The following is a 69,082-nucleotide window of genomic DNA, read 5'->3' on the forward strand; positions in this document are numbered from 1 at the left end:
TACAGACTAACACGGCTGTTACTCTGAAATCTAACAGAACAGAAGGTGTTAAATGACCAGTGAGGTTAAAATCACATGAGTTGCAGGCCAGTCTATGTGGGAGAGCTGCCTTCGGAGTGGAGAATGGGAAGTTACAAGCTGTTGTTGTTACTGGTTTGTACCATAGTGTTTATCATTACTATTTTCCTCCCAGTAGCCGCAACAGATGTCAAACTAGACCTGACCTTCGTCGTACAGGGCCCTTCACAAAACCCAGTGAGGGACAATCCCTGCCCTCAGCAGGTGACAGTCTAACTCAGGGCTGGCCAATCTGTGGCTCCCGAGAGGTTAATATGCGGTTCCTTGCACAGGCTCTAACTCCGGGGCTGGAGCTTCGGATGCCAACTTTCCAATGTTGGAGTGGGGGGTGTCATGCTCACTGCTCCACCTCTGCCTCTGCCCCAGACCCTTCCCCCACAACACCCCTTCCCCAAGCCTGCCATGTCCTCATTCTTCCCCTCTCCCCCTCCCCCCCCGTCCCCAGCCTCCTGCACATGCGAAACAGCTGACTGTGGAGGGTGGGAGGCATGGGGAGGGAGGTTGAGGTGCTGATTGGAGGAGCTGCCGCCAGGTGGGATGCATTGGGGGCTTGAAGGGGGGGAGCTGATGGGGGGCTGTTGACGTATTACTGGCCACCCCTAGTCTAACTGGACAAGACAGACAAAGGGTGGGAGGGGAAACAGAGGCACAGACTTGCCCATAGCAGCTCAGCGGCAGAGCTGGGAATAGCACGCATGCCTCCCAAGGCCCAGACCAGGGGACTAATCATTAGGCCATGCTGCCTCCACAGCATCACTGAGCAGCAATGAAGTGTGTCCTTAAGGAGGGAAAGATGCCTTGATAAAGGTCCCAGGCCCAGCAGGGAGAGGAGGTTTCCCACTGGGATTCTGAACTCCTGTGTGGCTCCATGACGGGTTAAACTCATCTGCCAGCCTGCACTAGAGGGGATCACTGGGCTAAACACCATGTGGGACCCCGAGCACCTTGGGTCCTCACACAAAAGGGATTCAAACAGCGCAGGTCCATGCCAAATACCACTGGGATTAGACTGGATTGCAGCAAAACTAACCTCTGGGCGGTGCTGACCTGTGTCAGTCTGACCTGTTCTATTGTGTATGTGGGCAAAGACCAGACAAAGTGGTTCCATGAGTCCCACCAGGCAGCCTTTTGAAATCTCCCAGAATGCACTGCTTCTGGGATCTTTACTAGGAGTGGGACTGTAGGTACCTTCCCAGAAGGGATTGCTACTGAAAGTGTTCAGGACAGCTCTGGGGTAAACCCGAACTGTTCTTACGACAAACCAACCTGTCTAATGGTGTTTGCCTTCATGCTCAGACCAGTTCTGTCCAACCAGTGCAATCCCCAGGGCTTCAGAGCTGGAATTCAATTGGGAGTTGGGCTCGTTGGAGAATCCCAGCCCATACTTTGAGCCCTGCTGGTGTATGAGATTTGAATCACATGTGACTCCAGTTTCCTGTTATGTGCTGTACTATTAATTAGTTAATAAGTACCAGTCACACTTATACAGGGTAAACTCATAAATTGTTCGCCCTCTATAACACCGATAGAGAGATATGCACAGCTGTTTGCTCCCCCAGGTATTAATACTTGCTCTGGGTTAATTAATAAGCAAAAAGTGATTTTATTAATTATAAAAAGTAGGATTTAAGTGGTTCCAAGTAATAACAGACAGAACAAAGTAAATTGCCAAGCAAAATAAAACAAAAACATGCAAGTCTAAGCGTAATACAGTAGGGAACTAAATGCAGGTAAATCTCACCCTCAGAGATGTTCGAATAAGCTTCTTTCACAGACTAGACTCCTTCCTAGTCTGGGCCCAGCAATCACTCACACCCCTGTAGTTACTGTCCTTTGTTCAAGTTTCTTTCAGGCATCTCTTTGGGGTGGAGAAGCTATCTTTTTTGAATACTGTTACAGTAGCTAATTGAAATTGTAGCTAAAGTTAAAAACCAAACCAACTCTGGCCTGATGTGCAAAGCCCCAAAGATAAAAGCATCAGATACTAAGGGAGATTCCAAGCTGAAGTCACACAAATGATCCTGACACCAACGTCAGTGATGAACAAGCTGATGCACAGAAACACTCCTAGAGCAGCATCCAAACACCCTTAACTCTGACCCTGGTGTTTTCAAAGACATTCACAGACCTTTGTAACAACAAAGTGAGAGGAATGAGCAGAGAACTCTCTCCCCTGAGGGCTGACACATCCCTCTCCTTCACCCTGTTTCGGAGGGCAGTGTCTGTGTGTGTCTGCCATGGCTGTTCTCCAACATCCCACCTTTCCTTTGGGCAGGGCTGGGCTCCCCCATTGGAGCTGCTCATGGCTTCCTGGACTGGGGAGATGCTCTTCCTGTGATGCTGGCAGCTCCTCCCTTCTCTCTGGGCTGGGGATGGGGCTACCCCACCCAATGCCACCTCCTACTCTCTGGCCTTAAATGGTTCTTCGCCAATGCTGCCCCTTCCTCTCTGTTCTCTGGCTTGAAAGTGGAGACTGTATTTAGGGGAGGGAGCTTTTCTCTCCGGTTTTAAGCTGGTACCAGCACCCTCTTGCTCTCTTCTCTCTAAAAGCTTCTGACACCTTCCTTGCTGCATCTCTGCTGCTGGGAATAGAGCAGCCCCAGCTCAGGGATCTGGGACTGAAGCCTCTGGAAGCAAATGAGAAAGGACGGAAGTCACTCCAATTAAACAGAATGAGAAACTGCAGTGACATCTCTGCTCAGCCTCAGGTGCCCAGGACTGAAGTAGCTCTCTGGGATCCAGGACTGTCCCAGCAAGTGCAGGGCTGCTGGGACACTTAAGGAAATGGTCCCTGTCATAAATATAAAGGGAAAGGTAACCACCTTTCTGTATACAGTGCTATAAAATCCCTCCTGTCCAGAGGCAAAATCCTTTCACCTGTAAAGGGTTAAGAAGCTAAGGTAATCCTGCTAGCACCTGACCCAAAATGGCCAATGAGGGGACAATATTGTTTTAAATCTGGAGGGGGAAAAACAAAGGTTTTGGTCTGTCAGTGTTATGGTTTTGCCAGGAACAGATCAGGAAATGCAAGCCTTATAACTCCTGTAAAGTTAGTAAGTAATCTAGCTAGAAAATGTGTTAGATTTTCTTTTGTTTAATGGCTGGTAAAATAAGCTGTGCTGGAGGGAATGTATATTCCTGTTTTTGTGTCTTTTTGTAACTTAAGGTTTTGCCTAGAGGGATTCTCTGTGTTTTGAATCTGATTACCTTGTAAGGTATTTACCATCCTGATTTTACAGAGGTGATTCTTTTATCTTTTCTTTAATTAAAGTTCTGTTTTTTTAAGAATCTGATTGGGTTTTTAAGGTCCTAAGAAATCCAAGCTGGTCTGTGCTTAACTTGCTTATTCTCAAGCCTCCCCAGGAAAGGGGGTGTAAGGGCTTGGGGAGATAGCTGGGGGAAGAGGCACTCCAAGTGGTCCTTTTCCCTGGTTCTTTGTTAAAGCGCTTGGTGGTGGCAGCATACTGTTCAAGGACAAGGCAAAGTTTGTACCTTGGGGAAGTTTTTAACGTAAGTTGGTAAGAATAAGCTTAGGGGGTCTTTCATGCAGGTCCCCACATCTGTACCCTAGAGTTCAGAGTGGGGAAGGAAACTTGACAGTGCCAGACACCCCCAGGGCCAAGCTCTGCCCCGAATGCTCTGATTTTCTCTCATTCCCCAGCGAAAGTGACTCTGGATCCAGACACGGCTCATCCCCAACTCGTCCTGTCTGAGGATTGGGAAGGTGTGATATGAGCAGGCACACAGCAGGCTCTACCTGACACCAATCCCTGTGTGCTGGGCTGTGAGGAATTCACCTGGGAGACACAATAGTGAGAAGTGGAGGTGGGGAGCAGGTGATGCTGGGTTTTAGGGGTGGCCGGAAAGTCTTTGAGCAGGAAGGGATTGATCCAGGTTTGTCTGAACTGTGAACGGGGGGCAGCTGACATTTTTCAGTGCTGATAACAAGGCCCTGATCTTTGCTTTCCCACAAGCCTCTGTCACTGTGCGGGAGAATCAGCCCCTGGCTCTGGGTGGCGGCAGGATCCTGGCTCAGACTGACACACAGGGGAACATCCCACTGGGGACCCTGAAATCAGCCTCTTTAGCCTCAGACACCCTCGTCCCTATGACTCCAGAGGCTGCATGGAGTCTGCGCTGTCAAACCATAGGGGGCAGGGAGGGATGGAGACAGAAAACCAAACTCATTGCTCCCAGGGATTGTGCAACCTTTTCGTCACTGTCCTCTATGGTCCAGGAGGACTCTGGGGATCACTGTGTCACTGTGATTGTGTGTGTGTGCGGGGGGGGAGGGGAATAGGCCACTGTTGTGCCAAAGGGGGGCTCAGATACACTCAATGAAGCCACACCAGGTGTATAAGTACAACCAGTTTTATTGCCAAAGTATAATAAGCTTCCCAGCCTTCACGCGTTACTAAATACGTGCTTTCCAGCAACCAAGAATCAGTGCTTATGCCCCTTCTGCTACGGACAGTCCCGGACCCTCCAGCCTTGTCCTTGAGGGCTCATAGCAGGCGCTGCTCCAGCGAGGGGGGATTCCTGGGCACTCACAAGGCCTAGGTCCGCAGGTGAGACTGTTCGTCCAAAGCAATTCTCATAGTTGTTTTTATCATCTCTCCCTCAGGGGGTGTATACATCCACCAGCAGGCTCTGGCAGGAAACACTACTGATTTCTATTCCCCTCACACTTAACCCTCTCAGGCCCTCCTTAGCTCTTTTCTTGTTTATCCAGCTGCAAGCCAGCCTGGCCAGTCAAAGCCAGTTCACTACTAGCTCTCCCCCGCGCCCCCCCCCCCCCCCCCCGACCAACCATTCTGTAACAACAGGCTAAGGTAACTTACAGTCAGCCCCAACAGCCACCGAGAATGAAAGCTTCTCTAGCCTTAGTAATCCAGGTCTCTTTGACCCTGGAGGACTCATAGGCACCGGAACTAGGAATGCAGGGGTGCTGCAGCACCCCCAGTTTTTGTGTGGGGTCCTGCCTGCCCCACTGTACCCAGCGTCCTGGGCCTGCCAGTCCAGCACCTGGGGCTCTGCTCCTGGCCCTGCACCTGTGGTCCCGACTGTTCCCGCCTTCCCAGCCCCGCACACAGGACCCTGGCTGCTGCTGGACCTGCGCCTGGGGCACTGTTCCCAACCCGCACGCAGGACCCTGGCTGCTGCTGGACCTGCGCCTGGGGCACTGTTCCCAACCCGCGCACAGGTCCCAGCTGCTGCTGGACCTACGCCTGAGGCTCTGTCCCCAGCCCCGCATGCGGGACCCCCGCTGCCGCCAGCCCTGCACACGGGGCTCTGGATATAGGGTACCATCTTCCGCTGGCCCCACACTCAGGGGCTCAGCTCCTGGCTGCTGTGGGCCCATACCCAGGGCTCTGTTCACGGCCCTTCACCTGGAGTCCACAGGCGGGGTCCCAGCCTTGGCCCCTTACCCCTGTCCACGTCCCCCACCCCAGCCACAGCCCTGCTCCTGGCCCCAGCTCTGGGGGGAGGGGAGGACATGGACAGGAGTAAAGGGGGTGAGGTAAAAAGTTTGGGGTAGGGACCACTGGCTTTCAGCGCCGCTGGGAGGACTCCCATCTTCCCAGCCACCTGGCACCTGACTTGTGGGAGTCCTAGCTCGAGGTGGGGGCAGGATCTCGTCTCATTGTGTCCCTGAGACATGGGTGGGGGAATATCCCACTGGAGACCCTGAAATCAGCTTGAGACACAGGGACAGTAGCCCACTGAGGGCTTGTCTACACTACCCACCAGATCAACAAGCAGCGATCGATTCAGCAGGGGTCAATTTATCACATCCAGACGTGATAAATCGACCGCTGAGTGCTCTCCTGTCAACGGGAGAGTGTCAGCTGTCGACTTACTGCAGTGAAGACACCGCAGCGAGGAGATCGAGGTATGTCGACTTCAGCTATGCCTTTCACATATCTGAAGTTAAGTAACTTAGATCGATCTCCCGCAGTACTGTAGACAAGCCCCAATGGGATGGGGAGCAGGAAGGGTTGGATGGGGGCAGGGAAAGCAAGGGGGCGGGGGTGTGCATAGGGGGCGGGGCAGTCAGGGGGCTGCAAACAGGGGGTTGGATAGGGGGCAGGTGCCCCGGGGGTCAGTTAGGGGACAGGGAGCGGGTGGGTTGGATGGGGCAAGAGTCCGGTGGGGCAGAAAGCAGGGAGATTGGATAGCAGGCGGGGGCTTGGCCACACCCGGCCCACCATACCATTTCGGAACCCCGATGTGGCCCTCAGGCCAAAAAGTTTGCCCACCCCTAACCTAGGAGGAAGGAGGCCTCAGTGAAAGACAGCGGAGCATCCCTCGTGCTACCTCTTACTCAGAAGTGTCTGTGGGAAGAATTGAGTGTCGTCAGAGTAGAATAAATTTGTTAATTTTACATATATAAATAATATGTAAATATGTATGTAGAGAAATGTTTGATGACATAATTTTTTTGCAATATGTAATTCATATTTAGGCCCTTCCCTTGCATTAGCCTTAGGTCCCTCATAACCCTAATCCAGCTCTGGCTCTAGGATAGAGCAGCTGGTGGCTTTAACCAGAGATACTGTGGTCAGGAGCTCCCCCGACTCTGCTGCTGGGAATGTGGCAGCCCCGGCAGGGGGAGCGGGGAGATGGAGCAGGGGAGGAGGCAGAAAAGTAGCAAGATAGACCGGAGAACCCAAGGGGACTGTCTGTGACTCCATGTTCAGGCTGTTATGGTGCTGCAGTGTTCTCACTTGATACCTAGTAGGTGAAATCTAGATACAGGACACACAACCAGTGGGAGGTCTGTGCCCTGGTTTATAACTGTTTGCCCTGAGCTTGGTACACAGCTTGATGGGAGAACTGAACCTGGGTCTCCCACGTGCCAGCTGAGGGCTCTCACCATGGGGCTAAAAGTTATAAGGCAGGTGATATCACCAAAACCACCTCCTCCTTCTCCCCGCCAACCTGTCCTGCGGAGCGAGGAAGGTGCCTACCTCATTCCAACAAGACACGCCATAGGCACCTGAGCTCCCTGACGTCAGGCGCTGGGTTCCCGTCTGTGGGTTGCTAAGCGGACATAGATGCCCCTCTGCAGCCCTGGTTTAGGCACCTGTCTGTGAGAGGGGGCAGGGTTTCAGACACCCCTCCCCCCTTCTCGCCTCTCCCATTGGCTGGCTTAGATGGCTCCCCGCCGAGTGAGCTGGCTTTTGTGAATTGCACTGTGAGATGCCTGTGATGCCCACGCATTGTCTAGGGGGTTTAGGCCCCTAACTCAGCTTTGCAGAGTTGCAGACTATGATTTTCTGGTTGCCTACAAATTAAGCCCTGTGATGCTCAGCATTGCAACCCCAAGTCACGGATTGCTCCCTGTGCAACCAGTCACCTCTCCGCAGAGCACAGCGGAGCAATTCCTGATTGACAGGGGTGTGCACAGGACAGAGACAGAGCACAGGCTGGAGAGTGACACATCCCAGGAAAACCCAAAATCTCTTCCCAGGGGCTCGATATTCCCTGGGCGCTGGGGGGACACAAGCAAGTAAGAAAGCAAAGCCCAGGACTCTGCACTCAACAACTGCAGCTGGGACAGTAAAGTGGAACAAACATGAAGAATTGTTTGTAATGTTTTATTTACAGTAAGTAACTAAAGGTGGAAAGTAAAGGGAGCCGAGAAGGAGCTTTAATAACCACAGCATGGCCAGGAGCTCCCCAGCCACTGAGAAGAGTTTTCTTAATGGCACAACAGTACAGTTGTCCAGGAATGAATATAGGGAATTGATGAGTTACAGTGTCACTTTCAGTAACTTTGAACAAATCTCTGTCCCTCTCATGCTCCTTTCCTTCCATACTGTCCCTTTCTACTCATTTTTTTTAACCCTCACTTCTGATCCCTGTTTATTTTCCTGTGTCTCTCCCACTCTCCTCCCCTCCCTGTCACAGATCATTCCCCCATGGCTGCTCCCTTCTTTCCCCTGATTTTATCCCTTCTCCTCTTGCTGCCCCCAGGCTGGTTCCCCTGTCAGGGACATTTTCCTGTCACTCTTCTCATTTCTGTTTTCCACCATTTCTCATAGACACTCCCTTTATTCTTGTTCTATTTTCATTCACATTTTTCTTCCTGCTTCTTCTAATTCCCTCTGGTTCAACCCACCCTGTCCCTGCCTCCCCCAGTGCTGCCAACCTCAGGAGTTTAAAAAAAAATCATGAGACTGCCCCAGTGACGATTGTTTTAAGGTTATATGATGTTTGGGTTTTTTTGTCAATCTCCACCCGTCTCCCCCTCCCCCCCTTTTCTGACAGTTACAGGGTTACCAGCTGTCCTGTAGTTACAGGGAAAGGTGACTTGGGCCCTTAGGGCAGGAGCTGTGGCTGGGAGACCCCATGAGATCCAATCCCACAGATCTGCACAAACCGCTCCCTGCTGCTGCTTCTCCCCAGCCCCCCAACCCCTGATTGATTCCTGCTGGGTCCCTGCCCAGCCCCCACCTCTGTCTGTCCCCAGCCCGGCTGTTAGTTCTGCCCCCTGCCCAGCCCCCACCTCTGCCCCTCAGGGCCCCTCTGCCCCTCCTGCAGCCCCAGGGGTTCCTCCCCCTCCCCCTCCCGTGCCTGGGGCTGCAGGGAGTGGGGGGTGGAGCTTCCAGGGGTCATAGAGATGAGGGGCCAGGGGCTGGGTAGATGGGAGTCCTCCAAGGTCATAGACACTGGGGTCCATGCGGCTAGAGAGTCTGATTTCCGGTTTCCCCCCCTCTGCTGTGGGGCTCAGGGACGCAGTCGGAGCCGGGATTCCGGCCCCACCCAGAGCCAGGGGCGGATTCTCTCCCCAGGGACGGAGCCCGGCGGGAAAGTGAAGATCGGGGCCTCGTCACCAGCACCGATAAATGTCACCTGCCCCCGGCCACAGTCCAGACAAACCCGGATCCTGCTGAGGGACCAGCTCAGAGTCAGGGGGGTCGCAGGGGAGGTGAGAGCCCGGAAATGATCCCAGTCCCACCCCACAGCCCAGATCCCCACCTCAGGGCTACAAATGATCTCTCCCTTCCTCCCCACAGACTCTCTGGCCACCCCCACAGCCCAGGATCCCTCACCCCCCACCTCCACCTCCGCCTCCACCTCCCACCAATGTCTCCCCGCGGTGAATCCCTCACAGCCCAGCACCCAGGACTCAGTGTCAAATCTCTCAGGGTTGTCGGGCAGATCCTGCTCTGTGTCTGCCCATCTCACACTTTTCCCACCCTCAGACAGGACGAGGTAGGGATGAGCCGTGTCTGGATCCAGAGTCACATTCGCTGGGAAGAGAGAGAATTAGAGCGTTAGGGGCAGAGCTCGGCCCTGGGGGAGGCTGGGGCCATTTCTCAATCTCCCCAGCAGCCCTTTTCTGGCTGGGACAGGCCTGGATCGCAGGGAGCTGCCTCTGTCCTGGGCACCTGAGACTGACCAGGGATGTCACTGCACTTCCTCAGTCTCTGTAAGGAGACCCACTTCATTAATTTCCCATTTGCTTGCATCAGCTTCAGCTCCCAGCTACCCCTGCTGATTCTGCTCCATTCCCAGCAGGAGAGACACACCAGGAAAGGTTTTAGTGGGGAGGAAGGAGAGGAAGCAGGTCCAGTTTTGAAGACCAGAGGAAATCTCCCTCCTCTAATGCAGTCTCCACTCCCAGGGCTGGGAAGAGAGAGGAAGATGCAGCATTGGGGAAGAGCTGATTAACACCAGAGAGTAGGAGGTGGCATTCGGTGAGGCAGCCCCATCCCCAGCCCAGAGAGAAGGGAGGAGCTGGCAGCATCAGAGGGAAAGGATCGCCCCAATCCAGGAAGCAGCTCCAATGGGAGAGCCCAGCCCTGCCCAGAGGAAAGGCAGGATGTGGGAGAAGAGCAATGGGGAGACCCCCTGCACCGGGGTAAAGCAGAGGGATGTGTCAGTCCTCAGGGCATTGAGCTCTGTTCGGGTGCTGCTCAGGGAGAGTGTTTCTGTTCATTAGCATGGGCATGAACTCAGCACTCAGGTTGGTGTCAGGATTATTTGTGTGATGTCAGCTTGGGATCTCCCCAGGTGTTCCGGCACCTTGGCAGAAGTTGGGGAGGGGGGTACTAGGTCGCAACACCTGTGGCCCTGCCCTCTCCCTGGCCCTGCCCCACTCTTCATCTTCCCGCCTAGGCCTTACCCCTGGCCAGGCTGGGAGTCTTGGCCACTCTGGAGAGCCCCTGACCCTCCACCTTCCCATGTCCACTCTCCGGCGTGCACCACCCAGGGCAGGGGGAGGGTCCGGGGGGAAGAGGAGCAGGGGTGGGGCCACTGAGAGGGACAAGCACCAGGAAGAAGCTGCACTACACAGGGCGCAGTTGATCAGCCGCCCCTCCATGAAGCACAGCCAACGCTGCGATGCTCCACGCCTGCCCAAGGCTTGCAGTGTGGGGGGGCCAACACGGCCCCCTGCCCCCAAACTATGCCCATCTTAGAAAGAGGGTGAGCTTGGCCCCCCGGCCCCCCATGTTCCAGTGCCCCTGGATCTCCTCACTGTGAACAGGTTATTTTTAGGGCTATGTGTACCACAGCCACTGGTGAGTTGGTTGGTAACTTTCGTTACAATCTCATGAAGATGTTTTGACTGGAATTTTCTCCTAATGTAAAGACAATCTCCAGCTGCAAACTCACCCTGTCTGTGTGCTCCTAGGGATTCCAGTGCAGACGGCAGAGTGTCTGGCGGGGGAAAGGAGAAAAGAGACGAGATTTCAGACTTTCGTATTTATAACAGTGTCCCCACTCTGAACGCATAGAACTGTGTTTTCATCATGACCGAGAAACAGATCGAGAGGCCCAGAGACACACTCAGGCATTTCATTGAAACTAACTGAAACCTTCTGTTTCCTCTCTCATTCAGATATCTCCCAGCAATGGAACCAATGTCCTTTCAGCCTCACAACCATCCCAGGACACACAATCTGTAAGAGAGATTTACTTTTCCCCTCCTCATCCCCTCCCACCCTTCAGACTCCGGTTGGTTTGTCTCATTCACTCACGGCCTTTTGTCATAACCTAGACCCAGATCATACAAAGACTTTGGCATAAAAGTAACTTTAGCCACTTTGGTCCCTTTGGCCAGGGTCAGGCAGCATCATGTTGTGCGACGGAGACTTGTCAAAATTACTGGAGTGAGTGACGGACACTGGCGGTGGGTTATGTCATTCAGTCATCATTCAACCCGTAAAATAACACACAATTTTCCACACTGAAAAAACCATAACTTAGCTTGTTAATAAATAATAAACAATAATAATAGCAATAAATTCAACTTGTGGGAGTGTTTTTGAATGTCCTTCACTGCTGCAGTCAATATTTTTTTTGTGGGATGGTGGCATTGAAATAAATATTTCTCCTAAAACCATATTTCAGTGCATTGTTGTCACTACCTTTTTATTTTTCTTGTTTAAATAATATGTCTGATGGGAGGATGAGTGTCTGTGTGTGTGTGTGTCTGTGTGTGTGTGTCCCACCTCTACACCGCTTACCCCATGTCTCTCCCCTGTCTGTGTCCCTTACATGGGAGATCCCCCATCATGTCACAGGATGTGGGAAGCAGAGGCGGGGGGTCTCTCAGTGGAGCAGGGTTTCGCATCCTCTCACTGTGACCAGGGCACCCCTCTCCGGGCAGGGGTGATGCCAGGGTCGATGGGAACCTCCTCTGTCTCCTGACCAGGACAAAGGGACAAGCTCTGGCTGTGGGCCTGTTGTGAGCAGGGGCCAGGGCAGAACAAATTCTTCAGGGGGACGGACTCACCTCTGGTGGCTCCCAGAAGTGGCTTCCCACTGTCCCTCATCCCTGCTGCTCCTGGGAAGCTAGGCTGAGGGGGTCTGTGCAGCTGGGGGAGGGGTACCAATGAGGGGCTAGTGCTGGCTGTGGGGAGCTGTGCAATATGGAGGTGGCCCTGAAGGGCTGGAGTCAGGCTGAGGGGGGCTGTGCAGTAGGGTCGCACTGAGGGGCTGGAGCTAGGCTGAGGGGGGCTGTGCATCCAGCCACAGAGAAGTTAGCAAAGTCCAATACCCCCTGTGTGGAGACAAGGGGGAAAGTGACGTGTGCAGAATCAGTGGTAATTGACCAATCAGAGAAGAGAACAAGAACATGAAAATAACTTGAACAAAAAAAGCCCTGCCAATGACGTGTTCATGCATGTGTAGTGTGTGACCTATATAAGGTACTTAATATTCACACCGCTCAAAGGTGATTGGAGAAGAACTAGTAAATATGCAGTTTGGATGTGTCTAATATTCCAGACATTCTAAGGGGTAATTAGAGCTTCCTAGGAGAAATCCCCCGTGACCCACCTATGCCCCGGGAGAAGGGAACTGACCAGCACTTCTTTCTATATGCGACGGCAAATAGCAAATACCCCAATGGCTGGTGATGGGGCATGAGTCGGGGAGGGCTCTGAGTTAGTGAGAAATCTTTCCCAGGTGTCTGGCTTTTGGGTCTTGCTGAAATGCTCAGTGTCCAGCTGACCACCATATTTGGGATAGGGAAGCAATTTTGCACCAAATCAAATTGCCAGAGACTCTGGGGTTTATTTTTGCCTTCCTCTGCCATCTGGGGAACGTATCATTTACCGATTGTAGGGAGCCAGGGTGGCTTCCCTCCGAACCAGAGGGTAAAGAGCCACCCTCTCAGCCTGAGTGGGCGCGGCCAGACCAACTTTACGCCAATCCCCGGAAAGGGAGGGGTGGGACAGGAAGTACAAAGGGCGGGGCCCTTTGCCCCGTGAGCGCAGCACCAGCGAGGGAGCCAGACACAGGCCGCTCCCTCCAGATCCTGCTGCTGACCCAGGGGAGGCTCTGGGTCAGGAGAAACCTGACCGGGACGAAGGACTCTGGCGACCAGGACTGCCAGCAGCTGAGTACTCGGACGAGCTGGAGGGATCGGAGAGGCCCACTTGAGAGGAGTGCAGGAGGTCAGAGTAGATGGATCATGATGGTCCCTTCTGACCTTAAAGTCTACGAGTCTTTTCTTACTTTGTAACTGTCATTGAAAAGCATGTTTCTGGTGCAAACAAAGGTTTGAATTAATCAACCTGTGTGTCTTGGACCCAAATGTCTGGCCTTCTCACCCAGCAATTAAATAGAAGCATCATCTAAGTGTGAGCCAATTGACCAGCACCATTCTCTTCCCACAGTCTCAGAGGCTCTTCCCAATTTCCATTCCTAGATCCCTTCTGGGTACCTTTGAACTTCCTCATAGTCTCCATTAGCACAATAGTTTTCTGGGAGAAATTGCTGACTTGCTCTTCCAGTTCTGGAGAAATCTCCTCTGGCTGCTGGAACTTCCCCTTCTCACACCTGGAGAGAAACAATTTCCCATGATTATATTTCATTTAGTGACTCATTATAAGTGCTTACTACTGAGTCGCTGCTCTAATGGGCCTGGAGTTCGAATTCCTCGACTTCTCCCAGCCTCAGAGCAAGTGCAACACAGCCCATAGCCATACAACCTTCCCTTTTAAGGACTCCTTAATATTCTTCAACTCTGGTCTGGTGAGATCAGATCTGGGGACAAAAAGGGAATTGAGTCTCCATGGCCAATTCACTCTTTGGCCTCCATGCTCTGAGGGACAGGAGGTTCCTATGTAAAGTGCTGTAGAAATCTGTCCACTAGGAACTAAACTGAGACACCAACTCCCCCCTCCCCAGCTCATTCCACACAGCTCTCCAAACAGTTCTCAGGCTGGGAAAGACTCAGGTGGGAAAGACTCTTGACCACTGCTGCCTTGAGCTGAATGGTAACCAGGGCCCCAGTAGTGACAGGCCCATATTCCATCCCCACAATCCTGAGGCAGCCACTCCCCCAGGGATGTGACATCTCGAGGAAACACTTGAGGTCAGTCTTTCCCACTGAATGGACAATTCCAGAGTCTTCTGTACCAGGGTAAGAACCTCAGGATGAAGTTTATCTGAGAGATTTGTTTCCAAAATCCCCACACATGTTGCTGTGGAGATGCAGTGCTAACATCATCTCCATGCTCTTCCCCAGCATTGCCAAGTATGTGTGGGAATGAGAGAGAGCCACGTACCTACTCAAGGTGCTTCTGACATCCTAGAGGGGAGAGAGAGGAGAGAGAGATTAAAAAAAATCTCAGTACCACCTGACACACACTTGGGATTCCAAGAAAGGGATTTTGCAAATACAGGGAAAATCAGCCCTGCCCTGGCCCCGGGGCCATGGTTTCACTGAGCTAATGGGGCTTTTCCATCTCTAATATCAATGTGCCTGTGAGTCTGCAAAGAACAATAGTCATTCACATTTCAGCAATGCACACATTGAGTTACACTGAGATTTCTGACTGCTGGACCCCGGTGCCCGTACTTCAGGAGCTCTCCTGTCCCTGTGTTGGGATTTGGGATGTTTCTAGCTCAGTCTCACCTGCAGGAATTCACTTGCTGGCTTCTGACACTTCCCCTCCATCTCACTGATCAGCTCACTGAGATGGGAAATCCCCTCTGAGAGTTTGGTGATATTTTCATTCTGTATCTTCACAATCTCCTTGTCCAGCTTTTCCAGCTGGGTTAGCAGGAGTCGCTCTTGTTCCTTCAGGAACTGCCGCAGCTGCTGAAATTCAGACACAATCTTCTGCCTCTCGGTTTCTGTCTGTTTCTAGAGGAAATAAGGAAAGGGCTGGTCAGGAACATGGATGGAGCCTGATGACCTTTCATACAGTCTTACAAGAGAGAGTTTCTTTGCAATCTCTAACCCATCTGTGGAGAGACCAGGCCATGAGCCATCAGGCCTAGTGCTCAGAGCTGCAGTCAGAAGTCAGGAACTACAGCCGAAGTCAGAGCTGGAGTCAAAGTCAGGATCTCACCAAGGGTTGGAGCTACAGTCGAGCTCAGAAGTCACGCCAAAGGCTGAGCCAGAATCAGTGTCTGGAGTCACACGGGGGATCAGGACTGGGGTCGGAGTCAGGCACACATGCAAAGTGTCAAGCCAAAGTCAGACAGCAGTACTGCAGGTCAAACCTGAGTCAGGAACAACGCCAGGGCCAAGCCAGAGTCAGGGTCCACTCCAGCAGCAGATTGGGAGTTCACTCAGTTGTTTGGACAACTTCCCGTGACTCCTGCTGGCGTAATTCATGCAGCCGAACGTCTGCTCCAATCAGGAGCTTCGTAGGCAGATCCGCTGGTGGGCCAGAGTTCCACTAGCCCCTCCCCCCCGGCTCTGGAGAGCGGTCGGGTTGTCATGAGAGTCTCTGTGGGCTGAGGTTCCAAACCCACCATTCTTCACATCCTGACACTTGACTCTACACTGTGATCACAAAGGAGAGGATTTTCTTACCGCTTCCCACTTTGGGCCCAATCTCTCTGCAAGGGCTGTCTCCGTGTCTACCGGGATATAGTCAGTGCGGTTTGGGAGAAATTTTGTGAAAGCCACAAGGGGTCGTAATTAACTCATTAATTAAAATGCATCTTAGATCCTGCAGAAGACGCTGTTGTCCTTCTCCAGGGAGAGAACATTTGTGATATGCGCACGCCCACGGCCACACACACACACGCACACACACACACACAGAGTGTCCCATGATCATGGAAAAACACACACAAGGCCACAGAGAAATCTACCAATAACCATCCCTCCCAGCTCCGTGTCCCAGCAGGCAAAGAACAACAGGCACCGACCAGATACTCCCGGCTTCTCTCCTCTCCAGCCACTTTCAATCCCAGCAGCTTTTCTCTCTCTTCCCTCAGAGTCTTCAAATGGGCTTGTATTTTTTCCTGACAGACAGAAATGATTTGCTGGGTTTATTTTCAGGGTTGTAGGGGGTAGATGAGGTGTTTTCCACCCAAAATTCTACATAACAGTCAGTCTTCCTAGATTGACTAGGTGGGTAAGGCAATACCTTCTGCTGGCCCAGCTCCTGTTGGCAAAAAAGTTAAACACAACTCAGCTCTGGGGAACATATTCTTTCCCAGGCCTGAAGAAGAGCTCTGTGTGAGCTTGAAAGCTTGTCGTTCACCATAGAAGTTGGCCATAAGCAGATATTACTTCACCTACCTTGTCTCTCTAATATCCCGGGACCAACAACAATACTCTGTACAACAGTGGGTCTTTCTAGAGGTAGGACATCAGAGACACCAAGGAAATGAAACCTGATTTATGGAAATTGGGCGGGTTTTGTTTGAAGTTATTACATCCACTTTCTCCATTGAGTCGAACCAGTGGAAAACTGGTGTCCCATGGCGGTGAATCTATAAAGCCATTTTTGAGAAGACTTAACAAACAGTGATACCAACCCCAGAAGCCACCGGGGTAGCCATGTAGGCTGGAATGCTCAAAGGAGTCCATCTCCATTGGCTTTCAGCCCTGTACCCCTCGGGATGGGACGGGTTGGACAGCACTGATCTAAGGCCGAGGGCAAACCCCATTAGATGTGTTGATTTGTGTTAAGAACAGCTGGGGTTTGCCCTAGTGCTGTCCTAGTCCCTTTCCCTTGCAATGGCCTCTGGGTAGTGACCCCAAAGTCCCTAGCAAAGACCCCAGAAGCGGTGGATTCTGACAGATTTCAAAGGGCTGCCTGGTGGGACTAACGGACCCACGTTGGCTGGTCCTTGCCCATGAACACAGGAGAACAGGTCAGAGTGGCACTGGTCCGCACTGCCCAGGGGTTAGTTTTGCTGAAGATAAGTCTGATCCCAGTGGCATGTGGCATGGACCTGCGCTGACTGGAGCCCTTGTGGGTGTGGACTGAAGGTGCTCGGGGTCCCACACCATGTTCAGCCCAGTGATCTCCTCTAGTGCAGGCCGGCAGCATCTGAGTTTAACCGTCATGGAGCGGCACAGAGTTCAGAATCGCAGTGGGAAACCTCCTCTCCCTGCCGGGACTAGGACCTGTATCAAGGAGTCTTTTCCTTCTACTCTCTGCACTTCATCACTGCTCAGTGCTGCTGAAAGGGGCAGAGTAGCTAGTGGTTAGTGCACTGAACTGGGCCTTGGAAAACCAGGTTTTTATATCCAGCTCTGCCACTGATCTGCTGAGTCACCTTGGACAAGTCACTTCCTCTCACTATGCCTCAGTTTCCCCTCCCACCTTTTGTCTGTCTTGTCCAGTTAGACTGTAAATGGCTCAGGGCAGGGATTGGCCCTCACTGGGTTTTGTGCAAGGCCCCCACAATCGAGGTCAGATCTCATCTGGGGTCTCCAGGGGATGCAAATAACAATAAACACTGATACAACCAGTAATACCAGCCACAGCTTGTAACTCCCCCCATCAGCTTTCATGCAATGAAGGCTACACACAGCAGAATGACAGGGTTACACCATTAAGCTGTAATTAACATCCAAAGTTATTACCCATTAGACCGGACAGCAACTCCCTACCTTGTACTCCTGGGCAGCTTCCTGTATGGGAACCACCCTGTGAGCGCGGTGAGCCCGGGATCTGTCGCACACCACACAGATGGGGGTTTGATCCTCTTCACAGAACAGTTTCAGAGCCTCCTGGTGTTCCCCACACACCCCGCCCGCTCCTGCTCCCTTCGCTGCCTGGAAACTCAGCTGCTTGGTGATTTCTACGACATTTGCCAGCTGCCTGTTGGGCCTGAGGTTTCTCTGTTGCACAGTTTCTCTGCACTGAGGGCAGGAGGCGGCTGTGTCGGGTCCCTCCCAGCACTGGGCGATGCAGGCTCGGCAGAAATTGTGCCCACACTCCAGAGTGACAGGGTGTGTGAAATACTCCAGACAGATGGGACATGTCGCTTCCTCCTGGAGACTTTCCATGGGACTCGCTGCAGCCATGGCTCCCTCCGTGCAGTGGGACAGGATAAGATTCCGTTTCCTGAGTTCACGCTATGCCCCGCCTGCAGCAGCAACTGGGTGTTTCCTTGCCTGAAAGTGACTCGTGCTGTTTGCTGAGCAGGAAGGACCCAACCAATTTCACCCCTGGAGGCTTTGGTAAAAAAATGTATCAGTTCTGGGGGGATCAGACAATATTTTGGTCAGATGAGAACTATTCAATGACACTGGACACTGAGATTCAAAAAGTTGAAGCTTTAGAACTGTTAAAATTGTCTGAGAGGAGCTAAATCTCCTCCCTCCCCCAGCAGCTCCCCCAGGGCAATGACCCAGTGCCTCCCCCACCACCACAGGGACCGAGGCTGAGAGTCCATCTGCTGGCGGCTCAGGGGCCTGTGGAATGTGCTGGGATCTCAGCCTGGGCCCTAGGGGGGCAGGTGGCCCTGAGTGTAACACAACCAGACCCAGCAAGGCCTGCAACCATTTTCTCCCTGTTTGTCCGTCCCAGCAGAGAGACCAGGGACTGCAGGGAGACCAAGCTCCTGTCCCCCAGGTGAGGGCTGGGGCCTAATGCCCGAGGGCAGCCGGTGTGAGGGGAGCTCGCACTTGGGGCCTTCAGGGTACGTGGTGTGGGATAAACAGAGACCTCTCAGGCCACTTCCCCATTGTGGCTGCAGGAGGGGATGTGGGGACAGACGGAGGAGACCTGGGGCAGTCTGGGAAGCCGCCATCGGGGACACGGAGAGGGAACTCAGCTGTGGCGGGGAAGCTGTCCTGCGCAGAGATGCTGCTGCGGTTGCAGCTAGTTACCCGGGTCCAGCGTTGCAGCAGGTTAACAACATGGTTACTAGACGTTGCAGCTCAGCGGAGTGAAGTGATGCCCTTTTGCTCGTCTCCGCGTGGCTTGAGATTTGCAGGCATCCCTCAAACACCTTTCCCCTGCTGCTGTCTCAGGTACCTGGGTCTTCACTCAGCGTTGCAGAGCAGAGCAGATTCAGTGCTTTAGTACAGGGTTACGGAAAGGAAAGAGACTGGAATGGTACATATAGTACCTGTAATTTCTGTCCCCTGGCTGTTGGATGTACCATGTGCAGCTGGTTACTTCGAGACATTCAGTCAGACAGCTGGGGTGGCCTTTTTCTGCTCTGCCCCTTTCGCGGTAAATGGTGAGTGTAACTTTCCCCACTCCAGTCCCATTGGCATCACTGGGACGCTGAGACCTTTCACGATCGGGACACTGAATCGTAAGCTTTTCGGGTCTGCTCAGAGCTCAGCACCATGGGGCCCTTGTCCTCCATAGACTATAATGCGAAGAGACACACAGGCATTGTATAGATGGGTAAACTGAGGCAGGGAGTGGGCTGGTTCAGTGGGCCCCCTATTTAGTGGTTACAAGGGCCAATGCAGACCTTAGCAGCAGCTAGGCAAGTCCTAAGCTGCAGCCAGAGCTGCATCCCTGGTTTAATGGTCCTAAGGGGCGTTTCCAGGGTGCAGAGTACAAGAGGTGCAGCTTCACCCTGGCCACACCCCTCTGTCCCTTTCCGCCCCTTCCTCCTCCAGCCTGTCCATGCCCCAACCCCACTCCCTCCCGCCCCTCCCAGGAGCACTCCCTGTGCTGGCAGCTGCTGGGGAGGAGGCACAACCAGCCACGCTCGCCGGCACAGGAGCCAGAGCACACTGACGGGACTTTCCACGGGGCTCTCTGCAGCCATGGCTCCCTCCCTTTCCCCTGCTGCTGTCTTAGGCCTTGGCTGCACTTGCGACTTACAGTGCAATAAAGGAGCCCCGGGCGCACTAGCTCACTACCCGTCCACACTGGCAAGGCACGTACAGCGCTCTGCCCCAGGTGAGCAACCCTCAGACCCGCCCTTTAAATTCTCTGGGAATTTTGAAAATCCCCGTCCTGTTTGCTCAGCCAGGCGTGGAGTGCTCTCAGCGAATCTTTCCAGGGGACCATGCCTCCACGCGCCAGGCAAGCCCCAGTATGGAGCAATGGCGAGGTGCTGGACCTCATCAGTGTTTGGGGGGAGGAAGCTGTCCAGTCCCAACTGCGCTCCAGCCATAGGAATTACGAAACCTTCGGGCAGATAGGGCCATGATGGAAATGGGCCATGATCGGGACGCACTGCAGTGCAGGGTTAAAGTGAAGGTGTTGTGGAATGCCTACCACAAAGCCCACGAGGCAAACAGCTGCCCCCAAGACCTGCCGTTTGTACAAAGAGCTGGACGCGATACTTGGGGGTGACCCCACCTCCACTCCCAGGACCACCATGGACACTTCAGAGCCAAGTTCAATCAGGCAGGAGGAGGAGGAGGAAAGCGGGAGCGAGGGTGCTGCGGAGGAGGGAGACACCCCAGAATCCCGAGATGCATGCAGCCAGGAGCAGTTCTCAAGCCAGGAGGAAGGTAGCCAGTCACGGCGGCCGGTGCTTGGGGAAGGACAAACACCAGAGGAGGTTCCCAGTAAGCGGCTTTTCTTTTGGGAAGGAAGTTATTTGGTGCGGGCTCTTGGGGTGAGGAGGATTACGGCTGCATGCATGCTATTGTGTAGACTGTGCTTGCCCTTAAGTACGGGGGAATCATTGCTCTGTCTGGTGTGAACAATGCTGTCTCTGTTAAGTGTTGCATTTTGCCTTTACTGATGCAACCTTGAGATCTCAGCCGTCCATGTTATCACTGGCCAAAAGCCTCCAAAGAACCAGAAAGAGGCCACGTAGAAGCAAGGAAGACATGTTGCATGAAGTAATGCAGCATTCAAGTAATGAGAATCAAAAAGTGTAGGAGTGGCAGGAGAGTGAAGAAGGATCCGCCAGCAGAACGAGGAGGGCTGGCACAAAAGCGCGGTGCTCCGGCAGCAAAGCACGGATCGGCTGATAAGCACAACGGAGCACCAAGCAGACTCTATCCAGGCGCTCGTAGCCATGAAGGCGGAGCACTACCGTGCCCGCCCCTGCCCCCTGCAGCCCTTGTCCCAAAACTCTCTCCCTTGTGCCCCCATGTCACCTCCCACCCACTTTCCCCAACATCCGGGTTCTTACCGCCACCAGCTGCCTCCAACACCTGTAGCTTCATCACCCAGCCCTGAAAACTACGACCCCGACCCTCTGCACTCAACCCCCATCACCAGGCATTTCAGCCGGCCAGAAGTGCAGCCCTCATTGCACAGCACTCCAGACAGGACATATGCAAATCTGTGATTGTACCGTTCCCCACCCCACCCCCTTGCCCTTTCTGTTTCCCAAGCAGGTGTGTTTATTTTCAATAAATGAATTTTCTTTTCAATAAATGGATTTTTTGGCTTTGAAAACATTCTTTACTATTCCATAAAGTCAAAGATACCTTAGCCCAGGAACTCAATAAGCACTGCAAGTCAGTGTAGCAAACACAGATTCCTACTAACATTGGAACCACTGCACTTCACTCCCGTACAGGGCACCAAACTGGTGGCTTTCAGCCTCAGATTGCTCCCTCAAGGCATCCCTAATCCTTTCAGCCCTGCGCTGGGCCCCTCAAATAGCCCTGCTCTCTGGCTGTTCAAATTCAGCCTCCAGGTGTTGAAGCTCTGAAGTCCATGCCTGAGTAAATCTTTCACCCTTCCCTTTACAAATGTTATGGAGGGTACAGCACGCAGATATAACTACGGGGATGCTGTCATTGGCCAGGTCCAGCTTCCCATACAGAGAGTGCCAGCGGCCCTTTAAATGGCCAAAAGCACACTCCACAGTCATTCTGCACTGGCTCAGCCTGTTGTTGAAGCTCTCCTTGTTGCTGTCAAGGCTCCCTGTGTAGGGTTTCATGAGCCACGGCATTAACGGGTAAGTGGGGTCTCCAAGGATCGCAATGGGCATTTCGACTTCCCCTACGGTGATCTTCTGGTCTGGGAAAAAAGTCCCCGCTTGCAGCTTCCTGAATAGGCCAGTGTTCCAAAAGATGCGTGTGTCATGCACCTTTCCGAGCTAGGCTGCGTTAATGTCAATGAAACGCCGACAGTGATCCAGAGGCGCTTGGAGAACCACAGAGAAATACCCCTTCTGATTAATGTACTTGGAGGCTAGGTGGGCTGGTGCCAGAATTGGAGTATGTGTCCCACCTATCGCCCCTCCACTGTTAGGGAAACCCATTTTTGCAAAGCCAACCACAATCTCATGCATGTTACCCAGAGTCACGGTTCTTCTGAGCAGGATGTGATCAATGGCCCTGCAAACTTGCATCAACACGATTCCAACGGTCGACTTTCCCACTCCAAACTGGTTAGCGACCAATCGGTATCTGTCTGGAGTTGCCAGCTTCCAGATTGCAATAGCCACCTGCTTTTCCACCGTCAGGGCAGTGCTCAATCTCATCTCTTTGCGCCGCAGGGTGGGGGTGAGCTCCTCACACAGTCCTGTTGGAGACCCCAGGGCATGGCCACTAGTTAAGTTGAGGGGATGGAAGGCCATAAGGGTCGAGGAAGTCTCCCTGCTGAAGGCCTAAGGGCTTCTTCTCAACCCCCTTAATAGAATTCAGGCCTGGCTGGTTTGAGTAAGCTCTTTTGCTCTTAAAACAATGTTACAGTTGTAGATAATGCCTTATAGTGTAAGGTTTCCTGACGCCAAGTCAAAGATAACAGGAGAGAGAGCTACAAGGCCAGACAGAATGTGCTGATTGTTTAAGTTGCTAGGAATGCTTGTTAGAGGTTGCAGGAAATAAACATTGTTGTAACCCATATAAAAAAGGCAGAGTATTTGTGCAAAGTTTTGATTGGCTGATGTGTAGTGCAGTAGCATTAAGAAATATAAAAGTGTGTGTAATAACCTGCTCTGATGTGCAGGATTTGAGATTCTATTCTCCCTGTACCTTGTTTGCAGCTACAAATAAACTATTCTGCTTCTCCACCTCGTTGTGATTATTGGATGACGCACACCGGGTAACGACCCCTGCTGTTGTTCGCCTCTGGCACTGGGTGCCGGCAAAGTCCCATGAAAGTGGCTTTTCTCATCCAGAAGTTCTGCAGCCACTGCTCATCATCCCAGACTTGCATGACGATGTGATTCCCACCACTCAGTGCTTCTTTCCCGAGCCCAAAAGCGGCGTTCCACGGGGGTGAGCACGTCCGTGAATGTCACAAGCAATCTCGTGTCGTATGCGTTACTCGAGTCAAGACTCCTCACTGTCCGTTTGGATCTTAAGGAGTAACTCAACTGCCAAACATGACGTGCTGGTGAGACTCGTCAGCATATTCCCCAGCAGTTCGGGCTCCATTCCCGCAGACCAAAAGGGAAGACACAGTGCGCAGTACAAAAAACATTGAAAGATGGCGCCAAATGTGGACGGAAGCACTGGGATTGCTGGGATGCAAACTGATGCATCACGGGGCATTGGGACAGGACCCAGACTGCCCCCCCGCCCCGTTCCCACAAGCCACAGCGCCAGAATGGGAAGAGGTGCTCTGTGGGATAGCTGCCCATAATGCACCGCTCCCAATGCCGCTGCAAGTGCCCCAAACATGGCCTCGCCAGTGCGCTGGCAGCTGTCAGTGTGGGCAGACTGCAGCGCTTTCCCTCCTGCGCTCTCCGAGGGCTGGTTTAACTCCAAGTGCTCTACGTCTGCAAGTGTAGCCAAGCCCTTCGGCGCTTGAGCCACCTGACGTCAAGTGGTGGGTTCCCGTCTGTGGGTGGCTAAGCAGACATAGAGGCCCCCTGCAGCCCTGTTTTAGGCACCTGTCTGTGAGAGGGGGCAGGGCTTAGGACACCCCTCCCTTGTCGCCTCTCCCACTGGCTAGCTTTGGACTTGTCTCCACTTACACTTTATAGCGCTCTAACTTGCTGTCTCAGGGGTGTGAAAATTCACCCCCCTGAGCACAGCAAGTCTGAGCGCGTTAAAGCGCTAGTATAGACAGGCACCCAGCACTGGGAGCCGTGCTCCCGGTGCTCATCCCCTCGTGGAGGCGGATTACCAGGCGTGCTGGGAGAGCTCTCTCCCTGGGCTTGCGTGCGACCACACTCGCACTGCAAAGCGCTGCTGCGGGAGCGCTCCCACGACAGCGCTTTGAAGTTTCCAGTGTAGCCATTTCCCCAGATGGCTCCCTGCCGAGTGAGCTGGGTTTTGTGAATCTTATTGTCAGGTGCCTGTGATGCCCATGCATGATACAGGGAGTTTAGGCCCCTAACTCAGCTTTGCAGAGTTGCAGACTATGATTTTCTAGTTGCCAACCGATTAAGCCCTGTGATGTTCAGCATTGCAACACCAAGTCATGGATTGCTCCCTGTGCAAACAGTCTCCTCTCCGCAGAGCCCAGCTGAGCAATTTCTGATTGACACGGGTGTGCACAGAACAGAGACAGAGCACAGGCTGGAGAGTGACACATCCCAGTAAAACCCAGACTCCCCTCCTAGAGGCGCGATATTCCCTGTGGGGGCTGGGGGGACACAACCAACTCAGGCAGCAAATCCCACGGCTCTGCCCCCGACAACTGTAGCTGGGACACTAAAGTGGAAGAAAGAAGAAGAATTGTTTGTCATGTTTTATTTACAGTAATTACTAAAGGTGATAAGTAAAGGGAGCTGAGAAGGAGCCTTAATAACCACAGCATGGCAAGCAGATCCCCAGCTACTGAGAACAGTTTTCTTAATGGCACTAAAATAGCACCAATGGCCAGGAATTAATATAGGGAATTAAAGACTTACAGTCTCACTTTCAGTAACAGGTCATAAATCTCTCTTCCCTTCCCTTCCCTACTCTCCTTTTCGGTTCATTTTTCTAACCCTCCCTTCTGATCCCTGTTTATTTTCCTGTGTTTCTCCCAGTCTCCTCCCCTCCCTGTTACAGATCAGCCCCCATGGCTGCTCCATCCCACCCCCCTCCACCCCCAATTTTATCCCTTCCCCTCTTGCTGCCCCTAGGCTGGTTCTCCTGTCAGGGATAGTTTCCTGTCACTCTTCTCAGTTCTATTTTCCACCTTTTTTCCTGGACTCTCCCTTTCTTCTTCTTTTATTTTCATTCACATTTTCCTTCTTGCTTCTTCTAATTCCCTCTGGTTAAACCCGCCCTGTCCCTGCCTCTCCCAGTGCTGCCAACCTCAGGAGTTTAAAAAAATCATGACACTGACTGAATGATGATTTTTTTAAGGTTATACAATGGTTTTTCCATCAATCGGCACCCCCTACCCATCCCTTCCACCGCCCTGCCACCGTGTGTGTGGGACTGTGACAGTGCGACCAGTTGTCCTGAAGTGACTTGGGCCCCTGGGGCAGGAGCTGTGGCTGGGAGACCCCATGAGATCCAATCCCACAGATCTGCACAAACCGCTCCCTGCTGCTGCTTCTCCCCAGCCCCCCAAACCCTGATTGATTCATGCTGGGTCCCTGCCCAGCCCCCACCTCTGCCTGTCCCCAGCCCAGCTGTTAGTGTTACCCCCTGCTCAGCCCCCACCTCTGCCCCTCATGCAGCCCCAGGGGTTCTTCCCCCTCCCCCTCCCACCACTGGGGCTGCAGGGAGGGAGGGGGAGGAGCTTCCATGGACCATCAAGATGAGGCGCCAGGGGCTGGGTCGATGGGAGTCTTCCAAGCTCATAGAGTCTGGGGTCCGTGAGGCCAGAGAGGCTGATTTCTGGTTCCCCACTCTGCTGTGGGTCTCAGGGACACACGTGGAGCTGGGATCCCGGCCACACCCAGAGCCAGGGGCGGATTCTCTCCCCAGGGACGGAGCCCGGCGGGAAAGTGAAGATCGGGGCCTCGTCACCAGCATCGATAAATGTCACCTGCCCCCGGTCACAGTCCAGACAAACCCGGATCCTGCTGGGGGCCCGGCTCAGGGTCAGGGGGGTCGCAGGGGAGGTGAGAGCCCGGAACCGACCCCCGCACCGCTCCATTGCCCAGATCCCCCCCTCAGGGCTACAGCTGATCCCTCCCTTCCTCCCCATAGACTCTCTGGCCACCCCCAAAGCCCAGTATTCCTCACCCCCAACCTCCACCTCCCAGCAATGTCTCCCCAAGGTGAATCCCTCACAGCCCAGCACATAGCGCACAGTGTCAAATCTCTCAGGGGTGTCGGGCAGTCGCTGCCGCGTGTCTCCCCATCTCACACTTTTCCCATCCTCAGACAGGACGAGGTCGGGATGAGCCGTGTCTGGATCCAGAGTCACATTCGCTGTGCGGGAGAGAGAATCAGAGTATCAGGGGCAGAGCTCAGCCCTGGGGGAGGCCGGGGCCATTTCTCTCACTTCCCAGCAGCCCTGTTCTGGCTGGGACAGGCCTAGATCGCAGGGAGCTGCCTCTGGCTTGGGCACCTGAGACTGAGCAGGGATGTCACTGCACTTCCTCAGTCTTTGTAAGGAGACCCACTCCATTAATTTCCCATTTGCTTGCATAAGCGTCAGCTCCCAGCTACCCCTGTTGATTCTACTCCATGCCCAGCAGGAGAGACACACCAAGAAAGATTTTAGAGGAGGGAGCAGAGGAAGCAGATACAGTTTTGAAGACCAGAGAAAATCTCCCTCCTCCAATGCAGTCTCCACTCCCAGGGCTGGGAACAGAGAAGAAGATGCAACATTGGGGAAGAGCTGATTAACACCAGAGAGTAGGAGGTGGCATTGGGTGAGCTAGCCCCATCCCCAGCCCAGAGAGAAGGGAGGAGCTGGCAGCATCAGAGGGAGAGCATCTCCCCAATCCAGGAAGCAGGGAGCAGCTCCAATGGGAGAGCCCTGCCCTGCCTGGAGGAAAGGCAGGATGTTGGAGAAGAGCAATGGGGAGACCCCCTGCACCGGGGTAAAGCAGAGGGATGTGTCAGTCCTCAGGGCAGAGAGCTCTGTTCGGGTGCTGCTCAGGGAGAGTGTTTCTGTTCATTAGCATGGGCATGAACTCAGCACTCAGGTTGGTGTCAGGATTATTTGTGTGATGTCAGCTTGGGATCTCCCCAGGGTTCCAGCACCTTGGCAGAAGTTGGGGAGGGGGGTACGAGGTCACAACACCTGTGGCCCTGCCCTCTCCCTGGCCCTCCCCACTCTTCATCTTCCCGCCGAGGCCCTTACCCTATCCAGGCTGGGAGCCTTGGCCACTATGGAGAGCCCCTGACCCTCCACCTTCCCATGTCCACTCTCCGGCGTGCACCACCCAGGGCAGGTGGAGGGTCCGGGGGGAAGAGGAGCAGGGGTGGGGCCACTGAGAGGGAGAAGCACCAGGAAGAAGCTGCACTACACAGGGCGCAGTTGATCAGCCGCCCCTCCATGAAGCACAGCCAATGCTGCGATGCTCCACGCCTGCCCAAGGCTTGCAGTGTGGGGGGCCAACACGGCACCCTGCCCCCAAACTATGCCCATGTTCAAAAGAGGGTGAGCTTGGCCCTTTGGCCCCCCATGTTCCAGAGCCCCTGGATCTCCTCACTGTGAACAGGTTATTTTTAGGGCTGTGTATGCCACAGCCACTGGTGATTTGGTTGGTAACTTTCGTTACAATCTCAGGAAGATGTTTTCACTGGAATTTTCTCATAATTTAAAGACAGTCTCCTGCTGCAAACTCACCCTGTCTGTGTGCTCCTAGGGATTCCAGTGCAGACGGCAGAGTGTCTGGCGGGGGAAAGGAGAAAAGAGACGAGATTTCAGACTTTCGTATTTATAACAGCGTCCCCACTCTGAACGCATAGAACTGTGTTTTCATCATGACCGAGAAACAGATCGAGAGGCCCAGAGACACACTCAGGCATTTCATAGAAACTAACTGAAACCTTCTGTTTCCTCTCTCATTCAGCCATCTCCCAGCAATGGAACCAACGTCCTTTCAGCCTCACAACCATCCCAGGACACACAATCTGTAAGAGAGATTTACTTTTCCCCTCCTCATCCCCTCCCACCCTTCCAACTCCAGTTAGTTTGTCTCATTCACTCACGGCCTTTTGTCATAACCTAGACCCAGATCATACAAAGACTTTGGCAGAAAAGTAACTTTACCCACTTTGGTCCCTTTGGCCAGGGGTCAGGCAGCATCATGTTGTGCGACGGACACTTGACAAAATTACCGGAGTGGGTGGCGGACATTGGCGGGGGGTTATGTCATTTAGTCATCATTCAACCCGTAAAATAACGTACAATTTTCCACACTGAAAAAACCATAACCTAGCTCGTTAATAAATAATAAACAATAATAATAGGAATAAATTCAACTCAGGTGAGTGTTTTTGAATGTCCCTCACTGCCGCAGTCAATATTTTTTTGTGGGATTGGGGCATTAAAATAAATATTTCTCCTAAAACCATATTTCAGTGCATTTGTGTCACTACTTTTTCTTTTTCTTGTTTAAATAATATGTCTCATGGGAGGATGAGGCTCTGTGTGTGTGTGTGTGTGTGTCCCACCTCTACACCGCTTACCCCATGTCTCTCCCCTGTCTGTGTCCCTTACATGGGAGATCCCCCATCATATCACAGGATGTGGGAAGCAGAGGAGGGGGGTCTCTCAGTGGAGCAGGGTTTCCCATCGCCTCACTGTGACCAGGGCACCCCTCTCCGGGCAGGGGTGATCACACGGTCAATGGGAACCTCCTCTGTCTCCTGACCAGGACAAAGGGACAAGCTCTGGCTGTGGGTCTGTTGTAAGCGGGGGCCAGGGTGGAACAAATTCTTTGCGGGGGACGGACTCACCTCTGGTGGCTCCCAGAAGTGGCGTCCCACTGTCCCTCATCCCTGCTGCTCATGGGAAGCTAGGCTGAGGGGGATCTGTGCAGCTGGGGGAGGGGTAGCAATGAGGGGCTAGTGCTGTCTGTGGGGAGCTGTGCGATATGGAGGTGGCACTGAAGAGCTGGAGCTAGTCTGAGGGGGGCTGTGCAGTGTACGGAGGTTGTGCAGTGGGGGGCGGCACTGAAGGGCTGGAGCTAGGCTGAGGGGGGCTGTGCATCCAGCCACAGAGAAGTTAGCAAAGTCCAATACCCCCTGTGTGGAGACAAGGGGGAAAGTGTCGTGTGCATAATCAGTGGTAATTGACCAATCAGAGAAGAGAACAATAACATGAAAATAACTTGAAGGAAAAAAGCCCTGCCAATGATGTGTTCATGCATGTGTAGTGTGTGACCTATATAAGGTACTTAATATTCACACCGCTCAAAGGTGATTGGAGAAGAACTAGTAAATATGCAATTTGGAGGTGTCTAATATTCCAGACATTGCAAGGGGTAATTAGAGCTTCCCAGGAGAAATCCCCCATGACCCACCTATGCCCCAGGAGAAGGGAACTGACAAGCACTTCTTTCTATATGCGATGGCTAGTAGCAAATATCCCAATGGCTGGTGATGGGGCACGAGTCGGGGAGGGAGTTAGAGAGAAATCTTTCCCAGGTGTTTGGCTTTTGGGTCTTGCTGAAATTCTCAGTGTCCAACTGACCACCATATTTGGGATAGGGAAGGAATTTTCCACCAAATCAAATTGCCAGAGACTCTGGGGTTTATTTTTGCCTTCCTCTGCCATATGGGGCACGTATCATTTACCGATGTTCAACTGGAAGAAATGGTGGTTCTCTGTAACTTGAAGTCTTTAAATCATTATATGAGCGTTTCAGTAATTCAGCCAGAGTTTACGGGTAAATTGCAAGAGTGGGTGGGGAGGTTCTGTGGCCTGCAATGTGCAGGAGGTCAGAGTAGATGGATCATGATGGTCCCTTCTGACCTTAAAGTCAATGAGTCATTTCTTACTTTGTAACTGTAATCGAAAAGCATGTTTCTGGTGCAAACAAAGGTTTGAATTAATCAACCTGAGTGTCTTGGACCCAGGTGTCTGGCCTTCTCACCCAACAATTAAATAGAAGCATCATCTAAGTGTGAACCAATTGAGCAGCACCATTCTCTTCCCACAGTCTCAGAGGCTCTTCCCAATTTCCATTCCTAGATCCCTTCTGGGTACCTTTGAACTTCCTCAGAGTCTCCATTAGCACAATAGTTTTCTGGGAGAAATCGCTGACTTGCTCTTCCAGTTCAGGAGAAATCTCCTCTGGCTGCTGGAACTTCCCCTTCTCACACCTGGAGAGAAACAATTTCCCGTGATTATATTTCATTGTGTGACTCATGATAAGTTCTGGCTAGCGAGTCGCTGCTCTAACATGGCTGGAGTTCGAATTCCTTGACTTCTCCCAGCCTCAGAGCAGGTGCAACACAGCCCATGGCCGTTCAACCTTCCCTTCTAAGGACTCCTTAATATTCTTCAACTCTGGTCTGGTGAGATGAGCTCTGGGGACAAAAGGGGAATTGAGTCTCCATGGTCAATTCACTCTTTGGCCTCCATGCTCTGAAGGACAGGAGGTTCCAAAGTGCTGTAGAAATCTGTCCACTAGGAACTAAACTGAGACACCAACTCCCCCCTCCCCAGCTCATTCCACACAGCTCTCCAAACAGTCCTCAGGCAGGAAAAGACTCAGATGGGAAAGACTCTTGACCACTGCTGCCTTGGGCTGAATGGTAACCAGGGGCCCAGTAGTGACAGGCCCATATTCCATCCCCACAATCCTGAGGCAGCCACTCCCCCAGGGATGTGACATCTCGAGGAAACACTTGAGGTCAGTCTTTCCCACTGAATGGACAATTCCAGAGTCTTCTGTACCAGGGTGAGAACCTCAGGATGAAGTGGATCAGAGAGATTGGTATCCGACTTTTGATCTTCCCCACACATTTTTCAGTAGAGCCCTGGGGAGATGTGGTGCTAATATCACCAAGCTCTTTCCCAGATTTGTGAGGGGGAGCAAGAGAGAGCCACGTACCTGCTCAAGGTGCTTCTGACATCCTAGAGGAGAGAGAGAGAAGAGAATCTCAGCCCCATCGGACACCTACAGGGGATCTCAGGGAAGGGAGGCCCCGCCCTGGACACTATGCTCCAGTGCTAATATTTCCCACTCAGTCTCACCTGCAGGAATTCACTCGCTGGCTTCTGACACTTCCCCTCCAGCTCACCAATCAGCTCGCTGAGACGGGAAATCTCCTCGGAGAGTTTACTGACATTTTCATTCTGGATCCTCACAATCTCCTCGTCCCGCTTTCCCAGGTGGGCCAGCAGGAGTTGCTCTTGTTCCTCCAGGAACTGCCGCAGTTGGTGAAATTCAGACACAATCTTCTGCCTCTCAGTTTGTGTTTGTTTCTGTACGAAAACAGGGCAAGGGCTGGTCAGGGACATGGATGGAGCCCGGGGTCCTTTCATGTAGAGCTGAGTGTGCAGTAGAAGTGGAATGGGAGCAGGGCCGGGGGCAGAGTGGGGGGTCGAGCCCCCCCGGCTAGAGGTGAAATCTGCGCCTATGCCTGTGTGTACTAGGCTGAGGACTCTCACACCTTCCCCTTTGGCCGCTGCATCCCTCTGAAAGGGAGGTTTCCATGTCTGTCATGGTCAGCGTATTCTGTTATTCATGGTCTCTGTGAATTCAAACCCAGAGCAGCAGGAGGCAGGACTCAGCACTACACTGACACAGATGCCACAGAAGAAAAAAGAACAAACACGTTAATAATGCACAAAATGACCAAACACAGTGGACAGCACCTCACGGGGACATTCAGTTCACTTGGGGAGGATTTCTGGGAAAGCCACAAGGGCTAGATAGTAAAGGAGTACTTGTGGCACCTTAGAGACTAACCAATTTATTTGAGCATGAGCTTTCGTGAGCCACAGCTCACTTCATCAGATGCATACCGTGGAAACTGCAGCAGACTTTATATATACACAGAGAATATGAAACAATACCTCCTCCCACCCCACTGTCCTGCTAGATATTAACTAATCAGCTGCAATGGAAGCTTAGGGCTTCTCTACACATGAATCTAACCCAACAATCCATGAACATCGAGAAACACACACAAGTCCACGTTCACTAAGGCCACACAGGAATCTGCCTCCAAATGGATCTCCCACGGCCAGTCTCTGTCAATTAATAACAACAGGCACCTTACCTGATACTCCCACCTTTTCCGCTCTCTAGTCATTTTAAATCCCAGAAGCTTTTCTCTCTCTTCCCTCAGAGTCTTCAAACGGGCCTGGATTTTTTCCTGAAGAACCATAAAGGATTTGAGAGGTTTCATTTAGATGGCTGAGAGGGGTGTAGAGCTGGGTGTTTTTCCACCCAAAACCCAAGATGATTGTTGGTGAATCGCTTTGCCACATCAGGACCACCAAGGAGATGAAACCTTATTAATGCAGACTGGGAGCGTGTCATATTCTGACTTGTTACCCATTTAGGTTCAGGTATTATAATAATTAGAGAGAGATCTCAATTATAACCAAGCTTTATTGGTATTTATGAATTGATTAGTGGAACAGCGCGTAACAGGACACTGGAGTCACATGGGGATGACTCAATAAATCTGGGTTTGAGAAGGTTTAATAAACAAAATGATACAAATCCCAGAAGCCACCAGGTCCCTGGAGGTGGCTTTGTCCAGTGAAAAAGAGACAGGAGGAAACTGAGGATGCAGGAGGACACCTGTGAGGGTGGGGGCAGGAGTGGGGGGTGGTACTTTGATGCAGAAGGATGCAGGTGGGGGTGTGCTGACAAAGGCAGTGGTGGGCCCAACCAGGCCGAGTGATACAGTTGGGGGTGGGCCCATGCAGGCAGGCATGGGAATGTGCTATGTTCGGGGAAAGCTTCAATGGCCACCCTAATTAAACAGGCTGATTTGTCTGAAGAACGGTTGGGGTTTGCCCCAGTGCTGCCCTAAACCCTTTCCGTGGTAATGCCCCCTGGGCAGGTCCCCCACTGTCCCATTCCCTCATAAAGATCCCGGAAGCAGTGGATTCTGGGAGATTTCAAAAGGCTGCCTGGTGGGACTCACAGAACCACCTTGGCTGGTCCTTGCCCACGTACACAACAGAACAGGTCAGACTGGCACCGGCCAGCTCCAGCCTAGGGTTAGTTTTGTTACAATCCAGTGTAAACCCAGGGGTATTTGACATGGACCTGAGCTGTCTGGAGCCCTTCTGTGTGCAGATTCAAGGTGCTTGGAGTTTAGCCCCATGATCTCCTCTAGTCCAGGCCGGCATCTTCCAAGTTTAACCCCTAATGGAGCAATATAGGAGTTTAGAATCCCAGTGGGAAACCTCGTCTCCCTGCTGGACCTGGGACCTCTACCAAGGAGTCTTTTCCTCCTCATGGCCGCACGTCATCACTACTCAGTGCTGCTGGGAGTGGGGGGCGGGGGCGTAGCCGAGTGGATAGGACACTGCACTTCTACTTGGAAAAGCGAGGGTTATACACAGCTCTGCCACTGACCTATTGAGTGACCTTGGACAAGTCACTTCCCCTCACTGTGCCTGAGTTTCCCTTCCCACACTTTGTCTTGTCCAGTTAGACTGTAAATGGTTTTGTGCAGGGCCCCCCACAATCAAGGTCAGATCTCATCTGGGGTCTGTAGGGTCTTCTGGGATGCAAATAACAATATTAAACACCGTGATACAATCAGTAATAACAGTTACAGCTTGTAACTCCCCCTTCTGAAGTCTGAAAGCAACACTCTCACAGGTTGTCCTGTCCTGTCCTCTTGTGAATCAAGCACCATCTAGAATCAAACCTCACTGATCATTTATCAACTTCTGGTCTGTAGAAAGGTCCCATAGTCACTGGTGGGAGCTGGGGTTGGAAAGGATTTAGCTGCTCAGAGAAAACTTTCCCACATCAGACAAATTGAAAATCTTCCTCTGTTGCTTTTCTTTCCAGGCTGGAGTACCGTTTATGTGTAAATCCGCTTTCATGCAATGAAGGCTACACACAGCTGAATGATGCAGTTACACCTGTGTCAGGCAGGGCCGCCAACAGGGGAGGCAAAAGGGGCAGCTGTCCCAGGGCCCAGGGATTTAAAAGGGCCCGGGGCTCCTGGCAGCTGCCGCTGCTACCACAGGAACAGCGGTGGCCGGAGCCTCAGCCATTGGCGCCGACTCCGTGGGTGCTCTGCACCCACCGGCAGCTCCCCGCGCCGCCCCCCTGCTCCAGCTCACCTCTGCCTCCTCCCCTGAGTGTGCCACGTCCCCACTTCTCCCGGTTCTCTCCCAGCGCTTGCTGCTGCCGCGAAAGAGCTGTTTCATTTGGCAAGCACCTCCACCCCCGCCCTGCCTCTCTCTCTCACACAGGCACAGCGAGCAGCTTTCCACACTACTGGCTGCTTTGTCTTGGAGCGGAGAAGCAGCCGGTTGTCAGACACGGAGCTTTGAAAGGGGATATCCGCATTCCTACAGCCCAGTGAGTTCAAAACAGTGACAAGAGTGGCCACTTGACTTAAAGGGATTACGGGACCTTTCCGGAGGCCGATCGCAGCGCTGTAATACAACACCTCGTTCACACAGACACTGGGCGTTTCAGCCGGGGCGCAGCAAGCGTTACGCTTCTCACGGAGGTGGATTACCAGGAGCGCTCCACCTGCAGAGTCCAGGCGCTCGACGTGCCTTGCCAGTGTGGATGGGTCGTGAGTTAGGCTGCCTGTGGCTGCTTTAATGTGCTCTAACTTGCAAGTGTAACCAGGCCCCATGTCTCCCTATGACAGGCTTTGTGCCTGCCATCAGTGGCCAAGGCTCCCTGCACCTGCCCAGAGGAAGGAGACTGCGGGGGGTGGGGAGATTTAGGTGGTTCCAGAGATCAGGGAGAAAATCTGGGAAATTAGGAGATTCTGTGGCTCTGAGAGACTGAGTCTGAAAAAGAAAGAATTTCCCAGATCCCCAGTGTTTCCTACCTTGTATTTCTGGGCAGCCTCCTCCAGGAGAAGCACCGGGTGAGTTCTGTGCTCTGAGGATCTCTCACAAACCACACACACGGCTTCCCCGTGCTCATCACAGAACAGATCCAGGGCTTTGCCGTGTCTCTCACACAGATTCTTTTTTCCTGGTTTGAAATCCAGTTCTTTGATTTTTTCCGCTATATTTGCTAGCTGACAGTTTTTTCGGAGAGTCCCTTTAGGGATTCGGGCTCTGCAACTGGGGCAGCACAAGGGGTCAGAGTCCAGCTCTGCCCATTTCTCGCAGTACTGAGTGATGCAGACCTGGCAGAAGTTGTGCCCGCACTGTACGGTGACTGGGTCCCTCAGATATTCCAGGCAGATGGGACATTTAGTTTCCTCTTGGATTTCCCTTACAGGAGCCCCTGAGGCCATGGCTGCTGGGATCTCTAGGCTTCTGTTCTCTCTGCTTCCGCTCTGGATCATAAATTGTTTTGTTGATAGTGGAAATATACAAATAAATAAATAAAATGTTAGTTTTTATTCCATTCCATTTGTTTCATGAAAGACATTCTTTTGAGTTGATTCATTAAAAAAATAGAATGGTAAAAATGAAACAAAAATAATTTTGTTCAAAAATAGTGATGAAAAATAATTTCCCTGGGTTAACCATGCCCAAAGATATGCTCATGACAATGAGGTTTTTCACACGGCAGAGAACAATCTGTCTCACAATATGTTACATTGCCTCTCTCGCAGGCACGTCACCAAACCTTTCATAAACACAGGACCAGAAGTCACCCCCGCTACCCTCTCTTCCATAGCTCTGTGGCCACAAAAAATACAGGGCAACGTGAACTTGCCCGCGGGATAACAATCTTACCCTGGATACACACAATCAGTTGGTACCAAAGTCCCTGTTTAAGATGCTTAAGTCTCAGTTTCAAAAGCACTTCAATGCAGAAAATTCCTAATGAATCCTATAGGTGCCTAAACTCACTCAGAGCAGTGGTGTCAGATCTGGGAGGGTCCGGGGGGCCATGGTCTCTGCACTTTTTAATATGGGCACAGTAGCCTTGGGAAGGCAGAAAGCAACAGAGGCAGGGGCTGCGATTCAGAGTAGAGGAGCTGATCATGCCCTGCCCACTGTTCCTCCTCTTCCCCCTGAGGTCCCGTCCCCTGGCCAGGCTGAAAGCCAAAGCCAGGCTGTGCTAACAGGGAGCCTGGGCTGCTGTGGGGAGCCCCATGTCCTCCATCTGCTCAGCAGCTCTGCTGAAGTGGGGCCCTGAGAGGTGGAGTGTGGCGGGGAGGGGGGGGACATGCCTGGCCATTTGGGGAAACTCAGCCTCCCCCAGCCTCCCCTACCCTCCGCCAGTGGGTGGGGTCCAGTCTGGTAGCGTCCTCTGAGTATGTCTAAAGGATCAGGCCTTGTAGGCAAGTTCAGACAAAACACCTGGGGGCAGTGGGGAGCTAAGAAGAGACGGAGAGAGGAGGAGCTCCGGCATAACTTTTATCCCAGGACTTAGGGCACTCCCCTGAGATGTGGGACCCCTCTGCTTCACGTCCCCCCAACTTCAAAGTGCTGCCTACACAGCTGTTTTAGAGCACTAATGCAAGCTCCAGTTTGTCATCCCAGGCTGGGAGGCTCAGCGCCATGGACTGTGGAGATGAACCCCAGGGGCCTCTCTCGCCTCATTCTTTTTATTAAAGATTGCTTACAGTATGGTTCTAAACTTTAATATACAATCTTTGAGCCTTAAAATTCCACCTGTACACTAAAGTGAATTGCACTGAATATCATTAAATCCCTGAATCCTTCTAAAATAGACATTGCTTTCCTGCATAACAGGTGGGCCCAGGTCACCAGCTGGCTTCACTCAGCATATCACTATGAAAGTTAATGTAGCTACTAGAGATGGATGGAGAAAAACAATTCAATTTTGCAACAACTTGGAAGGTTTCAGAATTTGGTTTTGGTCCACATTGGAATGAAAACAGAACCCTTTTGCGCAACTGAATTATGTTAAAATGGGTTGTTGTTTTTCTCTCTCTGTAAGCGATTGGAGAGTCCACCTTGAACCTCAGAAATGTTACCACTGAAAACTTCATCATAATTTATGTTCCTGATAAATGTTTTGGCTTTCGCAAAAGGAAATTTTTCAGTGAAAAGATGTTCAGTTGAAAATGTTCCAACCAACTCTAACAGTTACACTGATTTCTGTCAGCGGAGGGACTTGGAGCCGAGAGTTTTAAGGGATCCAGTGTGACATTCTACTTTTTTCTAATTCCTAAAAGTGTCAAAACACTGATACAGAGACAGCGCAGTACTTACAGCCCATTTTTGCAGAACCAATACATTGAATTGGTTTCTACAAGCATCCACATTTTTGGTTCCAAACTACACTTAACCTTATAAACTTTTGAGTTCCCCCCTCACTGTGATCTCAAATGTACCTCAGAGTTCATTCTCACGCTGTCCTGACCCTCACATGTTATATTGTCATTATGTTATATCAAATATGCCAGAACTTAAGTAGAGCAGCACATCTACAAATGTTGTAAAATCATTTAACAATGGAAGATCAGCATTTCTAGCAATGTTGGATCATTTGCAGAGGTGCTAACGAGGAATTTGACATTATTTGTGCAGGTAGACAATGGCTCAAGTAATTGTGTACTTGAAATGACATATGTGGGCAACTGAGCCAAAAAGAAAAGAACAATTAGTCTATAAAAATCTCCTTTCCCATAGGAATGATGGTTCTTTTATGTGGAATCCTGCTCTCCCTGTGTGCACTGAATTACCACAGATGACACTGGGAAATCTATGTATGAAGGGAAGCAGAGAACCAGAATTTCAGAAGGTGAAGAATTTTGCCCATAAGTGTCTTTTTCTTTGATTTTTTTCCTTACAGAAGAGCATTCAGAATTTGTTCCAAAGCCCATTGAAGTCAACAGAAAGACACCTGTTGATTTCAATGGACTTTGAATAAGTCCCTAAATAAAAAGGTGAACTGTTTCTTTAAGATATGGCTTTTAGTTTGGCATCAGTTTATCTAGGAGGACTTTAACCTTACTGCAAAGCTAGGAACTGTTGATGGAGTAGATAAGATGATGCTTTCCTTCAGTTTTGCACGAAGTGTTGTTAAATACCAACACCGGGGTAGGCGTTGCTTGGGCTACGCACAATTTTGTGGTAAGACCAGTATTTTTAGTCTGGTAATTTCCCTTTGCCCTCCTTCAGTCCTATTCCTTCTGGTTTGTGCATGCATAAGCATGAAAGTTACGAACCGTTAGAAGGCAATGACATTGCAAAATCCCAAGAAAAATACTACTGTTAATGAGAATTGTGCATGTAACCCCCTGCTTACTTCAAGGACAATTCTGTACTATGACACTGTCAAATATAAAAAATAAATGAACCAGATAGCTGAATAATAAGTAAGTTCACCAGAAACACACATTTTTGAATCTTAAGGACACAATGGGTCAAAACCTCAGCAGGAGTAAATCAGCATATTTCCATTGACTTCAGTGCAGCAGCTACATTGATTCACACCAGTTGAGGATCTAGCCCAATATGACTTAACCTGTAAGGTATGCAAAGATTCAGGGCAGAAAGCTGAAGCCCCACTGCATGGGACAATGTGGCTTCATGAGGGTCCCTGTGGCATGGGGCCCCAGGCATTTGCCCTACTTGCTACCCGCTAACTCTGACTCTAGCTTTTATACGCAGAAAACCAGTTATTGTGGCACAAGTGAGCCATGGAGTTTTTACAGCATGTCGTGGGGGTGGCTCAGAAAGAAAAAGATTGAGAACCTCTGATCTAGACCATCCCTGGCAGGTATTTATCTAACCTGCTCTTAAAAATCTCCAGGGAAGGAGATTCCACAACCTCCCTAGGCAATTGATTCCAGTGCTTAACCACCCTGACAGTTAGGAAGGTTTTTCTGATGTTCAAACTTAACCCCCCCTTACTGCAATTTAAGCCCATTCCTTCTTGTCCTATCCTCAGAGGTTAATGAGAACAATTTACCTTCCTCCTCCTTGTAACAACCTTTTAGGTACTAATTCATCAAGCTGTGAAAATCTCATGTTACATTGCTATGAAAACAACCCACAATGTATTTGACGGTAAATCACTTTGAATGTAGAGGTATTGTAAAGTTTCCATAAAGAGAGAAACAAATGCTCATAGACTATCAGGGTTGGAAGGGACCTCAGGAGGGCATCTAGTCCAACCCCCTGCTCAAAGCAGGACCAATCCCCAGTTTTTGCCTCAGCTCCCTAAAGGCTCCCTCAAGGATTGAATTTACAACCCTAGGTTTAGCAGGCCAATGCTTGAACCACTGAGCTATCCCTCCTCCCTCCCATAAAGAGAGAAACAAATTCTCACAGGATTATTTATTCCTTGTGTTTTGAATAATCTGTCCAAGCAATAAGGATCGTGTATTAGACGTTAGAAACAGTCCTTCTGGAGCAAAATTAACCCACCTGGTTGGGTCTTCTGAGAAGTTTAACATCTCCCGGGTGTGGCCAGACTTCGCTCCTCTGGCTGGGACAGTCCCATGCTCGGTGACTGTTCCCGTCGGTCACGGAGGCGGCTCAGCTCATTTTAGCGATTGAGGAGCTGCAGTTTTGTCTCGGGGCTTCTCCGGGGAAGGTTGTGAACAGAAACAGGGTTTGTTCCGATCGATAAACGTGTGCTCGGCTCGCGGCCTTCGCCCGGGGACAGTGAAAGTAACACTGGAAATTGCCTCAGTCCAACCCCTGTCCCGGGGGGAGGGGAGAGTCTTCTCTGAAAGACACAGCCCCAGTCCCGTGGGGCCGCCAGTGGGGGGAAACCGGAACTTTCTGTAAAAATTTAACATACAGGGGCTTTGTTGTTGCGGGGGGGGGGAGGGGGTTGGGGGGTTGTGTTTGGGGTTTTTTTTTTTTTCTATTTAGTTGACTAGACTCAGCAAAAGGAGGAAGCAGATTCTCTCTGAAATCAGGCCTGGATTCAGGTAACTGGGTCACCTGAACAACAGACTCTCAGTCCAGTCAGGATTTCAAAAAGAGAAAAGCTTTTGCTGAATATCATAAACTAAATGGCAAAAAAACACCCACCCACCCCATCCAACAACAAAGCCCCTTTTGTTAACATACAGAGACAGTTTCCCACTGAAGATCGTGACCTTCCAAAACAGCAAGGTCATCAGAAGTGATTTGCTCTGTTGTTGCCGCCTGCTAGCCCCGGTCTATGAGAGAGACAAGGTGGAGGATGTTTGATCTTTTACTGGATCAACTTCTGTTGGGGAAAGAGACAAGCTTTCCAGCAACACAGACCTAAAGAAGAGCTTGGTGTCGCTCCAAAGCTCGTCTCTCTCAACAACAGGAGTTGGTCCCCTAAAAGATTTTATCTCCCTCATCTGGTCTGAGTTCATCAAAACTCAAACTTCTGAAAACCAAGAAATACAGATGCACCCTTAACGCTGCCCCCACGGGGCTGTCACTAGTCACCGGGAAATAATCTGGATGCACCCCAGCTGTATTCTTGGTGTGAGGTGTAGCAAGACCAAATGGGAGAGCTGTGACTCCAGGATGAGGGGATAGGAGATTAATTTGAGGGCTTCCTGCTGTCACATGGGGGCTGCATCTTGCCAGAGCCCATGGCCCTCCCACCACACTCTGGCCACTTGTGGCTCACCAAGGGCACCATTTCAGATTTTTGGGGGCGGGAAAAACTTTAACTGTGATTCCAGGCAGGGGTGAAAGTAAGTAGAGGGCCTTACCGGTACGCCAGGTCCCTCCTGGGCAAGGTGGGGGGTGGCTCTGGCCCCTGGAAAGGGCAGGGCGTGGGGTGGAAGGGATGGGACTGGGGACCAGACTCCCGCAGCCAGCTCTTCATGGCCACCACTGCCGCAGCGGCTGGGAGCACTAAGGACTTTTAAATTCCAGGGCAGCTGCCCCTTTTGCTTCCCCCCAACAGTCGCCCTGCCGGTACAGGCAAGCAAAAGGGGCAGCGATGTTAAAAGTGCTGCCCCGGAAGTGCTTAAATGTTGGCCATGTACAGGCCAGTACCGGCAGCCGGTTCTTATCTGTTCACCGTACTGGCCCGCACCAGCCCACTTTCACCTCCGATTCCAGGGGCTACTTAGACACTTGAAATTCTAGGTTTTTTGCAGATAACTTAGGAGTTAGCTGACAGGAGCCCTGTATCTAATTCCTATATAAAGAAAGACAATATATCTACAAACTGCAATTAAAGCCACATTTTCAATATATATCAATTTAGAAAAATCAGGAGATAATAGAGCAAAATATTCCCAATCCCAAGCCTTGAGGTATCAATTCCGGAGCTTTACAAAAGTATCAGAAACACGTTTGATACTTTGTACGCTACCTTTAGTAGACAAAAATAAAATCTGCTTAATTTCTCTAACAGACACATTCTGTGTTACTGCCTTTATCTACTCCGTTTTAGTTAACTGTTTTTCACAACACTAAAAATGTATTTACTTAATTTTAACATACATGATTAAGGTTTTTCTCTCTTTTATTAGGAATGAGAATTTATTTTTCTAATTATTTTGGCATTTTTGTTTACAGATCACAGTCACGTACGCGACTCACTAACTTTTGACTCCATCATTGCTATTAGTATCAGACTTGGAACTTCTATTTTTGGGTGAATTTTAAGTTATTTTATAGATAAAAATACCCTTTGTAAATAAGCAACCTGCATCTGCACAGGATATAAAGTTATGTGTTTCGCTAATTTAAAAAAACAACAACCTGGCACTGCTAAGGTGAGAACAAGCTAAATTTACATTCGAGGAGGATACTATTAGTGGATTGTACCACTTTAAGTAATGAATGACAAAGCACAACATGCTAATAAAAGTAATAATGAGAATTACTCCAGCCAGGACAGATTAGGCATTTTAGAACTCACTCCTCAAAGAATTAAACTGAAGCATAAGAGAGAAACAAAATTATGAAATTCGCAGACCAGTCAAAAAAAAAAAAAACCCTGCACTAACAGCCCTGCAATCGCTAACCAACTTTGAAAGAATAAAATTACAGAGAACATAGGTGCCTTGCTCATTTCAACAGGAAGTAACAACAACAATAATACAAGTGTGTGTTGCGGGAGAGTGTGTGTATCTGGGGAGTGAGAGACAGTGTGTGTGTGTGTGAGAGAGAGACAGCATGCTGTCACTTTAAGCTCAGCACTCACTAGTCTGAAGGCTTGTTCAGACAGCAGCAGCTCCCACTCCTCACCCACAAGCAGCAGCAGAGACTCCTGTCCCCACACCTCAGCTCAGCAGAGACAGGGTACATGGGTGGGGGAGGGGGACACCCCATTATTAGTCCACCCCTGCCTCCACCCCACTCTGCACAGCAGACAGGAGGTTCCCAGGAACAGGGTGGCCAGGGGGGCTCCAAGGCGGGGGTAGGAGGGCTGCAGGAGCAGTGGTGGCTGCAGACGGGAGCAGAGCAGCAGGGAGAGGAGGGGCACCCTGCACCAGAGGTTTCCCCCCATAGAACGGCACCCCTGGGTGGTCACCCATCCACCCACCCCTAAGGCTGGCCCTGATATCAGAGACAACATTTATCAAGAGACACTGGGCACTAGAGGGTCACAGGAACAGCCCTGCAATGCACAAAGCTGAGTGAGGGGCCTAGACTCCCTATACCAGGGGTGGCGCATAGGCCCTGACTCCAGGGCTGGAGCTACAGACGCCAACTTTCCAATGTGCCGGGGGGGCTCACTGCTCAAGCCCATGCTCTGACCCAGGCCCTGCTCCCACTCCACCCCTTTCCCCAAGGCCACTGCCCCTTCCCCCCCACCCCCCCAGCCTCCAGTGCATGTGAAACAGCTGATTGTGGCAGGGAGGAGGCATGGGGAGGAGGAGGAGGCACTGATTGGTGGGGCCCATGACAGGTGGGAGGCCCTGGGGGCTGGAGGGAGGGAGCTGATGGGGGGCTGCTGATATATTACTGAGGCTCAGCTCTACACCAGGGGGTTAGGCAGCAGGTTTCACACCTCAGATAGGGGGAGAGTCCCCAAAGAATGTGCCGAGGGACCCCAAGACTGGAGCAGTGGATGGGCTCTGTTCCAGCCCCAGAGGCTTGAATTATCTGGGGATCCTGGGGCTCAGATGCTTGGGTTCCCCTCACTGCAGTCCGATGGCACCTCACCAGGTCTGGGATACAGACTCACACACCAGTAAACAGAAACCCTCTCAGTGCCCAGCATCCAAACCCCCTTAACTCTGACCAGGTGGGTTCTGGAGACCTGAATGGAGAGGTCTCCCCCTCAGGGCTGCCACATCCCTTTGCCTTGGGCTGAGGGGGGCTCTTTCCTGGGTGCTTCTCCCTGTTCCTGGATAAGAGTCTCTCCCTCCAGGGCTGCCACCTCCTGCTCCCTTTGCCCTGGGGTGGGAAGGTTTCTATTAATGGTTCTTCAAGGGCTGGGGAGAGGTTGTCTCCTGTTCCATGTCTTCCACCGTTCTCTGAAGCCAGGATAGAGCAGCTGGTGGCTTTAACCATAGATACCTGTGGCCAGGAGCTCCTCCGACTCTGCTGATGGGAATAAGGCAGCTCCAGCAGGGGGAGCAGGGAGATGCATCGGGGAGGAGGCAGGAAAGCAGCAAGGTAGACCGGAGAACCCAAGGGGCCTGTCTGTGACTCCATGTTCAGGCTGTTATGGTGCTTGAGAGGTTCACATTTGATACCTAGCGTGGGGTTTGTACCCTGGTTTGTAACTGTTTGCCCTGAGGTTGGTACTCACATTTGTGAGCTACTCCAGACAGTGGAGTTGAACCTGGGTCTCCCACATGCCAGCTGAGGGCTCTCACCGTGGGGGTGAAAGTTATCAGGCAGGTGACATCACAAAACCCACCTCCACCTTCTCCCCACCCCCACACTCACATTGTGTGTGGAGCGAGGCAGGTGCCTGACTCATTCCAGCAAGAAACGCCTCAGGTGCCTGAGCCGCTGACCGTCAGGCGCTGGGTTCCCGTCTGTGGGCGGCTGAGCAGAGACCAACGCACCCCTGCAGCCCCGATTTAGCCATTTGTCGGTGAGAGGGGGCAGGGCTTAGGACACCCCTCCCCCCTTGTCAGCATCTCCCCTTTTCTGCTTAGACGGCTCCCCGCCTAGTGAGCTGGCTTTTGTGAATTGCACTGTAAGGTGCCTCTGATGCCCACTTGCATTGTCTAGGGGGTTTAGGAACCTGACTCAGCTTTGCAGAATGTGATTTTCTGGTTGCCTACAAACTCGGCCCTGTGACGCTCAGCATTGCACACCAAGTCCCTTCATGGATTGTCCCTTGTGCAACCAGTCACCTCTCCGCAGAGCACAGGTGAGCAATTCCTCATTGACATGGGTGTGCACAGGACAGAGGCAGAGCACAGGCTGGTTAGTAACACATCCCAGTAAAACACAAAATTCTCCTCCTAGAGGCGTGATATTCCCTGTGGGGGCAATGGGGACACAACCAAGTCAGGAAGCAAATCCCAGGACTCTACCCTCGACAACTGCAGCTGGGACATTAAAGTGGAACAAACAAGAAGAATTGTTTGTAATGTTTTATTTTACAGTAAATAACGAAAGGCGGTCAGTAAACAGAGCTGAGAAGGAGCCTTAATAACCACAGCATGGCAAGGAGATCCCCAGCTACTGAGAACAGTTTTCTTAATGGCACTAAAATAGCACTAATGGCCAGGAATAAATATAGGGAATTAATGAGTTACAGTCTCACTTTCAGTAACATGTCATAAATCTCTCTCTTCCCTTTCCTTCTCTCCTTTTGTGTTCATTATTCTTACCCTCACTTCTGATCCCTGTTTATTTTCCTGTGTTTCTCCCACTCTCCTCCCCTCCCTGTTACAGATCAGCCTTCATGGCTGCTCCATTCCACCCCCCTCCACCCCCAATTTTATCCCTTCCCCTCTTGCTGCCCCTGGCTGGTTCCCCTGTCAGGGATAGTTTCCTGTCACTCTTCTCAGTTCTATTTTCCACCATTTCTCCTGGACTCTCTCTTTATTCTTGTTTTATTTTCATTCACATTTTCCTTCTTCCGTCTTCTAATTCCCACTGGTTAAACCTGCCCTGTCCCTGCCTCCCCCAGTGCTGCCAACCTCAGGAGTTTAAAAAAATCGTGAGACTGTGCGAATAATGATTTTGTTAAAGTTATACAACGGTTTTTCCAGCAATCTTCACCCCCTACCCATCCTCTCCACCGCCCCCACGTGTGTGTGGGACCATGACAGTGCAACCAGTTGTCCTGAAGTGACTTGGGCCCCTGGGGCAGGAGCTGTGGCTGGGAGGCCCCATGAGATCCAATCCCACAGATCTGCACAAACCGCTCCCTGCTGCTGCTTCTCCCCAGCCCCCCAAACCCTGATTGATTCGTGCTGGGTCCCTGCCCAGCCCCCACCTCTGCCTGTCCCCAGCCCAGCTGTTAGTGTTGCCCACTGCCCAGCCCCCACCTCTGCCCCTCAGGGCCCCTCTGCCCCTCCTGCAGCCCCAGGGGTTCTTTCCCTTCCCCCTCTGTCTCCTGGGGCTGCAGGGAGTGGGGGGGAGCTTCCAGGGGTCATAGAGATGAGGGGCCAGGGGCTGGGTTGATGGGAGTCCTTCAAGGTCATAGAGTCTGGGGTCCTTGAGGCTAGGGAGGCTGATTTCCGGTTCCCCACTCTGCTGTGGGTCTCAGGGACACAGTCGGAGCCGGGTTCCCCACCCCACCCAGAGCCAGGGGCGGATTCTCTCCCCAGGGACGGAGCCCGGCGGGAAAGTGAAGATCGGGGCCTCGTCACCAGCATCGATAAATGTCACCTGCCCCCGGCCACAGTCCAGACAAACCCGGATCCTGCTGGGGGCCCGGCTCAGGGGCAGGGGGGTCGCAGGGGAGGTGAGAGCCCGGAAGTCATCCAACCGCTCCACAGCCCAGATCCCCCCCTCAGGGCTACAGCTGATCTCTCCCTTCCTCCCCACAGACTCTCTGGCCACCCCCACAGCCCAGGATCCCTCACCCCCCACCTCCACCTCCCAGCGATGTCTCCCCGCGGTGAATCCCTCACAGCCCAGCACACAGAACACAGAGTCAAATCTCTCAGGGGTGTCGGGCAGTCGCTGCCGCGTGTCTCCACATCTCACACTTTTCCCACCCTCAGACAGGACGAGGATGGGATGAGCCGTGTCTGGATCCAGAGTCACATTCGCTGGGGAGGGAGAGAATTAGAGCGTTAGGGGCAGAGCTCGGCCCTGGGGGAGGCTGGGGCCATTTCTCACTCTCCCCAGCAGCCCTGTTCTGGCTGGGACAGGCCTGGATCGCAGGGAGCTGCCTCTGTCCTGGGCACCTGAGACTGACCAGGGATGTCACTGCACTTCCTCAGTCTCTGTAAGGAGACCCACTTCATTAGTTTCCCATTTGCTTGCAGAAGCGTCAGCTCCCAGCTACTCCTGTTGATTCTGCTCCATTCCCAGCCTCAGAGACACACCAAGAAAGGGTTTAGTGGGGAGGGAGCAGAGGAAGCAGGTCCAGTTTTGAAGCCCAGAGGAAATCTCCCTCCTCTAATGTAGTCTCCACTCCCAAGGCTGGGAAGAGAGAGGAAGATGCAGCATTGGGGAAGAGCTGATTAACACCAGAGAGTAGGAGGTGGCATTGGGTGGGGTAGCCCCATCCCCAGGCCAGAGAGAAGGGAGGAGCTGGCAGCATCAGAGGGAGAGGATCTCCCCAATCCAGGAAGCAGCTCCAATGGGAGAGCCCTGCCCTGCCTGGAGGAAAGGCAGGATGTTGGAGAAGAGCAATGGGGAGACCCCCTGCACCAGGGTAAAGCAGAGGGATGTGTCAGTCCTCAGGGCAGAGAGCTCTGTTCGGGTGCTGCTCAGGGAGAGTGTTTCTGTTCATTAGCATGGGCATGAACTCAGCACTCAGGTTGGTGTCAGGATTATTTGTGTGATGTCAGCTTGGGATCTCCCCAGCGGTTCCGGCACCTTGGCAGAAGTTGGGGAGGGGGGTACGAGGTCGCAACACCTGTGGCCCTGCCCTCTCCCTGGCCCTGCCCCACTCTTCATCTTCCCGCCGAGGCCCTGACCCTGTCCAGGCTGGGAGCCTTGGCCGCTATGGAGAGCCCCTGACCCTCCACCTTCCCATGTCCACTCTCCGGCGTGCACCACCCAGGGCAGGGGGAGGGTCACTCCAGGAAGAGGAGCAGGGGTGGGGCCACTGAGAGGGAGAAGCACCAGGAAGAAGCTGCACTACACAGGGCGCAGTTGATCAGCCGCCCCTCCATGAAGCACAGCCAATGCTGCGATGCTCCACGCCTGCCCAAGGCTTGCAGTGTGGGGGGCCAACAGGGCCCCCTGCCCCCAAACTATGCCCATGTTAAAAACAGGGTGAGCTTGGCCCCCTGGCCCCCCATGTTCCAGTGCCCCTGGACCCCTCACTGTGAATAGGTTATTTTTAGGGCTGTGTGTGTTGATTTGGTTGGTAACTTTCGTTACAATCTCAGGAAGATGTTTTCACTGGAATTTTCTCCTAATGTAAAGACAATCTCCTGCTGCAAACTCACCCTGTCTGTGTGCTCCTAGGGATTCCAGTGCAGACGGCAGAGTGTCTGGCGGGGGAAAGGAGAAAAGAGACAAGATTTCAGACTTTCGTATTTATAACAGCGTCCCCACTCTGAACGCATAGAACTGTGTTTTCATCATGACAGAGAAACAGATCGAGAGGCCCAGAGACACACTCAGGCATTTCATAGAAACTAACTGAAACCTTCTGTTTCCTCTCTCATTCAGCCATCTCCCAGCAATGGAACCAACGTCCTTTCAGCCTCACAACCATCCCAGGACACACAATCTGTAAGAGAGATTTACTTTTCCCCTCCTCAACCCTGCCACCCTTCCAACTCCAGTTGGTTTGTCTCATTCACTCACGGCCTTTTGTCATAATCTAAACCCAGATCATACAAGGACCCTGGCAGAAAAGTAACTTTACCCACTTTGGTCCCTTTGGCCAGGGGTCAGGCAGCATCATGTTGTGTGACGGACACTTGACAAAATTACCAGAGTTAGTGGCGGACACTGGCGGCGGGTTATGTCATTCAGTCATCATTCAACCCAAAAAATAAAGCACAATTTTCCACACTGAAAAAACCATAACCTAGCTTGTTAATAAATAATAAACAATAGTAATAGTAATAAATTCAACCCAGGTGAGTGTTTTTGAATGTCCCTCACTGCCACAGTCAATATTTTTTTTTGTGGGATGGTGGCATAGAAATAAATATTTCTCCTAAAACCATATTTCAGTGCATTGTTGTCACTAGTCTTTTATTTTTCTTGTTTAAATAATATGTCTGACAGGAGGATGAGTGTCTCCGTGTCTGTGTGTGTGTGTGTCCCACCTCTACACCGCTTACCCCATGTCTCTCCCCTGTCTGTGTCCCTTACATGGGAGATCCCCCATCATGTCACAGGATGTGGGAAGCAGAGGAGGGGGGTTTCTCAGGGGATCAGGGTTTCCCATCGCCTCACTGTGACTAGGGCACCACTCTCCGGGCAGGGGTGATCCCAGGATCAATGGGAACCTCCTCCGTCTCCTGACTAGGACAAAGGGACAAGCTCTGGCTGTGGGTCTGTTGTAAGCGGGGGCCAGGGTGGAACAAATTCTTCGGGGGTGGGGGAAACTCACCTCTGGTGGCTCCCAGAAGTGGCTTCCCACTGTCCCTCATCCCTGCTGCTCCTGGGAAGCTAGGCTGAGGGGATCTGTGCAGCTGGGGGAGGGGTACCAATGAGGGGCTAGTGCTGGCTGTGGGGAGCTGTGCAATATGGAGGTGGCACTGAAGAGCTGGAGCAAGGCTGAGGGGGGCTGTGCAGTGGGGTGAGGCACTGAAGGGCTGGAGCTAGACTGAGGGGGCCTGTGCATCCAGCCACAGAGAAGTTAGCAAAGTCCAATACCCTCTGTGTGGAGACAAGGGTGAAAGTGGCGTGTGCAGAATCAGTGGTAATAAACCAGAGAAGAGAACAATAACATGAAAATATCTTGAACAAAAGAAGCCCTGCCAATGATGTGTTCATGCATGTGTACTGTGTGTCCTATATAAGGTACTTAATATTCATACCACTCAAAAGTGATTGGAGAAGAACTAGTAAATATGCAATTCGGATGTGTCTAATATTGCAGACATTATAAAGGGTAATTAGAGCTTCCTAGGAGAAATCCCCCGTGACCCACCTATGCCCCGGAAGAAGGGAACTGACCAGCAGTTCTTTCTGTATGCGATGGCTAGTAGCAAATATCCCAATGGCTGGTGATGGGGCACGAGTTTGGGAGGGCTCTGAATTAGAGAGAAATCTTTCCCAGTTGTTTGGCTGTTGGGTCTTGCTGAAATGCTCAGTGTCCAACTGACCACAATATTTGGGATAGGGAAGGAATTTTCCACCAAATCAAATTACCAGAGACTCTGGGGTTGATTTTTGCCTTCCTCTGCCATATGGGGCACATATCATTTACCAATTTTAAACTAGAAGAAATGGTGGATTCTCTGGAACTTGAAGTCTTTAAATCATTATATGAGGGCTTCAGTAATTCAGCCAGAGTTTACGGGTAAATTGCAGGAGTGGGTGGGGAAGTTCTGTGGCCTGCAATGTGCAGGAGGTCAGAGTAGATGGATCATGATGGTCCCTTCTGACCTTAAAGTCGATGAGTCATTTCTTACTTTGTAACTGTAATTGAAAAGAATGTTCCTGGTGCAAAGAAAGGTTTGAATTAATCAACCTGAGTGTCTTGGACCCAGATGTCTGGCCTTCTCACCCAACAATTAAATAGAAGCATCATCTAAGGGTGAACCAATTGACCAGCACCATTCTCTTCCCGCAGTCTCAGAGGCTCTTCCCAATTTCCATTCCTAGATCCCTTCTGGGTACCTTTGAATTTCCTCAGAGTCTCCATTAGCACAATAGTTTTCTGGGAGAAATCGCTGACTCGCTCTTCCAGTTCAGGAGAAATCTCCTCTGGCTGCTGGAACTTCCCCTTCTCACACCTGGAGAGAAACAATTTCCCGTGATTATATTTCATTGTGTGACTCATGATAAGTTCTGGCTAGTGAGTCACTGCTCTAATATGCCTGGAGTTCGAATTCCTCGACTTCTCCAATCCTCAGAGCAGGTGCAACACAGCCCATGGCCGTACAACCTTCCCTTCTAAGGACTCCTTAATATTCTTCAACTCTGGTCTGGTGAGCTCAGCTCTGGGGACAAAAGGGGAATAGAGTCTACATGGCCAATTCACTCCTTGGCCTCCACGCTCTGAGGGACAGGAGATTCCTACGTAAAGTGCTGTAGAAATCTGTCCACTAGAAACTAAACTGAGACACCAACTCCCCCCTCCCCAGCTCATTCCACACAGCTCTCCAAACAGTCCTCAGGCTGGGAAAAACTCAGGTGGGAAAGACTCTTAACCACTGCTGCCTTGGGCTGAATGGTAACCAGGGGCCCAGTAGTGACAGGCCCATATTCCATCCCCACAATCCTGAGGCAGCCACTCCCCCAGGGATGTGACATCTTGAGGAAACACTTGAGGTCAGTCTTTCCCACTGAATGGACAATTCCAGAGTCTTCTGTACCAGCGTGAGAACCTCAGGATGAAGTGGATCAGAGAGATCGGTATCCGACTTTTGATCTTCCCCACACATTTTTCAGTAGAGCCCTGGGGAGATGTGGTGCTAATATCACCACCAAGCTCTTTCCCAGATTTGTGAGGGGGAGCAAGAGAGAGCCACGTACCTGCTCAAGGTGCTTCTGACATCCTAGAGGAGAGAGAGAGAGAGAAAAGAATCTCAGTCCCATCTGACACATACAGGGGATCTCAGGGAAGGGATTTAGCAAATATGGGGAAGGGAGGCCCTGCCCTGGCCACTATACTCCAGTGCTAATAGTCTCACCTGGAGGAATTCACTTGCTGGCTTCTGACACTTCCCCTCCATCTCACTGATCAGCTCACTAAGATAGGAAATCTCCTCTGAGAGTTTGGTGATATTTTCATTGTGTATCTTCACAATCTCCTTGTCCAGCTTTTCCAGCTGGGCCAGCAGGAGTCGCTCTTGTTCCTCCAGGAACTGCCGCAGCTGCTGAAATTCAGACACAATCTTCTGCCTCTCGGTTTCTGTCTGTTTCTAGAAGAAATAAGGAAAGGGCTGGTCAGGGACATGGATGGAGCCCGGGGTCCTTTCATGTAGAGCTGAGTGTGCAGTAGAAGTGGAATGGGTCTTGGGGAAAGAAGTGGAATGGGAGCAGGGCCGGGGGTAGAGTGGGGAGTCGAGCCCCCACCGGCTGGAGGCGAAGTCTGCACCTATGCCTGTGCGTACTAGGCTGAGGACTCTCACACCTTCCGCTATGGCCCCTGCATCCCTCTGAAAGGGAGGTTTCCATGTCTGTCATGGTCAGCGTATTCTGCTATTCATGGTCTCTGTGAATTCAAACCCAGAGCAGCAGGAGGCAGGACTCAGCACTACACTGACACAGATGCCACGGAAGAAAAAGGAACAAACACGTTAATAATGCACAAAATGACCAGACACCGTGGACAGCACCTCTCGGGGACATTCAGTTCACTTGGGGAGGATTTCTGGGAGAGCCACAAGGGCTAGACATTAACTCATCAGCTGAAATGGAAGCTTTGGGCTTGTCTACACATGAATCTAACCCAGCAATCCACGATCATGGAGAAACACACACAAGTCCACGTTCCCCAAGGCCACACAGGAATCTGCCTCCAAATGGACCTCCCACGGCCAGTCCCTGTCAATTAATAACAACAGGCACCTTAGCTGATACTCCCGCCTTTTCCCCTCGCTAGTCATTTTAAATCCCAGAAGCTTTTCTCTATCTTCCCTCAGAGTCTTCAGATGGGCCGGGATTTTTTCCTGAAGAACCATAAAGGATTTGAGAGGTTTCATTTAGATGCCTGAGAGGGGTGTGGAGCTGGGTGTTTTTCCACCCAAAACCCAAGATGATTGTTGGTGAATCGCTTTGCCACATCAGGACCACCAAGGAGATGAAACCTTATTAATGCAGACTGGAAGCGTGTCATATTCTGACTTGTTACCCATTCAGGTTCAGGTATTTTAAAAATTAGAGAGAGATCTCAATTATAACCAAGCTTTATTGGTATCTATGAATTCATTAGTGGTACAGCGCGTAACAGGACACTAGAGTCACATGGGGATGACTCAATAAATCTGGGTTTGAGAAGGTTTAATAACAAAATGATACAAATCCCAGAAGCCACCAGGTCCCTGGAGGTTGCTTTGTCCAGTGAAAAAGAGGCAGGAGGAAACTGAGGATGCAGGAGGACACCTGTGGGGCGGGGGGGGGGCAGGAGTGGGGGGTGGTACTTTGATGCAGAAGGATGCAGGTGGGGGTGTGCTGACAAAGGCGGGGGTGGGCCCAACCAGGCCGAGTAATACAGTTGGGGGTGGGCCCATGCAGGCAGGAATGGGAACGGGCTATGTTCGGGGAAAGCCTCAATGGCCACCCTAATTAAATAGGCTGATTTGTCTGAAGAACGGTTGGGGTTTGCCCCAGTGCTGCCCTAAACCCTTTCCGTGGCAATGCCCCCTGGGCAGGTCCGCCCCCTGCTCCAGCTCACCTCCGCCTCCTCCCCTGAGCTCGCCGCCGTGTCCCCACTTCTCCCCCTTCTCTCCCAGCGCTTGCTGCTGCCGCGAAACAGCTGTTTCATGTGAGAAGCGCTGAGAGGGAGTGTGGAGAAGGATAATGCGGTGCGCTTGAGGAAAAGGCTGGAATGGGGGTGGGGAAGGGGTGGAGTCGGGGCGGGGCCTGGGTCGGGAGGGGCACAAGCACCCACCAGTGCCAGGGAAAGTTGGCACCTATGGCCCCAGAACCTTTAAATCGCGGCTGGAGCCCCAGGCGGCACGGCCTGGGCAGTGCTGAAGGGCTGCCTGGGGTAGACTAGCCCCAGTCCCGCCCCTTCTCCCTGAGGCCCTGCCCCTTCCCGAGGCCCAGAGCTGCCCCCCAATCCCCCCCCCAGCCTTGCCCAGAGGCCTGGCAAGTCTGTCAGCAGCCCTGGTGTCAGGCAACTTGTGATGCCGTTAACCTGTAATTAAAATCCAAAGCTCTGACCCATTAGACTGAACGGCAACTCTGTATCTTGTCCCACCGGACAGCTTCCTGGATGGGAACCACCGTGTGAGCTCGGTGAGCCCAGGGCAGATGTGAAACCAGACACATTGAAGTTAGATCCTCTTCACATAGAACAATTTCAGAGCCTCTTCCCTCCTGCCCCCTGTGCAGCCTCTACACTCAGCTGTTCCTATGGGGGCAAGCCCCCAGCCCCTGAGCAACCCCAACCTCCCACCCACCCGCTGAGCGGACAGCACATGGCCCCAGCCTCCCCAGCCTGAAGCCCAGGCAGCCCCAGGAGACTGAGGGTCCAGGAGCCGCGGCGGAAGCAGGGGGGTGCCTGGGGGCGGGGCTACGCCTGGCAGGTTGGGAAGGCATTGCCTTGCCCTGCCTCTGATCCCCGCCTCCCAGGCTGTCAGGGGTGTGGTGAGCGCAGCTCGTGCCTTCCCTGCCTGGCCTGGCAGCAGCACGGACACATCCTGCTTCAGCCCTGTGTGTGAGGAACGTGCCTCCCAGGGAGCTCCAGTGCCTACGGGCCTGGCTCCACCGGCAGATGGAGAGCGCTGGGAGTTAAACCAGCCCTCGGGGAGCGCAGCAGGGAAAGCGCTGCCGTGCGTCCACACTGACAGCTACAAGCCCACTGGCGTGGCCACATTAGCAGCTCTTACAACGCCACAGAGAGCAGTGCATTGAGGGAGCGATATGCCAGCAAGGGGCTGCAACGTGCTTTTCAAATGGGGTGGGGGGGTTGGGATGGAGTGTGACAGGGAGTGTGTTGTGTGTATGTGGGGGGGGGAGAGAGTGGGTTTTCGGGGGGCTGAGAGCGTGTCAGCAGGCTGTCTTGTCAGTTCAGACAGCAGCAGACACCCTCCACCCCCGCCCTGCCTCTCTCTCTCACACAGGCACAGCGAGCAGCTTTCCACACTACTGGCTGCTTTGTCTTGGAGCAGAGAAGCAGCCGGTTGTCAGACACGGAGCTTTGAAAGGGGATATCCGCATTCCTACAGCCCAGTGAGTTCAAAACAGTGACAAGAGTGGCCACTTGACTTAAAGGGATTACGGGACCTTTCCGGAGGCCGATCGCAGCGCTGTAATACAACACCTCGTTCACACAGACGCTGGGCGTTTCAGCCGGGGCACAGCAAGCATTACGCTTCTCGCAGGGGTGGATTACCAGGAGCGCTCCACCTGCAGAGTCCAGGCGCTCGACGTGCCTTGCCAGTGTGGATGGGTCGTGAGTTAGGCTGCCTGTGGCTGCTTTAATGTGCTCTAACTTGCAAGTGTAGCCAGGCCCCATGTCTCCCTAATGACAGGCTTTGTGCCTGCCATCAGTGGCCAAGGCTCCCTGCACCTGCCCAGAGGAAGGAGACTGCGGGGGGTGGGGAGATTTAGGTGGTTCCAGAGATCAGGGAGAAAATCTGGGAAATTAGGAGATTCTGTGGCTCTGAGAGACTGAGTCTGAAAAAGAAAGAATTTCCCAGATCCCCAGTGTTTCCTACCTTGTATTTCTGGGCAGCCTCCTCCAGGAGAAGCACTGGGTGAGTTCTGTGCTCTGAGGATCTCTCACAAACCACACACACGGCTTCCCCGTGCTCATCACAGAACAGATCCAGGGCTTTGCCGTGTCTCTCACACAGATTCTTTTTTCCTGGTTTGAAATCCAGTTCTTTGATTTTTTCCGCTATATTTGCTAGCTGATAGTTTTTTCGGAGAGTCCCTTTCGGGATTCGGGCTCTGCAACTGGGGCAGCACAAGGGGTCAGAGTCCAGCTCTGCCCATTTCTCGCAGTACTGAGTGATGCAGACCTGGCAGAAGTTGTGCCCGCACTTTATGGTGACTGGGTCCCTCAGATATTCCAGGCAGATGGGACATTTGGTTTCCTCTTGGATTTCCCTTACAGGAGCCCCTGAGGCCATGGCTGCTGGGATCTCTAGGCTTCTGTTCTCTCTGCTTCCGCTCTGGATCATAAATTGTTTTGTTGATAGTGGAAATATACAAATAAATAAATAAAATGTTAGTTTTTATTCCATTCGATTTGTTTCATGAAAGACATTCTTTTGAGTTGATTCATTAAAAAAATAGAATGGTAAAAATGAAACAAAAATAATTTTGTTCAAAAATAGTGATGAAAAATAATTTCCCTGGGTTAACCATGCCCAAAGATTTGCTCATGACAATGAGGTTTTTCACACGGCAGAGAACAATCTGTCTCACAGTATGTTATATTGCCTCTCTCACAGGCATGTCATCAAACCTTCCCTAAACACAGGACGAGAAATCACCCCTGCTACCCTCTCTTCCATACCTCTGTGGCCACAAAAAATACAGGGCAACGTGAACTTGCCCGCGGGATAACAATCTTACCCTGGATACACACAATCAGTTGGTACCAAAGTCCCTGTTTAAGATGCTTAAGTCTCAGTTTCAAAAGCACTTCAATGCAGAAAATTCCTAATGAATCCTATAGGTGCCTAAACTCACTCAGAGCAGTGGTGTCAGATCCGGGAGGGTCCAGGGGGGCCATGGTCTCTGCACTTTTTAATATGGGCATAGTAGCCTTGGGAAGGCAGAAAGCAACAGAGGCAGGGGCTGCGATTCAGAGTGGAGGAGCTGATCATGCCCTGCCCACTGTTCCTCCTCTTCCCCCTGAGGTCCCGTCCCCTGGCCAGGCTGAAAGCCAGAGCCGGGCTGTGCTAACAGGGAGCCTGGGCTGCTGTGGGGAGCCCCATGTCCTCCATCTGCTCAGCAGCTCTGCTGAAGTGGGGCCCTGAGAGGTGGAGTGTGGGTGGCGCCATGCCTGGCCATTTGGGGAAACTCAGCCTCCCCTACCCTCCGCCAGTGGGTGGGGCCCAGTCTGGTAGCATCCTCTGAGTATGCCTAAAGGATCAGACCTTGCAGGTAAGTTCACACAAAACACCTGGGGGCAGTGGGGAGCTAAGAAGAGAGGGAGAGAGGAGGAGCTCCGGCATAACTTTTATCCCAGGACTTAGGGCACTCCCCTGAGATGTGGGACCCCTCTGCTTCACGTCCCCCCAACTTCAAAGTGCTGCCTACACAGCTGTTTTAGAGCACTAATGCAAGCTCCAGTTTGTCATCCCAGGCTGGGAGGCTCAGCGCCATGGACTGTGTAGATGAACCCCAGGGGCCTCTCTCGCCTCATTCTTTTTATTAAAGATTGCTTACAGTATGGTTCTAAACTTTAATATACAATCTTTGAACCTTAAAATTCCACCTGTACACTAAAGTGAATTGCACTGAATATCATTAAATCCCTGAATCCTTCTAAAATAGACATTGCTTTCCTGCATAACAGGTGGGCCCAGGTCACCAGCTGGCTTCACTCAGCATAGCACCATGAAAGTTAATGTAGCTACTAGAGATGGATGGAGAAAAACAATTCAATTTTGCAACAACTTGGAAGGTTTCAGAATTTGGTTTTGGTCCACATTGGAATGAAAACAGAACCCTTTTGTGAAACTGAATTATGTTAAAATGGGTTGTTGTTTTTCTCTCTCTGTAAGCGATTGGAGTGTCCACCTTGAACCTCAGAAATGTTACCACTGAAAACTTCATCATAATTTATGTTCCTGATAAATGTTTTGGCTTTCGCAAAAGGAACTTTTTCAGTGAAAAGATGTTCAGTTGAAAATGTTCCAACCAACTCTAACAGTTACACTGATTTCTGTCAGCGGAGGGACTTGGAGCCGAGAGTTTTAAGGGATCCAGTGTGACATTCTACTTTTTCTAATTCCTAAAAGTGTCAAAACACTGATACAGAGACAGCGCAGTACTTACAGCCCATTTTTGCAGAACCAATACATTGAATTGGTTTCTACAAGCATCCACATTTTTGGTTCCAAACTACACTTAACCTTATAAACTTTTGAGTTCCCCCCTCACTGTGATCTCAAATGTACCTCAGAGTTCATTCTCACGCTGTCCTGACCCTCACATGTTATATTGTCATTATGTTATATCAAATATGCCAGAACTTAAGTAGAGCAGCACATCTACAAATGTTGTAAAATCATTTAACAATGGAAGATCAGCATTTCTAGCAATGTTGGATCATTTGCAGAGGTGCTAACGAGGAATTTGACATTATTTGTGCAGGTAGACAATGGCCCAAGTAATTGTGTACTTGAAATGACATATGTGGGCAACTGAGCCAAAAAGAAAAGAACAATTAGTCTATAAAAATCTCCTTTCCCATAGGAATGATGGTTCTTTTATGTGGAATCCTGCTCTCCCTGTGTGCACTGAATTATCACAGATGACACTGGGAAATCTATGTATGAAGGGAAGCAGAGAACCAGAATTTCAGAAGGTGAAGAATTTTGCCCATAAGTGTCTTTTTCTTTGATTTTTTTTCTTACAGAAGAGCATTCAGAATTTGTTCCAAAGCCCATTGAAGTCAACAGAAAGACACCTGTTGATTTCAATGGACTTTGAATAAGTCCCTAAATAAAAAGGTGAACTGTTTCTTTAAGATATGGCTTTTAGTTTGGCATCAGTTTATCTAGGAGGACTTTAACCTTACTGCAAAGCTAGGAACTGTTGATAGAGTAGATAAGATGATGCTTTCCTTCAGTTTGGCACGAAGTGTTGTTAAATACCGGGGTAGGCGTTGCTTGGGCTACGCACAATTTTGTGGTAAGACCAGTATTTTTAGTCTGGTAATTTCCCTTTGCCCTCCTTCAGTCCTATTCCTTCTGGTTTGTGCATGCATAAGCATGAAAGTTACGAATCATTAGAAGGCAATGACATTGCAAAATCCCAAGAAAAATACTACTGTTAATGAGAATTGTGCATGTAACCCCCTGCTTACTTCAAGGACAATTCTGTACTATGACACTGTCAAATATAAAAAATAAATGAACCAGATAGCTGAATAATAAGTAAGTTCACCAGAAACACACATTTTTGAATCTTAAGGACACAATGGGTCAAAACCTCAGCAGGAGTAAATCAGCATATTTCCATTGACTTCAGTGCAGCAAAATTAACTCACCTGGTTGGGTCTTCTGAGAAGTTTAACATCTCCCAGGTGTGGTCAGACTTGGCTCCTCTAGCTGGGACAGTCCCATGCTCGGTGACTGTTCCCGTCGGTAACGGAGGCGGCTCAGCTCATTCTGGCGATCGAGGAGCTGCAGTTTTGTCTCGGGGCTTCTCCGGGGAAGGTTGTGAACAGAAACAGGGTTTGTTCCGATCGATAAACGTGCGCTCAGCTCGCGGCCTTCACCCGGGGACAGTGAAAGTAACACTGGAAATTGCCTCAGTCCAACCCCTGTCCCGGGGGGAGGGGAGAGTCTTCTCTGAAAGACACAGCCCCAGTCCCGCGGGGCCGCCAGTGGGGGGAAACCGGAACTTTCTGTTACAATTTAACATACAGGGGCTTTGTTGTTGCGGGAGAGGGGGGGTTGTTTTGGGGTTTTTTTTTCTATTTAGTTGACTAGACTCAGCAAAAGCAGGAAGCAGATTCTCTCTGAAATCAGGCCTGGATTCAGGTAACTGGGTCACCTAAACAACGGACTCTTAGTCCAGTCATGATTTCAAAAAGAGAAAAGCTTTTGCTGAATATCATAAACTAAATGGCAAAAAAACACCCACCCACCCCAACCAACAACAAAGCCCCTTTTGTTAACATAAAGTGACAGTTTCCCACTGAAGATCGTGACCTTCCAAAACAGCAAGGTCATCAGAAGTGATTTGCTCTGTTGAGGCCGCCTGCTGGCCCCGGTCTATGAGAGAGACAAGGTGAAGGATGTTTGATCTTTTACTGGATCAACTTCTGTTGGGGAAAGAGACAAGCTTTCCAGCAACACAGACCTAAAGAAGAGCTTGGTGTCGCTCCAAAGCTCGTCTCTCTCAACAACAGGAGTTGGTCCCCTAAAAGATTTTTTCTCCCTTACCTGGTCTGAGTTCATCAAAACTCAAACTTCTGAAAACCAAGAAATACAGAGTTAAGGTACAGGCCGGTGCACCCTTAACGCTGCCCCCATGGGGCTGTCACTAGTCACCGGGAAATGATCTGGATGCACCCCAGCTGTATTCTTGGTGTGAGGTGTAGCAAGACCAAATGGGAGAGCTGTGACTCCAGGATGAGGGGATAGGAGATTAATTTGAGGGCTTCCTGCTGTCACATGGGGGCTGCATCTTGCCAGAGCCCATGGCCCTCCCACCACCCTCTGGCCACTCCTGGCTCACCAAGGGCACCATTTCAGATTTTTGGGGGCGGGGAAAACTTTAACTGTGATTCCAGGCAGGGGTGAAAGTAAGTAGAGGGCCTTACCGGTACGCCAGGTCCCTCCTGGGCAAGGTGGGGGGTGGCTCTGGCCCCTGGAAAGGGCAGGGCCTGGGGTGGAAGGGATGGGATGGGGACCAGACTCCCGCAGCCAGCTCTTCATGGCCACCACTGCCGCAGCGGCTGGGAGCACTCAGAACATTTAAATTCCTGGGGCCCCTCCAGGGCAGCTGCCCCTTTTGCTTCCCCCCAACAGTCGCCCTGCCGGTACGGGCAAGCAAAAGGGGCAGCGATGTTAAAAGTGCTGCCCCGGAAGTGCTTAAATGTTGGCCATGTACAGGCCAGTACCGGCAGCCGGTTCTTATCAGTTCACCGTACTGGCCCGCACCAGCCCACTTTCACCTCCGATTCCAGGGGCTACTTAGACACCTGAAATTCTAGGTTTTTTGCAGATAACTTAGGAGTTAGCTGACAGGAGCCCTGTATCTAATTCCTATATAAAGAAAGACAATATATCTACAAACTGCAATTAAAGCCACATTTTGAATACATATCAATTTAGAAAAATCAGCAGATAATAGAGCAAAATATTCCCAATCCCAAGCCTTGAGGTATCAATTCCGGAGCTTTACAAAAGTATCAGAAACACGTTTGATACTTTGTACGCTACCTTTAGTAGACAAAAATAAAATCTGCTTAATTTCTCTAACAGACACATTCTGTGTTACTGCCATTATCTACTCCGTTTTAGTTAACTGTTTTTCACACCACTAAAAATGTATTTACTTAATTTTAACATACATGATTAAGGTTTTTCTCTCTTTTATTAGGAATGGGAATTTATTTTTCTAATTATTTTGGCATTTTTGTTTACTGATCACAGTCATGTACGCGACTCACTAACTTTTGACTCCATCATTGCTATTAGTATCAGACTTGGAACTTCTATTTTTGGGTGAATTTTAAGTTATTTTATAGATAAAAATACCCGTTGTAAATAAGCAACCTGCATCTGCACAGGGTCTAAAGTTATGTGTTTCGCTAATTTAAAAAAACAACAACCTGGCACTGCTAAGGTGAGAACAAGCTAAATTTACATTCGAGGAGGATACTATTAGTGGATTGTACCACTTTAAGTAATGAATGACAAAGCACAATATGCTAATAAAAGTAATAATGAGAATTACTCCAGCCAGGACAGGTTAGGCATTTTAAAACTCACTCCTCAAAGAATTAAACTGAAGCATAAGAGAGAAATAAAATTATGAAATGCGCAGACCAGTCAAAAAAAACCCCTAAAATAACAGCCCGGCAATCCTTAACCAACTTTGAAAGAATAAAATTACAGAGAACATAGGTGCCTTGCTCATTTCAACAGGAAGTAACAACAACAATAATACAAGTGTGTGTTGCGGGAGAGTGTGTGTATCTGGGGAGTGAGAGACAGTGTGTGTGTGTGTGTGAGAAAGCGCACTGTCACTTTAAGCTCAGCACTCACTAGTCTGAAGGCTTGTTCAGACAGCAGCAGCTCCCACTCCTCACCCACAAGCAGCAGCAGAGACTCCTGTCCCCACACCCCAGCTCAGCAGAGACAGGGTACATGGGTGGGGGAGGGGGACACCCCATTATTAGTCCACCCCTGCCCCCACCCCACTCTGCACAGCAGACAGGAGGTTCCCAGAAACAGGGTGGCCAGGGGGGCTCCAAGGCGGGGGTAGGAGGGCTGCAGGAGCAGTGGTGGCTGCAGACGGGAGCAGAGCAGCAGGGGCAGGAGGGGCACCCTGCACCAGAGGTTTCCCCCCATAGAACGGCACCCCTGGGTGGTCACCCATCCATCCACCCCTAAGGCTGGCCCTGACATCAGAGACAACATTTCTCAAGAGACACTGGGCACTAGAGGGTCACAGGAACAGCCCTGCAATGCACAAAGCTGAGTGAGGGGCCTAGACTCCCTATACCAGGGGTGGCGCATAGGCCCTGACTCCAGGGCTGGAGCTACAGACGCCAACTTTCCAATGTGCCAGGGGGGCTCACTGCTCAAGCCCATGCTCTGACCCAGGCCCTGCTCCCACTCCACCCCTTTCCCCAAGGCCACTGCCCCTTCCCCCCCACCCCCCCAGCCTCCAGTGCATGTGAAACAGCTGATTGTGGCAGGGAGGAGGCATGAGGAGGAGGAGGAGGCACTGATTGGTGGGGCCCATGACAGGTGGGAGGCCCTGGGGGCTGGAGGGAGGGAGCTGATGGGGGGCTGCTGATATATTACTGAGGCTCAGCTCTACACAGGGGGTTAGGCAGTGGGTTTCACACCTCAGATAGGGGGAGAGTCCCCAAAGAATGCACTTAAGGACCCCAAGACTGGAGCAGTGGATGGGCTCTGTTCCGGCCCCAGAGGGCTTGAATTATCTGGCGATCCTGGGGCTCAGATGTTTGGGTTCCCCTCACTGCAGTCCGATGGCACCTCACCAGGTCTGGGATACAGACTCACACACCAGTAAACAGAAACCCTCTCAGTGCCCAGCACCCAAACCCCCTTAACTCTGACCAGGTGGGTTCTGGAGACATGAATGCAGAGGTCTCCCCCTCAGGGCTGCCACATCCCTTTGCCTTGGGCTGAGGGGGGCTCTTTTCTGGATGCTTCTCCCTGTTCCTGGATAAGAGTCTCTCCCTCCAGGGCTGCCACCTCCTGCTCCCTTTGCCTTGGGGTGGGAAGGTTTCTATTAATGGTTCTCCCTGGGCAGGGGAGAGGTTGTCTCCTGTTCCACGTCTTCCACCGTTCTCTGAAGCCAGGATAGAGCAGCTGGTGACTTTAACCAGAGACACCTGTAGCCAGGAGCTGCCCTGACTCTGCTGCTGGGAATGTGGCAGCCCCGGCAGGGGGAGCGGGGAGATGGAGCAGGGGAGGAGGCAGGAAAGCAGCAAGATAGACCGGAGAACCCAAGGGGACTGTCTGTGACTCCATGTTCAGGCTGTTCTGGTGCTTGAGAGGTTCACATTTGATACCTAGCGTGGGGTTTGTACCCTGGTTTGTAACTGTTTGCCCTGAGGTTGGTACTCACATTCGTGAGCTACGCTAGACAGTGGAGTCAAACCTGGGTCTCCCACATGCCACCTGAGGGCTCTCACCATGGGGGTTATCAGGCAGGTGACATCACAAAACCCACCTCCACCTTCTCCCCACCCCCACACTCACATTGTGTGTGGAGCCAGGCAGGTGCCTACCTCATTCCAGCAAGAAACGCCTCAGGTGACAGAGCCACCGGACGTCAGGCGCTGGGTTCCCGTCTGTGGGCGGCTGAGCAGAGACCGATGCCCCCCTGCAGCCCCGATTTAGGCACCTGTCAGTGAGAGGGGGCAGGGCTTAGGACACCCCTCCCCCCTTGTCAGCATCTCCCCTTGTCTGGCGTAGATGGCTCCCTGCCCAGTGAGCTGGCTTTTGTTAATCGCACTGTAAGGTGCCTCTGATGCCCACTTGCATTGTCTAGGGGGTTTAGGAACCTGACTCAGCTTTGCAGAATGTGATTTTCTGGTTGCCTACAAACTCAGCCCTGTGACGCTCAGCATTGCACACCAAGTCCCTTCATGGATTGTCCCCTGTGCAACCAGTCACCTCTCCGCAGAGCACAGCTGAGCAACTCCTCATTGACACGGGTGTGCACAGGACAGAGGCAGAGCACAGGCTGGTTAGTGACACATCCCAGTAAAACACAAAATTCTCCTCCTAGAGGCGCGATATTCCCTGTGGGGGCTGTGGGGACAAAACCAAGTCAGGAAGCAAATCCCAGGACTCTACCCTCGACAACTGCAGCTGGGACATTAAAGTGGAACAAACAAGAAGAATTGTTTGTAATGTTTTATTTTACAGTAAATAACGAAAGGCGGTCATAAACAGAGCTGAGAAGGAGCCTTAATAACCACAGCATGGCAAGGAGATCCCCAGCTACTGAGAACAGTTTTCTTAATGGCACTAAAATAGCACCAATAGCCAGGAATTAATATAGGGAATTAATGAGTTACAGTCTCACTTTCAATAACATGTCATAAATCTCTCTCTTTCCTTTCCTTCTCTCCTTTTCTGTTCATTATTCTTACCCTCACTTCTGATCCCTGTTTATTTTCCTGTGTTTCTCCCACTCCTCCCCTCCCTGTTACAGATCAGACCCCATGGCTGCTCCATCCCACCCCCCTCAACCCCAATTTTATCCCTTCCCCTCTTGCTGCCCCCAGCTGGTTCCCCTGTCAGGGATAGTTTCCTGTCACTCTTCTCAGTTCTATTTTCCACCATTTCTCCTGGACTCTCTCTTTATTCTTGTTTTATTTTCATTCACATTTTCCTTCTTCCGTCTTCTAATTCCCACTGGTTAAACCTGCCCTGTCCCTGCCTCCCCCAGTGCTGCCAACCTCAGGAGTTTAAAAAAATCGTGGAACTAAGCGAATAATGATTTTGTTAAAGTTATACAACGGTTTTTCCATGAATCTGCACCCCCTACCCATTCCCTCCACTGCCCCCGTGTGTGTGTGGGACCATGACAGTGTGACTAGTTGACCTGAAGTGACTTGGGCCCCTGCGGCAGGAGCTGTGGCTGGGAGACCCCATGAGATCCAATCCCAGAGATCTGCACAAACCGCTCCCTGCTGCTGCTTCTCCCCAGCCCCCGAAACCCTGATTGATTCATGCTGGGTCCCTGCCCAGCCCCCACCTCTGCCCCTCAGGGCCCCTCTTCCCCACCCTGCAGCCCCAGGGGACCTTTCCTCTCCCCCTCTGTCTCCTGGGGCTGCGGGGGGGGGGGGGAGCTTCCAGGGGTCATAGAGATGAGGGGCCAGGGGCTGGGTCAATGGGAGTCCTCCAAGCTCATAGAGTCTGGGGTCTATGAGGCTAGAGAGGCTGATTTCCTGTTCCCCCTTTCCTGTGGGTCTCAGGGACACAGGCGCAGCCGGGTTCCCCACGCCACCCAGAGCCAGGGGCGGATTCTCTCCCCAGGGACGGAGCCCGGCGGGAAAGTGAAGATCGGGGCCTCGGCACCAGCATCGATAAATGTCACCTGCCCCCGGCCACAGTCCAGACAAACCCGGATCCTGCTGGGGGCCCGGCTCAGGGTCAGGGGGGTCGCAGGGGAGGTGAGAGCCCGGAACTGACCCTCACACCAGTCCCACCCCACAGCCCAGATCCCCCCCTCAGGGCTACGGCTGATCCCTCCCTTCCTCCCCACAGACTCTCTGGCCACCCCCATAGCCCAGAATTGCCCATCCCCCACCTCCACCTCCCAGCAATGTCTCCCCGCGGTGAATCCCTCACAGCCCAGCACACAGAACACAGAGTCAAATCTCTCAGGGGTGTCGGGCAGTCGCTGCCGCGTGTCTCCACATCTCACACTTTTCCCACCCTCAGACAGGACGAGGTAGGGATGAGCCGTGTCTGGATCCAGAGTCACATTCGCTGGGGAGAGAGAATCGGAGCGTCAGGGGCAGAGCTCGGCCCTGGGGGAGGCTGGGGCCATTTCTCACACTCCCCAGCAACCCTGTTCTGGCTGGGACTGGCCTGGATCCCAGGGAGCTGCCTCTGTACTGGGCACCTGAGACTGAGCAGGGATGTCACTGCACTTCCTCAGTCACTGTAAGGAGACCCACTTCATTAATTTCCCATTTGCTTGCAGAAGCGTCAGCTCCCAGCTACCCCTGTTGATTCTGCTCCATTCCCAGCAGGAGAGACACATCAAGAAAGGTTTTAGTGGGGAGGGAGCAGGTCCAGTTTTGAAGCCCAGAGGAAATCTCCCTCCTCTAATGTAGTCTCCTCTCCCAGGGCTGGGAAGAGAGAGGAAGATGCAGCACTGGGGAAGAGCTGATTAACACCAGAGAGTAGGAGGTGGCATTGGATGAGGTAGCCCCATCCCCAGCCCAGAGAGAAGGGAGGAGCTGGCAGCATCAGAGGGAGAGGATCCCCACAATCCAGGAAGCAGCTCCAGTGGGAGAGTCCAGCCGTGCCCAGAGGAAAGGCAGGATGTTGGAGAAGAGCAATGGGGAGACCCCCTGCACCAGGGTAAAGCAGAGGGATGTGTCAGTCCTCAGGGCATTGAGCTCTGTTCGGGTGCTGCTCAGGGAGAGTGTTTCTGTTCATTAGCATGGGCATGAACTCAGCACTAAGGCTGGTGTCAGGATTATTTGTGTGATGTCAGCTTGGGATCTCCCCAGGTGTTCCGGCACCTTGGCAGAAGTTGGGGAGGGGGGTACGAGGTCACAACACCTGTGGCCCTGCCCTCTCCCTGGCCCTCCCCACTCTTCATCTTCCCGCCGAGGCCCTTACCCTGTCCAGGCTGGGAGCCTTGGCCACTATGGAGAGCCCCTGACCCTCCACCTTCCCATGTCCACTCTCCGGTGTGCACCACCCAGGGCAGGTGGAGGGTCCGGGGGGAAGAGGAGCAGGGGTGGGGCCACTGAGAGGGACAAGCACCAGGAAGAAGCTGCACTACACAGGGCGCAGTTGATCAGCCGCCCCTCCATGAAGCACAGCCAACGCTGCGATGCTCCACGCCTGCCCAAGGCTTGCAGTGTGGGGGGCCAACCTGGCCCCCTGCCCCCAAACTATGCCCATGTTAAAAACAGGGTGAGCTTGGCCCCCTGGCCCCCCAAGTTCCAGTGCCCCTGGATCTCCTCACTGTGAACAGGTTATTTTTAGGGCTGTGTATGCCACAGTCACTGGTGAGTTGGTTGGTAACTTTCGTTACAATCTCAGAAAGATGTTTTGACTGGAATTTTCTCCTAATGTAAAGACAATCTCCAGCTGCAAACTCACCCTGTCTGTGTGCTCCTAGGGATTCCAGTGCAGACGGCAGAGTGTCTGGCGGGGGAAAGGAGAAAAGAGACGAGATTTCAGACTTTCATATTTATAACAGCGTCCCCACTCTGAACGCATAGAACTGTGTTTTCATCATGACAGAGAAACAGATCGAGAGGCCCAGAGACACACTCAGGCATTTCATTGAAACTAACTGAAACCTTCTACTTCCTCTCTCATTCAGATATCTCCCAGCAATGGAACCAACGTCCTTTCAGCCTCACAACCATCCCAGGACACACAGTCTTTAAGAGAGATTTACCTTTCCCGTCATCATCCCCTCCCACCATTCAAACTCCAGTTGGTTTGTCTCATTCACTCACGGCCTTTTGTCATAACCTAGATCCAGATCATAGAAGGACTCTGGCAGAAAAGTAACTTTACCCACTTTGGTCTCTTTGGTCAGGGGTTTGCAGCATCATGTTGTGCAACGGACACTTGACAAAATTACCGGAGTGGGTGACGGACATTGGCGGGGGGTTATGTCATTCAGTCATCATTCAACCCGTAAAATAACGCACAATTTTCCACACTGAAAAAACCATAACCTAGCTCGTTAACAAATAATAAAGAATAATAATAGGAATAAATTCAACTCAGGTGAGTGTTTTTGAATGTCCCTCACTGCCACAGTCAATATTTTTTTGTGGGATGGTGGCATTGAAATAAATATTTCTCCTAAAACCATATTTCAGTGCATTGTTGTCACTAGTCATTTATTTTTCTTGTTTAAATAATATGTCTTATGGGAGGATGAGTGTCTCTCTGTGTGTGTGTGTGTGTGTGTGTGTCCCACCTCTACACCGCTTACCCCATGTCTCTCCCCTGTCTGTGTCCCTTACATGGGAGATCCCCCATCATGTCACAGGATGTGGGAAGCAGAGGAGGGGGATCTTTCAGTGGAGCAGGGTTTCCCATCGCCTCACTGTGACCAGGGCACCCCTCTCCGGGCAGGGGTGATCCCAGGTTCAATGGGAACATCCTCTGTCTCCTGACCAGGACAAAGGGACAAGTTCTGGCAGTGGGTCTGTTGTGAGCAGGGGCTAGCGTGGAACTAATTCTTCAGGGTGGGGGACTCACCTCTGGTGGCTCCCAGAAGTGGCTTCCCACTGTCCCTCATCCCTGCTGCTCCTGGGAAGCTAGGCTGAGGGGGTCTGTGCAGCTGCGGGAGGGGTAGCAGTGATGGGCTGGAGCTTGGCTGAGGGGAGCTGTGCAATATGGAGGTGGCACTGAAGAGCTGGAGCTAGTCTGAGGGGGGCTGTGCAGGGAGGGGGAGCACTGAAGGGCTGGAGCTAGGCTGAGGTGTGCTGTACATCCAGCCACAGAGAAGTTAGCAAAGTCCAATACCCCCTTTGTGGAGACAAGGGGGAAAGTGGCGTGTGCATAATCAGTGGGAATAAACCAATCAGAGAAGAGAACAAGAACATGAAAATAACTTGAAGAAAAAAAGCCCTGCCAATGATGTGTTCATGCATGTGTAGTGTGTGACCTATATAAGGTACTTAATATTCATACCGCTCAAAGGTGATTGGAGAAGAACTAGTAAATATGCAGTTTGGAGGTGTCTAATATTCCAGACATTGTAAGGGGTAATTAGAGCTTCCGAGGAGAAATCCCCCATGACCCACCTATGCCCCGGGAGAAGGGAACTGACCAGCACTTCTTTCTATATGCAATGGCTAGGAGCAAATATCCCAATGGCTGGTGACGGGGCACGAGTCGGGGAGGGCTCTGAGTTAGAGAGAAATCTTTCCCAGGTGTCTGGCTTTTGGATCTTGCTGAAATGTTCAGTGTCCAACTGACCACCATATTTGGGATAGGGAAGGAATTTTCCACCAAATCAAATTGCCAGAGACTCTGGGGTTTATTTTTGCCTTCCTCTGCCATATGGGGCACGTATCATTTACCAATATTAAACTAGAAGAAATGGTGGATTCTCTGTAACTTGAAGTCTTTAAATCATTATATGAGGGCTTCAGTAATTCAGCCAGAGTTTACGGGTAAATTGCAGGAGTGGGTGGGGAGGTTCTGTGGCCTGCAATGTGCAGGAGGTCAGAGTAGATGGATCATGATGGTCCCTTCTGACCTTACAGTCTACGAGTCTTTTCTTACTTTGTAACTGTCATTGAAAAGCATGTTTCTGGTGCAAAGAAAGGTTTGAATTAATCAACCTGAGTGTCTTGGACCCAAATGTCTGGCCTTCTCACCCAGCAAATAAATAGAAGCATCATCTAAGGGTGAACCAATTGACCAGCACCATTCTCTTCCCACAGTCTCAGAGGCTCAGCCCAATTTCCATTCCTAGATCCCTTCTGGGTACCTTTGAACTTCCTCAGAGTCTCCATTAGCACAATAGTTTTCTGGGAGAAATTGCTGACTTGCTCTTCCAGTTCAGGAGAAATCTCCTCTGACTGCTGGAACTTCCCCTTCTCACACCTGGAGAGAAACAATTTCCCGTGATTATATTTCACTGTGTGACTCATGATAAGTTCTGGCTAGTGAGTCGCTGCTCTAATATGCCTGGAGTTCAAATTCCTTGACTTCTCCCAGCCTCAGAGCAGGTGCAACACAGCCCATGGCCGTACAACCTTCCCTTCTAAGGACTCCTTAATATTCTTCAACTCTGGTCTGGTGAGCTCAGCTCTGGGGACAAAAGGGGAATTGAGTCTACATGGCCAATTCACTCCTTGGCCTCCATGCTCTGAGGGACAGGAGGTTCCAATGTAAAGTGCTGTCGAAATCTGTCCACTAGGAACTAAACTGAGACACCAACTCCCCCCTCCCCAGCTCATTCCACACAGCTCTCCAAACAGTCCTCAGGCTGGGAAAGACTCAGGTGGGAAAGACTCTTGACCACTGCTGCCCTGGGCTGAATGGTAACCAGGGCCCCAATAGTGACAGGCCCATATTCCATCCCCACAATCCTGAGGCAGCCACTCCCCCAGGGATGTGACATCTCGAGGAAACACTTCAGGTTAGTCTTTCCCACTGAATGGAAAATTCCAGAGTCTTCTGTACCAGGGTGAGAACCTCAGGATGAAGTTTATCTGAGAGATTTGTATCCAAAATCCCCACACATGTTGCTGTGGAGATGTGGTGCAAACATCATCTCCATGCTCTTCCCCAGCATTGCCAAGTATGTGTGGGAGTGAGAGAGAGCCACGTACCTACTCAAGGTGCTTCTGACATCCTAGATGGGAGAGAGAGGAGAGAAAGATTAAAAAAAATCTCAGTACCACCGGACACACACTTGGGATTCCAGGAAAGGGGTTTTGCAAATACAGGGAAAATCAGCCCTGCCCTGGCCCTGGGGCTATGGTTTCATTGAGCTAATAGGGCTTTTCCAGCTCTAATATCAATGTGTCTGTGAGTCTGCAAAGAACAGTAGTCATTCACATTTCAGCAATGCACACATTGAGT

The 69,082-nt window shown here is 51.5% G+C and overlaps 4 protein-coding genes across 4 annotated transcripts in view; all 4 read right to left on the reverse strand.

Moving 5' to 3' along the window:
- Positions 1–8,811: 8,811 nt before the first annotated feature.
- On the reverse strand, positions 8,812–17,851 carry LOC144274534 (zinc finger protein RFP-like). The gene is made up of 7 exons (XM_077833412.1): positions 17,408–17,851; positions 15,709–15,804; positions 14,459–14,689; positions 14,109–14,131; positions 13,262–13,377; positions 10,705–10,749; positions 8,812–9,338 (listed from the first exon to the last, which is right to left on the reverse strand). Exons 1-7 carry the CDS (start codon positions 17,822–17,824, stop codon positions 8,812–8,814), a joined length of 1,455 nt encoding a protein of 484 aa, XP_077689538.1. The 5' UTR covers positions 17,825–17,851.
- A 7,465-nt stretch (positions 17,852–25,316) lies between these two features.
- LOC144274522 (tripartite motif-containing protein 10-like) lies at positions 25,317–39,169 on the reverse strand. The gene is made up of 8 exons (XM_077833400.1): positions 38,952–39,169; positions 34,475–34,933; positions 31,709–31,804; positions 30,678–30,908; positions 30,535–30,557; positions 29,685–29,800; positions 27,318–27,362; positions 25,317–25,948 (listed from the first exon to the last, which is right to left on the reverse strand). The coding sequence occupies exons 2-8, from the start codon at positions 34,889–34,891 to the stop codon at positions 25,434–25,436; spliced, it is 1,443 nt and encodes a 480-aa protein (XP_077689526.1). The 5' UTR covers positions 34,892–34,933; positions 38,952–39,169; the 3' UTR covers positions 25,317–25,433.
- A 5,936-nt stretch (positions 39,170–45,105) lies between these two features.
- LOC144274526 (zinc finger protein RFP-like) lies at positions 45,106–54,524 on the reverse strand. Its single transcript, XM_077833404.1, has 7 exons — positions 54,089–54,524; positions 51,280–51,373; positions 50,393–50,625; positions 50,235–50,257; positions 49,377–49,492; positions 47,021–47,065; positions 45,106–45,667 (listed from the first exon to the last, which is right to left on the reverse strand). The coding sequence occupies exons 1-7, from the start codon at positions 54,503–54,505 to the stop codon at positions 45,156–45,158; spliced, it is 1,440 nt and encodes a 479-aa protein (XP_077689530.1). The 5' UTR covers positions 54,506–54,524; the 3' UTR covers positions 45,106–45,155.
- Positions 54,525–63,040: 8,516 nt separating this feature from the next.
- The window catches only part of LOC144274535 (zinc finger protein RFP-like), a 9,489-nt gene continuing 3,447 nt past the window's right edge, over positions 63,041–69,082 (reverse strand). Inside the window, exons 4-7 of the mRNA XM_077833413.1 lie at positions 68,830–68,852; positions 67,983–68,098; positions 65,621–65,665; positions 63,041–64,267 (exon numbers count right to left, since the gene is read on the reverse strand). Of these exons, the coding sequence (XP_077689539.1) occupies positions 63,747–64,267; positions 65,621–65,665; positions 67,983–68,098; positions 68,830–68,852 (705 nt within the window). The 3' untranslated portion in view covers positions 63,041–63,746. The remainder of the gene's footprint in view (positions 64,268–65,620; positions 65,666–67,982; positions 68,099–68,829; positions 68,853–69,082) is intronic.

Source organism: Eretmochelys imbricata, chromosome 14, assembly GCF_965152235.1.
Source record: "Eretmochelys imbricata isolate rEreImb1 chromosome 14, rEreImb1.hap1, whole genome shotgun sequence".
Classification (NCBI taxonomy): Eukaryota; Metazoa; Chordata; order Testudines; family Cheloniidae; genus Eretmochelys; species Eretmochelys imbricata.

Bases quoted from the DNA above. Each gene is read 5' to 3' on its own strand.
- LOC144274526 (XM_077833404.1), bottom strand. From the start codon at position 54,505: ATGGCCTCAGGGGCTCCTGTAAGGGAAATCCAAGAGGAAACCAAATGT. The intron at 50,626-51,279 runs AGCTAAGGTGCC...CTTATTTCTTCT, and splicing joins GGGGAAAAGGCGGGAGTATC to AGAAACAGACAGAAACCGAG. The intron at 49,493-50,234 runs GTACGTGGCTCT...GTTTCTCTCCAG, and splicing joins GTCAGAAGCACCTTGAGCAG to GTGTGAGAAGGGGAAGTTCC.
- LOC144274534 (XM_077833412.1), bottom strand. From the start codon at position 17,824: ATGGCTGCAGCGAGTCCCATGGAAAGTCTCCAGGAGGAAGCGACATGT. The intron at 13,378-14,108 runs GTACGTGGCTCT...GTTTCTCTCCAG, and splicing joins GTCAGAAGCACCTTGAGTAG to GTGTGAGAAGGGGAAGTTCC. The intron at 9,339-10,704 runs GTGAGTTTGCAG...CTCTCTTCCCAG, and splicing joins CCTAGGAGCACACAGACAGG to CGAATGTGACTCTGGATCCA.
- LOC144274522 (XM_077833400.1), bottom strand. From the start codon at position 34,891: ATGGCCTCAGGGGCTCCTGTAAGGGAAATCCAAGAGGAAACTAAATGT. The intron at 29,801-30,534 runs GTACGTGGCTCT...GTTTCTCTCCAG, and splicing joins GTCAGAAGCACCTTGAGCAG to GTGTGAGAAGGGGAAGTTCC. The intron at 27,363-29,684 runs GTACCCAGAAGG...TTCCCCCGCCAG, and splicing joins GACTCTGAGGAAGTTCAAAG to ACACTCTGCCGTCTGCACTG.